Genomic DNA, 54,347 nt, shown 5'->3' on the forward strand with positions numbered 1-54,347 from the left:
CATGAATTTCTTAATTTATATATTTATACATATTTTTATATATTTATTGCTATTCTATATTTTTTAAGATTTATATATATTTAATTAAAATCCATAATATATTTTATTAGTTAAAACAACCACCAGTTTTTTAAACAGTGTTAAAAATTGAAAAAGAACAACAGAAAAAGAATGGTACTAAAATAGAAAAACGGATATACATTAAGGACCAAATAGTAAATTAAGCCAAAAATAAATTTTAAAATGAATTTAATTATTATTCAAACTAAAGTCAATAGAAATTCTATAGTTGTGGTTTTTTCCTATTTTTTTCTCCACACACACACGCTGTTATTCCCGCTTATTTGGCGGCATAATTTCACTGCGTTTAAACTCTCCTTTCCCACCTTCCACGTCACTCCACCGTAAAAAAGAAAGAAATTCAAATTTAATAAAAGGTCAAAATCTACCATAGATCCCTGTACTATTTATAAATTTAAAATTTAATCTCTATACTTTTATTTTTAAGAATTTAATTCCTCTATTTTGAATTCAAAATTTAGACTCAGTTATTAGTATTATTAAAATTTTTGTTCAATTTTTGGTTTTATGTTTTGAACTAAAAACAAAAATACTTACTTAGTAACAATTGGATCTGAAGTTTAAAAACTAAAAAGTAGAGATTAAATTTGTAAAAATAAAATATAGGGACTAAAATATAAATGTGTGAAAAGTAGAGAGACTTATATCATATTTTAACCTTAATAAAATTCAAACTTAAAAATTACAAAAGACAAATCCATGTCCGCTTCTCCCACCAGTCATTATTTGGAATCCTTCATTTCAATTTCAAGCTTTCAATTCTTTCTGTTTTATTTTTATTTGTTTTTTATTTTCCTTTTTTTTTTTGTTTGTGCTCTCTGCAACTCATCTTTGTCCTAAAGAAGAAGAAACAATCTTCGATCTTTTCCATAGCTACTCTCTCTCTCTCTCTCTCGTTGCAAGCAATAAAATAAAAGATATACGAAATGCTCTTCGCTTTTTGTGTGTGAAGCCATGTGAGCTTATTGATACAATTCTCTTCTTCTTCTTCTTGTTAATTTTGTCACGCATTCTCTTTGACCGGGTCACCAACTACGAACTCTCTCTCTCACACACGCGCACTCCGAAATGGCGTCTTCTTCTCGAGCAAGAAGCAGGTCGCCGTTTTCGCATCGGAAACCTCCAAGTCCGTTTTCATCTACTTCTTCTACTTCTTCGTTTGTACGCAACAAACTAATACCTCGCACGTGCTCGTCGTCGGCGTCTTCCTACTTAAACTCGGCAGGTGGATACGATTCTCGATCCAGGACGACGAGTCGGTCAAAGTCTGATTCGGTGTACTATGACTCGCGCGGTTACAATGCTAGTACACCAGTGGCTCACGCGCCGGAGGAGATAATAGGCGAACCGTTGGAAACGTCGAGATCGGGGGATAGTATTTCGGTTACGATTCGGTTTCGGCCGTTGAAGTGAGTGTAGATCTGAGAGGACCTGATTCGATCTAAGTTGTGGATTTTTTCGATTTGATTGTTGTAGGAGTTTTAATTTTCAGGTACTGCAATTTATTTGGTTTGTTTGCTCATTTTTATTTTCTCTGGCTATAGTGAAAGGGAATTCCAGAGAGGGGACGAGATTGCGTGGTACGCTGACGGGGATAAGACTGTGAGAAATGAGTATAATCCAGCGACAGCTTACGCATTTGGTACTTGCCTATTGATTTGACTTTTAGGAATGAAATTCATTGCTAATTTTCTTTCTACATTTTATTGTCAATATCTGGTCTTCCTGAGTATATATCTTTGAGAACGATAGCAAATAAATGAAGAAATTTGTACAATTTTGTTGGGGATTTGGATGGTGTTAGGTAATCAGAGTATAGTTAATAAAGATTTGCTAAAATTTTTGGTCGAAATAGTTTGGCACAAATTTGACGTTTAAGCCTGGCAATGAATGCGGATATAATATGATTATTGGATTTACTTTTTGACAGATAGAGTATTCGGACCTCATGCAACTTCTCAAGAGGTTTATGAAATAGCTGCTAGACCTGTAGTGCAAGCTGCAATGGAAGGTGTAAACGGTATGGGAATTAAATTACCGGAACTTATATTAATTTCATTGAGTTGAGTGTTAATTGAATTTAAACTGAAAAGTTCTAAGATTATTTGATTCAAAGTCATTTATTGTCATGTTGCAAGAAAATGTAGGTCTGTTTCAATTCTGAAATTATATGCTGTATCTAATGGAAGCTAATATTAGCTTGTATGAATTATAGGAACTGTTTTCGCTTATGGTGTTACTAGTAGTGGGAAGACGCACACTATGCATGTAAGTCTAGCTGCTTCCTCAAAGTACTTCTTTTAACTTCCCACTAATTTTTTTTGGATTATCATAGGAATTCTTAAAATTATTGTTGCTTATATTTCTGTCAAGTCGACCTATTAGTATCAATTTTGGTTGTATAACTATACATATAGACTTAACTATAAACAAATTTTCTTGGATATGTTGCATTTGATTGAATTTTCTTGTTAGGGCGGTTGAGGAAAGAACTTGTGAAATAAATAACGGTGGAGTTTCCTCAACAAATGGAAGCAATTATTTAGTTACAATTAGCATAGATTTACAGATTAAACGCTTCTAATTAGATGAGTTCTTTTCATTGCTCTGTGTTTATGGTTGATAATTACTCTTGAGAACCTTAATCCCTACTCCTAAATCTGATAAAATTTTCCACCCAGAAAGAAATCACATATGTAGCACAAGCAATGTTTAAGGAAAGTATTTATTAATCAGGAAAAAAATATTTACTTGTATAGAAGTAGCAACAAAATCAAACCATATCTTCATTGTTAGTTTCAAATTTCATACTCTCCACAACTCTTATAGACCACACAAAAAGCAAAAGAGAAAGAATAGTATTTGCATTCAGTTCAATGTATTACGGTATTACCAGTCAAATTTTATCTGGTATGTTTTGTTGCATTAGAACTTTATATTCATTTGACCTTCTTTATTGGAAAATGTATTTTAGTAATACGCTGTTGGGAATTTTTATTTATATTAATATTTCAATCACATGATACATCCTGAGAATGATCAACTATTTTCCTTCCGTTCCTTTGTATTAATCTGTTGTGTATCCTGTCATATAACAATATTACTACTTCCTGTCATCTTACATTGATTTTCCTCTTTGATAATATGCACAGGGAGATCAAAATGCTCCTGGTATCATTCCGTTGGCAATAAAGGATGCGTTCAGCATCATCCAAGATGTAAGTATTCCGGCATTGTTGATTAGGACTAATTACAGAACTATCAGATTAATGCAATTTTCCATTCCTTTTCATTACGTTTTGTTCCTTATGCTACACCTGTTCCTGTTTGACTTCTACCACTTGGCTCCCTTCTGACAAAACCTCCCCATTTTCTCCTCAAATTATACTTCGCTACTTATAGACCTTATGGTAACATGTTATGCTTTGAACCATTTCAGTGGGGACAACATTCCTATATTGAAGTTAGCCTCAGCACTTGACTAATAACTGTTCTTTAATTGTCGTTTATAACCCGAGGATTTATTTATTTGTTTGTATTTTATGTTTCAATCCAATCTGAAGTTTTATTTGTGCTTCATCTTGCTTTTGTAGCATAGTTTACTTGCTTTCAATTATTTACTCTCACAATTTTATGTGGATAAAGTTTGAATGACTAACTGTGCTTATAATTCAGACTCCAGGGCGGGAATTCTTACTCCGCGTGTCATATCTTGAAATCTACAATGAGGTGTGTTACTGATTTATACTTATAAGTTTATGGTTAAGTTGATCACATGGCAATTGAAGTTAGAATTTCTTTCTTCAGGTTTCATATCTACTGCTACTGTTTATTTTATGGTGGTACTTTAATGAGAACAGTTTTCTTTAGCTGTTAATTCTATTTCTTTTAATATGATTTTGTTTTATTCTGCTTCGGACATCAGGTGATAAATGACTTACTTGATCCAACTGGTCAGAATTTGCGTGTTAGAGAAGATGCCCAGGTCTTTTGTTCAACTTATTTCAATTTCTTGCATTGTTTTTATATGGTTTATGACCTTGGTCTCATTCTCTGAAAAAAAGTCATGTGCACATAAACACACCATTATTCACATCTAATATCAACCTAATGAATCTTTTTTTATAATATATATTTTTTACTTTTGGGTGGGTTTTGGTTGAGATTGTAAGAAACGTTTCAATATAGTTTCTGTTGGAATGGCTTGCAATCAATGTGCATCAGTTTCTTACTCTTGCTCATATTAGCATTATCTTTCCAGGGAACTTACGTGGAGGGTATAAAGGAAGAAGTGGTTTTGTCTCCTGGTCATGTTCTTTCTTTCATTGCTGCAGGGGAAGGTGCTTTCTGGGGTTCATTTGCTCTTTTCCTGCCTTTTTCTTCCTTTATTTTCTTACCCATGCTATATGAAATGAATGATCTGTCAGTGAGATATTTTCTACTAAGTTTCCTTCTGTATGTTTTTGAGCAGAGCATCGTCATGTTGGCTCAAATAACTTCAATCTGTTTAGTAGCCGAAGTCACACTATATTCACCCTGGTATACATTCTTGATGTAGGAATTTTCTCATTTCATTGGGCAAATCTTAAATTTGGTTGATTCCCTGTGTAGTTTATGTTGGAGTTTTTAGATGTCTGATTTTTTTGGTGTTTCTGAATCAGAATGGATAACTCTATTGTACACACCCCTTCTTTCCTGACAAATTTGCAGATGATCGAGAGTAGCGCTCATGGTGACGAATACGATGGAGTGGTCTTCTCTCAACTTGTATGATATAGTCCATCTGTCATTTTTCAGGAAAAATATTTCTCTAGAATTCATGGCTTGACTTGGTACTGTCGATGTTCCCTTATCCAGAATTTGATTGATTTAGCTGGATCTGAGAGTTCAAAAACTGAGACAACTGGGCTAAGAAGGAAGGAAGGATCTTACATAAACAAAAGTCTTCTGACTCTTGGAACTGTAGGTTCCTTCTATTAACATTTTCCATTGATGAACATTTATTACTTTCCCATGTTGAACACCTTCAGTCTATTATAAGGGTAAAACATACAAAGCCTTGAGCATGTTCCTTCAACTAATCTGCAGGATTATAGTTTCTATAAAGTCGGTTGATAACAAAAATTGAATCACAAAGTTCTCTATTTTCTCCATCTGTCTTCATTAATTACTGATGGCAATAACAATTCTGGAGCGGATGGAATTGATTTCTGACTATTAATTTTCTAGTCTTTTAATTAGATCATCTGGTTTTCGTTTGAAGGTTATAGGAAAGCTAAGTGAAGGAAAAGCATCCCATGTTCCGTATAGAGACTCCAAGCTTACCCGCCTTTTGCAATCTTCACTAAGTGGTCATGGACATGTTTCCGTGAGTTGATCAGTATATGTTATTTGTAACAGGCCATTATGTGCTAATGATTATAGGTTAACTGGATTTTAGTTCCTCCCAACTCTAAATTTTAATTTCCTTTATCTTTCAATTATTTCTCTAATCTCAAGTCATTTTTTGTTTGCAATTACTAATCCTTATCAATATCTGACAAAAGTTATTTATCTATTTTGCAATTATTTTCTTCAAAATTACAGCTTATTTGCACAGTTACACCTGCATCTAGTAATATGGAGGAAACTCATAATACCCTTAAGTTTGCAAGCAGGGCAAAGCGGGTGGAAATCTATGCCTCACGTAATAAGGTCTCTATAGCCTCATCTTTATTTCTCTTGGGTAGTTATAATATTTAAGACTCAACCTTATGCTACTTTCAAATCTAAATTTCGTTACAGATTATTGACGAAAAATCATTAATTAAGAAGTATCAGAAGGAAATTTCAGTCCTCAAAGAAGAACTTGATCATCTAAGGCAGGGAATGCTTATTGGTGTTAATCACGAAGAACTTATGACCTTAAGGCAAAAGGTCTGGCATTTTCCTTTCAGTCATTTTTCTATCTGGGGGCATAACTATTTACAGTATTCTTCATGCCATTTATTGTTTGTGAGACAGTTGGAGGAAGGTCAGGTGAAAATGCAATCAAGATTAGAGGAAGAAGAGGAAGCCAAAGCTGCTTTAATGAGCAGAATCCAGAGGCTTACCAAGCTTATACTTGTTTCTTCCAAAAACTCCATATCTGGTTTGAGTGATGTATCGAGTCACCAAAGGATTCATTCTGTTGGTGAGGATGATGTGAGTTTTTATCATAAATATGTCAAACAAAAACCATGATTCTTTTATACTGATGGTATCATAAGTAAGACTACTCAAATAGTCTATTAACACATATATATGTCTGTATGTATAAGTATATTACACAGCAAGGACCAGTTGGCCTATTCTATTCAAATGATGAAAAGATGAAACAAAATATGTTTTATAACCTGGAAATTTTGTGAGTTACACACTAGCTATGCATCTGTATCTCTTTTATCATATACCTCTGTTACTTGTATTATCCACGTCCACTTTTCTTTGGTTGGACCGTATTATCTGGTCATGTGAACTTTTTGGTAGGCCTTAGTTTTCAGTCTAGTAACATGATTATGATGTTAATATTTTGCACATTTTCTTCATTAGAAACTGGATGGGCAAGGAGCTGATACGTTGGTCATAGATAGTGAGAATCAAAAAGATCCTTTAACTTCAATTGCAGTGCTTGCTTCTGATCCGTCTTATGAGTTAAAGCACAGAAGATCCTCCAGCGGAAGGAATGATGAGCTCTCACCAACTAGCAGTACTGCCACTGAGTCAACTCAAGCGGCTGAACTTATTAGTGGGACCAAACTGCTGGCAGTATGTTTCACTTGTTTCATTTATTTCTAACCTCTTTCTCTCTCTCACACTTGTTTTTAATGTTTTCCCTAAAGGTTTCCTTGTATTGTCCTTTATTAATGTTTTCTCTTTTAACTTTATAGTTGTATGGGCTTAGACCTTGTAATTAGGACTAAAATTTCAGTTCTCTCCATCTTTTGATTTCATTTGTTTGTTATTTTATCAGGATGCATGGTTGTATGTCTATGTGGTTCTCCTTTGGTGTAGCTTACCAAAATATGTGTCTTTAGATTTTTATTTGGTTAAGAATTTATTGGGAATATGATATGTGAATGTGTTATAAACAGTTCTTAGGCGTATTCCTATGTTTTTTTTTATCTTTTATACTCTTTTAGGCGTTTATACTCTGGTAGAGGAGCATCGTTTCGGGTGGGGGCAGAGCTTGTTTGACTCTTGTATTTTTATTCTGCTTTGTTTCCTTTCTCCAGCTTAGATATCTGCAATTGATGTTTGACATTCCCTTGCACTGACAAACACAGTTGTGTGAAGATGTTCTTACACATCATAATATAATACTATATCTCCCCATCATTGCTTCAGTGAATCACATGTTAGCATCACCTTCATATTTCTAGTTTTCCACGATTGCTGTTGATAATTCAATGATAAAAGCAAATACTTCTATGGTTGTAGGGAGGAATGATATCAGATCAAATGGACCTTCTTGCTGAGCAAGTTAAGGTGCTTGGTGGAGAAATTGCATTTAGCTCCAGTACCCTGAAACGCCTGCTGGACCAGTCTGCAAATGATCCTGATAGCTCGAAATCTCAGGTGCTCTTTCTCTGTCTTACCTTTAGCACATTTTAATTGAGGTATTAACAATGGATGCTCCTGTGGCTGGAAGAATTGGAGGGTTTGTTTGTATTTTAAGGGTAGCTTACTTTTCTATGTCCAAGAGGAAAGGTTGAACTATTTTACTACTAATACTTATTCTCTAGTCAATTTATAAATTTAACATTATCTGTACATCCATGAGGTTATAAGATATCTGATTAATGTAAAGGGGAGTGCCATGTGGGCTAACCTTTCCGTTCTTCCTTGTATGCCAGCATCCATATACTCAATATTAAATTTGCATATTTTCTTTTCGGGTCCTAATGGGCTAATGTGGATATTTTCTGAAAACAGATTCAGAATTTGGAAAGAGAGATTCAAGAAAAAAGGAGGCAGATGAGGGCTTTAGAGCAACACATAATTGAGAGTGGGGAAGCTTCAATTTCTAATGCATCGTTTGTCGAAATGCAGCAGGTAGTGTCATCATACTGTTAATGATAATGTTTGTTATTCTACTTGTATTTTTGATTTTATGTTAATTTTTTGTTAGGGTTTTGTCCCATGGCTTTCAATTAATTTATTCTAAAATGATTTCTTGTTGCAACAGACAGTTATGAAATTGATGACACAGTGTAATGAAAAGAGTTTTGAGCTTGAGGTGAGTGATTTGGTTCCATTTTCTGATTTATGGAGTTGGACAATTGATGGGCACTGTTTTGTCATTGATTAAGGCTTGTTCAACATGATTCTTTTTGTTCATTGTGTAATGAAGTTGATCCTTCTTCGTTATACAGATAAAATCAGCAGATAATCGTATCCTGCAAGAACAACTGCAAAACAAGGTGAAAGCCTGGTTGATGTCATTTTTCCTCTATTCATAAAATGGCTGATTATCTGTCTAATATAAAATCTAGTGTAGCATTTGGCACTTCCTTAGGTGTTCGCACCTGCTGATAGTTTCTCCTCCATTTATAAATACAGAACTATTTCACTTATGGCTTTGCTTGTTGCAGTGTTCTGAGAATGAAGAATTGCAAGCAAAGGTAACTCTCCTGGAGCAGCAGTTGGCATCTCTCTCTGGCAATAAACTATCATCTTCTGCACATGGAATATCAGAAGAACATGCTGATGAGTTACGAAAAAAGATTCAATCTCAGGTAATCTACTTATTGCTGGGAATGTCTAACTATGAATGACTTTAGCTTTCCGTTGTCCCAAATTTTGGTCTTCATTTGGTTTATTTACACATAGTAGTTTTTCTCCGTAACTAACTTCTAAGATAGCTGCAAAAACAAATCATTTTAGTCATGTGTTAATATTTGCTTGTCCTTTTTGTTTTTACTCTTTTTCTGTTCTTGAATATTTCATCAAAATTGCCTTCTCAGGTTGAGGGGAAAAGGTTTGATTCTCATTAGCATAGCCCTTTCTCATCAATCTAAGTTTTGTTTATCTATGCAGGAGATCGAGAATGAAAAACTAAAACTGGAACAGGTGCAACTTTCAGAGGAGAACAGTGGGTTATGTGTCCAAAATCAAAAACTGGCTGAAGAAGCTTCATATGCGAAAGAATTGGCATCTGCAGCTGCTGTGGAGTTAAAGAATTTAGCTGGTGAGGTGACCAGGCTTTCAGTGCAGAATGCAAAATTGGAGAAGGAATTATTGGCTGCAAGAGGATCTGCTAATCAAACTATAAATGGTGTTAACCGGAAGTATAGTGACAGCACAAGACCTGGGAGGAAAGGGCGGCACTCTGGCCACTCTAATGACTTTTCTGGAGCGGCTGGTGATGACTTTGAATTGTGGAATCTTGATCTAGATGATCTAAAGATGGAATTGCAGGCTAGGAAACAACGGGAGGCAGCTCTTGAAGCTGCACTAGCCGAGAAAGAATTCATAGAAGATGAATACAGGAAAAAAGTTGAAGAAGCAAAGAAGAGAGAAGAAGCTCTAGAGAATGATTTGGCTAACATGTGGGTGCTTGTTGCTAAGTTGAAAAAAGAGGAAGTTGCTACCCCCGAGAGTAATACAGATGAGCAGCATGGTAATAGTATTGATAATGCCGACAATCCAAAGGCAAACAGCATTGACAATAACAGACAAGTGTCAGATGTGTTATCAAAACCAGCTATTGAAATGCCTAAGGAAACCCTGGTTTTTCGCCTCAAGGTTTGTTTCTATACAGTCAGATACAAGTATGTTTAATTTTTTATAAGTTTGTTCATATATTTTGTGTAACCTTAGAAGGTCTTTATACCCTGTCTCAACAAAAATGGTATTAGTTCTGATAGTTAATGGTTTTAGATAGACCACTGCAACTTAAAAAAGTTTTAAATATTTACAGGCACGAATGCAAGAGATGAAGGAAAAAGAACTCAACTCCGTTGGAAATGGAGATGCCCATTCCCATTTATGTAAAGTATGTTTCGAATCACCAAATGCAGCAATTCTTCTCCCTTGTCGGCATTTTTGTTGTAAGTCACTTTCAAACCCCATACTATTATTTACTTTTGCAGTTCGTGCTTATCAACAGTATATTTCGAAATGCTTATGTTGTGCTCTTTTTCTTTTTTTTTTTGCAGTATGTAAATCATGTTCGCTTGCTTGTTCCGAGTGTCCAATTTGTCGCACAATGATTGCGGATAGGCTTTTTGCATTCACTTCCTGACACAGCTATTGATACCCTCCTAATCAAGGTCATGCTAATAGATTTTTTTTTTATTCCACTTACCTTTAGAGATGAACCCAAGTCATGCTTAAAGTAAATGAACCTAAGTGGAGTCAGGTTGGACTTTTAAGAAAATTTTGCTTATTGAGGTCTAATTCAAAATAGATCTCATCAAAAGTCGGGTTATTCATTTAAAATTAAAAGTTGACTTGATGTTTGGAGGTTTTGAATAGAATTATCAGTCATAAAAAATGAGCTTTAGGTAGAAAAAAAAAAAACCGTTTAAACTAGTGGCTAGAATTGAGCTCCAATAGCCAAGGCCCGAGCTTGCTCCTAATGTTTTATTTATTTATTTATATTATATAATTTATGTCATATGAAAATTAATTAAGTCACGCTTTTAATGTAAATATGAAAAAAATATCTTAAGTCAACAAATTGTTTATGTTTTAAAAATTTTAATAAAAAAAATATAAGTGAATCTAAACGGATTTAATCGAGTTTGGGTCAATGTTGTACATAAAATCCGACTTGAACCTGCCTTGATCTGGCTCATTGACTTTTAGTTAAAAAATATATTATCATTTAAAAATTTTAATACATTTTTATATTTTCTGTGATTAGATTAAATAAGTGTATATCGATTAAATAGTGACAGACTAGTCTGCAATATAAAATTCTATTTGAGGTAGCTCCATTCGTTGGCTGATTTTGACATTTTTATGTTTTATTTGCAGGGCTTCGTGATCGTCTTTGATATTTTCAGTGTGTACACCGGGGTAATTCTTTCATTAATTTGTAACTGTTTAAAAGGTATGTCAATAGTTTGTTCTCTACCTCACTCAGGGCTGTAAAAAAAAAAAAAGAGATTTATTAAAGATTAAAAAGGTTTCTAAAGAAGGGGTAACAATCACTAAATGCAGAAATTCAGATACAAAGCTGTTGCATAGTTTTAAATTTGCAGCAAAGGGAGTGTGATTATTAAACTTGGAAATTGTTTTGTACATAAATGATTTACGCCTCGTATGAAGTGGGTTTTCATACTTTATAAAATGTTCTTTTTTTTGTTTGTTCATAATTCAGATCTCCTTTTTCGTGATAGAAAACTAAAATTTAAAAGTGATGAATTGATGATTGAATTTCTATCCTTGACGGTGCATAATATGTTTGTATGTAAACCCTTGATATTTTGCTTCTTTTCCTTTTTATTTAGTTCATTTGTTGATGTTTGATTCTTCTATTGTTGCTAATGGAGGTCTTAGGCGTGTTAGGATGGTTTTAATGGCTCGGGTTTAGTTTGTACCCCTTTATGATGTTAGGTTTCTTTTATTAATGGTATGATTTTTTCCAACTTGATATTTTTTAATTTAGTACTTAATTTTTTGGATTTAATTTGATATTTGAAATTGGCAATGTTATATTAAGTCTTTCCTAGAAAAATGTTTACATTAAACTGAATTGTGATACATGAATGATAAAAATTATGTAATAATTTTATAAAAAAATTAATGTGAAAATTAAATGTAGTTTTAATTAAAATGATAAAATTGAAGGAAGCAAAATTTTGACGTCGTGAGTTTAAATTATTTTTTAAAAGTAGTATGTAAAATGATAAAATACTTTTAAAATTATATTTATTGCTATAAAATTTTTTTTAGTAATTTCACATTTGTGTTCGGCATGATTGAAAATACCATTATTTCGCCTTGCTTCCATTTTTGATGAACTTAACTCCATCATTCTTTCGAATTGTAATTGCTCATTTTCCTTTTCCTCAATAGGGCTTACTATTATATTGCCAAGCACTTGTTGCATGGGACTTGTCCAGAGGATTGAAGAAATTATTTTATGAATCTATTTTATCACATCATTTATGATTTTTTAATTATTTAATGATAATTTAATAATTTTTACATGTTATTGTCATATAATTTTAATAAATTTTTACCTAAAACTTAGAACTTAGAACTTTGAACCCAAATTTAGGGAATTTAAGGTTTAGGATTCAATGTTTGGGGTTCATGTTAAATGTTTAAGGTTTAGGTAAAAATTATCAAAATTATATGTTAATGACATGAAAAAATTACCATTGAAAGTGACTAAAGATAATCTAGTGAGAAAGATCTATATAATAATTTTTGAAAGAATTAGTTCTTCAACCTCTCTTTAGAACTACAAAATTACTTGTAACTTCCGTTTTCGTAATAAAAATTGATTGATTTTTAAAAAGAAACACCATCAATTCACTTAAAACTTTAAATTATAGTAGGTACAAATACATATTAATCTTTGCTGAATATATATAACAAAAAAAAAAAAACCGATGGAACAACGAGAAAATCGCTGAAAAACAAAAGGAAAAACCGAAAAAGAAAAATCCAAAATCCAAAGAGAAACGGATCGAACAAACATTCCATATGGACATATCTGAAACTCCAACTCAAATGTTAGAAAACGTTCACCGTAATTACCGTTTCATCCATAGCCAAAATTCAAAACATTTGTCTCTTTGAACTTCTCTGACTCCATCGACCTTATCTTTTCGGCCAATAAAAAAAGAGGAAACTGAAGATGACCAAACTTTGGCTTACCCAAATTGCTTCATATATTTAATGAAGAAAAAAAAAGTCATTATTCTCAAATTTCTTCCCTTCACCAGCTCAAAAATCTGCATGAAATTAAATTCCCATAAATGATTCATTAATTAGTATAAATGAAATATTAATACTTGCAAGCACATTATTTGAATTATACTATGAATTTTGTTGAAGAGAGGTTAATTTTTTTTTGAAGAAATCTTATAACTATCGCTCGTTCAAAATCAACATATCCTTTAATAGGTTAGTATTGCCTTTAGTTCGAGTTGTTTCTCAATTCTAGGATAAACTAAAGTTTCTAAAAAAACCTATTTATGACTCGAGTTTATTGAAAGGGAGCAGGAAGATTTTGCATGGTGCACGATCACCTACCATGCCTCTCCTCTACAGACCTATATTGTATAGGTTGGGGACTCAGTAATCACATCTAAAACAGCTTCTTCAAGCATTTGAGCTCCCCGCAAAGTTATGATACAAAAATCTCAACTCAACTTTGGAACAATAATAAAATTTCTTAAAAAAATCAACATCTTCTCCACAATCAAAATAGCTTCACCAAAAGTCCTAAACTCACAAACCACCAAAAGCATGCATCTCTTCAAAAAAAAAAAATCTAAAACAGAGTTAAATTAAAGCTTACCGTAAGAGAAGGCATTAGCAGGTGAAGAAGGGTGAAGAAAATCATCAAGCAGCCAACCAGGAATTGTTTCCATAAAATACTCCGACATATTATTGGTGGTTGAAACCGATGTATTGTCACTGTTACTGTAATTATCTTCAACCCCCAATGGTTTCTCAATGGAAGCAGGGCTTAAGATTTCATTGTTAGAAATTGAACACTGCAAATTTTTACTCTCATCATCAACCCCATTAGAGCAGTATGAAATCGGGTTTAAAGAAGAGAGCTTCACACCGGTGAGAAGAAACCTGTTATGTTTCTGTGTATATTCATTGGCTCTATGAATTGAAAGGTCACATTTCATACAAAGTACTGCTCTGTCTTCTTTACAAAATATAAACCCACGTCTCTCCTGCAATGTAAAATCGATTTCCATTTTAATTCATTTCTTAAACCCAATAAATTTATGCGGAAGTGAACATTTTGTTGGTGCAGAATTAAATTATATATTTTGTGATAATAAAAATATAATTTCGTTATTTTAATAATTTATATTAAATTAAAAAATTTTCATTTTAGGATCTAAATCTGCCCCTGTTATAAATACAATCAGTTTGGATCTAACGTATCAACAAAAGTTTCAACACTTATAATAATTATATACTTATTTACAATTTGATTAATTTATTTTAAAAGGTTATATGCTCGACCCTACTAGTTAAATTGTCTAATTTCATTTTTAACCCCTCTTAAATCTTAAAATTTTAATTTAATTTTTTTAACCCCTTCGTTAAATAAAAAAAAACTCAAAAAATTTGGCCCTTCCTAAAAATTAAGTATTCAATTTAAGCTATCTTGACCGCGCATTTTTTTTTTAACTTTGGACTCTCAAAATATTTTAATTTTATCCCAACCTTTTGGCTTTGATTTTTTGAAAACTCAATTACAACGTTCCGTTTTTAAGTGGCTAAATACTCAAATTGGGGGAGGGGTAAATCTTTCAAAATGATAAAATAATGGTCAAACATCTTCGAAAATATTCAAATAAGGGATTTTCAAAAAGTGCTCAAATCATAATTTTAACTTTTTTTTCAAATAATATCAAATTCAATTGTCATAAGTTTTATTCTAAACGGTTAACCTAATTTTTGCTACAAATTGGACTAAAGTGTAAACCCCGCCCTATTTTAGCACTTTGGTAAAGTTTTAGCTATTATATGATCATTTTGAAAGTTTTGGTCTTTATTTGAGTAACTACTGATTTAAGCATTTAACTTTTTTAAAATTAATTTAAAATCTTTAACTCAAAAATGTTTACAATTATGACTATTAATAAACTCTCGAGTTTGATCTGATAGTCAAGGGATGTTCATTCATAGCACCCACAAGAGGTCAAGCATCTAAGAAGCAGGCCGATTTGCCTTTATCTGGACAGTTTGTTTAGACGTAGTGTATGCGTGTACAGTGCAAGTATATTTTTACTATGTAGGTGTGTATTAACCCTCTAATTATATAGGAAAAGACATAGGTTACAAACCTGACAGATGTCGCAAAGTGGGGAAGCATTGCAGGAATTAGGGTTTAGAAGAGGCAAACGACAGTGTTTAGTAGCAAGCTTATTAGCATGGTGAACACCAACATCACATGCTTCACAAAGAACAGCTTCATCTGCATAGCAGAAAAGGGTGGCTTCTTCTTTGCTGCAAACATCACAACAAATCTTCATATCTGCATAAAAAAACTAAAAATTTAAACCCTGTCCATATTTTTATATATGTAAAATGATATATTATTGTTTCAATGCCGTTCGATATAATTCATTCATATACATATATATATATATATATATATATATATACACAACACATATATGCAATACAATGGGGCTGGTGAGTGAGTGAGCGAGCAAGTGGAAACTGATAAAAGGAATAAAAATACAGACAAAAAGGTACAATGGGAGTATGGGCAAGCTCTACATGCAATGCTATGAGATAAACTGACATATATAAATATATATGACTTTGAAGAAACCTCTGGATTATTGGATAGAATATTAGATGCCTACTACTTTTTCTATTTTAAATATTATTCTATATCTACATTGGATTTCGATTAAATTTCGAGTAGAGTTAACAACGATAAAGTTAGAATTCTTTTTAGCAAGTCAAAATTAAGTTATATATATTTTTACGAGAGTCAAAATGTAATTTCAACATTGTATTGAATTATATCTTTATGGCTTTCAGAAAGATTAAATTGAAATTCTAGCATTTTGAATTTCAAATTTTATAAATTTTGAAAGGATTAAAGCAACAATTTTTTATTTTAGGAGGACAAAGCCCCTACCTACTATTCTCTTCGCCTCGAGAGTTAGATCAAACTCTTCTTAAACAGGAGCAAGCTCTTCCAGCATTGATTTCTTCGTTCACAAAAAGACTCAAACTCAAAATATTACTTAAAAAATATCAAACTTTTTACCACTTAATCTAACTAATATTATTTTAAGTTAAGTCAGACCATTAAATAAGAAGTAAAGCTTTTCCTACGTTGTTTTCTTCGTTTACAAAACACAAACTCAAAATCTTACTTAAAAGATATCAAACTCTTTACCACTTGATCTAACATATGCTATTTCAAGTTAGATCGATCATTAAATAAAAGTAAAACTCTCCCAATATTATTTTCTTAGACTCGAATTTTTACTTAAAACATATAAACTTTTTACTGGTAGTTCCAAATCACATTATTAGTCCCCTTTCTCTTTGTTTCCTTTTTAGTTTTTTTTTTTTCCTAATAATATATAATTTATGGAGTTTCAACTTGGTTGCCTCTCACTGTCATTCTGATATTGATGTGATTTTGCATTTATATTGAAGCCCACAAAATAAAAAATTATTTTCAAAATTCTTTTATTAATATTTATTATTTTATAATTAAATTTAAATAACAGATAAATAATTCAATCTTTCAACAGATTTATTCTTATCTCTTTCAAATTAAATATTTATATTCTCAGATCATATAATTCATATTGGGCTAATATTTGATAAATTTACGTGTTTTTTATTATTTCACAAGCAGTATTAAAAATTATTATATCTCTTTTTAAAAATATTTTATTATGTCTTTATAAGAAACTTGTCAACTTTTTAATTCTGTTTGTAGAATCTAAAAATTCCACTTTAATATACTAAATATTTTTATTATTGTTTATTATTAAAAATGTTTTGTTTTATGTGGAATATGATTATGAAAATATAATTGTTTAAATATATGAACTAAATTTAAATTTTCAGTTTGTGAATTTTCCTTGAAATAAACTGTTTATAAAAGGTTGGTACTGGATGAGATCTCTACAATAAAAACATTATTAGTTGAAAGCTTTTCTTTATCTTATTATTAATTAATATATATTAATTAATATATTTATAATTGAATTTAAAATTGTATTTATTATATAGTCATTTGAAATAAAATAATCTGATTTAATGAAAAATGTTGTATGAAATAGGGCACCAAGTTATCCTGTATTATTTTCCAATTACTTAATGATATTTCAGCAATTTTTTTCATGTCATTGATACATAATTTTGATAATTTTTTTAGAGTTCAAGGTTTAAAGTTTTGGATTCTAAATTCGAGGTTTAGGATCGAGGGTCAATGTTCGGGTTTAGATACATAATTGTATCAATGATATGAAAAGAATTATTGAAATGTCATTAAATAATTGAAAAAAGGGATATAAAATGACCTAACGCCCCTAATTTATACAATCATTTCTCTTGATTTAAAATATATGATCATATTTCCTAACTTAATTTAAGCACACTTTATGAGTAATTTTAATATTTTGCTTAAGCAATTAAAATTTGTACCTCCCCCAATTAAAGTTATTCACGAAAGTGTCTCGAAGACCTCACACTCTGCTCTAATCAAAAGGATACACCGCATCTTATCTCAAGAAAGTTGTTGATTCCTACGCTACATTCCTAAAGAGCAAAATCAAAGTGTTGATTTTATAGTTAAATTGACTTTTGAAGAATAGGAAGAGCTACAACTAATTGAAACCCCCCAGAAGCAATCTCAACACTCATCAAAGCTGATAAATAGAAAAATCTTTGTATTCCATTTTCCAATCCTGTAACTTAGTTTTGTAAATTTCACTTTTCACTAAAAAAAAGAAATTGTACCTCCCCTCTTTCTTTCTTAGTTGCCTAAAAATTATGTCTATGAATTAAATAATTATATATATTGAATATACTTTTGATTGAAATATTTAGATGTTGAAATTTTTAATAAAATATGACATTAAATAATTTTTTTTGCACTTTTAAGAGGATATTGTACTCAAAGCAATAATTCACAATGGAGAAGGTTCAAACTACATAAAGGGATAAATATCAAATTTATACATAAATTCTGGTCTAATATGTAATTTAATATATTAGTTTTGATCTGGTGCAATTATATATATGCAACTTAAATTATGATTCATATGCATACATGAAACTTTAATCTTGATTCAGTTGTACACATTTAAAAAATGAATACTGTAACACTCCTTACCTGTATTCGTCGCCGAAATAGGGTACGAGGCATCACCGGAATTTACCAATTAATTTTCCATTATTACAAATTAAATACTATTTATTTACCGAAATATGTCATAACGTCCTTTAGATGGGCCTCTAAAGCCCAAAACATACTTCGGGACCAAACCGGAATTAAACCAAAACCATAGGATTTTTTTTATAAGCTCAATATAACCCATTTATAAATATCTAACATTCCCTACAAATTTAAAACCGAGACCAATCCAACCAACCAATTCATTTTAACAAATTTGATACCAAATTATACTTCTATTATAATTATATCATTTAACATATTCATCACTCTTTACTTTAATGCATATTCATTAAACAAGTCTTAGCATTTATATAATCATCAAACTTTATACATGCCATATAAATCAAAAAGGAAATTTACAAAAGCTACCGGAGGTAATCTGGATAGTGTGATCCTCTATGTTGATCCGATCCTCTGTATACTTCCACGTCAATCTACAAGAGACATTGAATACACTCAAGTAAGCTTATAGAAACTTAGTAAGTTCATAAGCATAAAACATAAATCTTACCAAATATTCAGACGCTTATACAATATACAGAATTATTAAGTTCACCTGTCAACCACAATCATTGATGAGTTCCATTGTATAAACTCACTACCACTTATTCATTTCCTTTAATTCTTTTGGGCCCATTTGTCACATACCATTCTTAATCAAATTAAGGAACGGTTACGGAAAATTGGGTACTTCACTTTCACTTTGCCATAGTATAACTATGGTCTTGCGTATGATTACTCATCACTTTTCGAAATCATAGTCCTGTCACGGTCTTACACGGATCACATTTATCACTTGTCACTTGTCACTGATCGGATAAGTGTAGCTAAAGCTACCACTTATCGCTTATCACTTGTCACTAATCAGATAAGTGTAGCTGAGGCTACCACTTTTCACTTGTCACTGATTAGAAGTACTCAAATCCGACATTCCGCTCAATTTGATCATTTATTCGGTTTTTGCATTGTCATTTTATTCTCAATTAATTAATAAATATATCTCATCATACATTATATAATTCATAAAATTAATATTTAATCATTAAATTTCAGTTATATGAACTTACCTGGGTCGATTTCCAAAATTTGTGAAAATTCAGGGACTAATCGGCTACTTTCTCTTTTCCTCGATTTGCTTCGGGTTCTCGATTTGCAGTAAAAATATGAAAAACAGCTTAAGGAAACCCTTCCATGGTGTTTTTGCTGATGAGAATGCAGAAAAATAAAGAGAAATCTAGATAATTCCACTTTTGTCCTAGCTTTATTAACTAAATTTTGCAATATTCCAATTTTACCTTTAATTCTCCTTATTTTCTTGTTGATTTTATGCCCTTGCCGTCCAGCCCAAATAAACCTTGGGTCTATTTGCCTTTTGAATCCTCTTTCTTTTATCATTTAAACTATTTAATCATTTCTCAAAATTTTATATTTATTACAATTTAGTCCTTTTTATTCAATTAACTATCGAAACTTTAAAATTTCTTCACGAAACTTTAATACTAACTTATTAACACTCCGTAAATATTTATAAAAATATTTATGGCTCGGTTTAAAATTTTCAAAGTCTCGATACCTCGTTTTCGATTCTAATTATTTTAATATTTATTTCTAGTCCACTATTCGCTATTTCAAAAATTTTCTTAACTTCATATCTAACTTAAATTCACTAAATTAATAATATTTTCTACTCATTTTTCAGATTTAGTAATTTCGAATCACTGTTCCGACACCACTAAAAATTTAGGCTATTACAAATACATACATTTATTTTTATATCGGATTAGTATAATTGTTTGTGTATGTAATATACCAATGTAATATGGTGTTAATTTGATAATATTGTTAGTGATTTGTAAAAATTAAATCAAATTCAAATTTTCATGTATAAAATCGCATAAAATCAAAGTTTATGTATGACATTGCATATTGGATCAAAGTTCATGTATAGTTTTGATGTTTATCCTAGATAAAATTGCATAGAATTTCTTTTCTTAATTTTATTAGTAATTGTATTATTGATATATTTTTATGGACTAACATATTATATACAATGATTTGATTTTAAATTTTATTATTTATTTAGAATTTTTTCACATATATTATTAATAATTTTAATAATAATTAATATTTTAAAATTTAAAATTATGTGATTATAAATAGTGTAATTACATTTCATCAATTAAACCTATTTGAAAAACTAAAATTATTTATAATAATAATAAATATAATTAATAACTTAATAATTACACTCTAATCTAATTATTACATACAACGACAAATAACACTTTTTCAGAGTTGGATATGGGTGATCTTGTAAGAATATTAAAAGACAACTAAAATTATGGAGATTAAGCAACTTGTCACCATAAAATAAAATAAAATAACAAAAAAAAACCATGAGAGATGAAAGAAAGATAAGGTAGAGAAAAGAGAACTTGCACTTTTGAATTATTATTATTATTATTATTATTATTATTTCAATGCTTCTCACATGCTAAAATTAAATAAAAAACTTTTTAAAAACAATAAACTACACCTAAGATCACCAAAATAATTAGTAAATTTACATATTAATCATTCAATTTCAAAATGTTACAAAATCATCACTGAACTATTCGAAAGTTTTCATTTGAGTTATTGGGTTGTCAAAGTTGTTGTTGTATAGCCATTTTCTGTTCACACCGCCTGCACCAATAGAAAGATTTCCTCTCCCTTCTCTTTTACAATTCAGTTTTTTTTTCCATGAAACGAAGTTGATATCATGAATCTACAAACCAAAATCTAAACAATTTTCTTATTTGATCTCAGATGTTGATTGTCAGATTGACTTGGATTTAAGATATGTTATTTTACAAGTCGATGGGCATTGATCCATCGTACTGATTGTCGAATCGTCACTTGGAACTCACTAACCAATCTCTTTTATAAAAAAAACTTAATAATCCAGTTATTTAAATAAAAACTTTCGAATAGTTCAATTACCAATTTTTAACTTTCTAAAGTTAAGTGACCAAAACGTAAATATATTAATAATTTAGTAACCTTTGGTGGAGTTTACCCTAAAAAAATAATATTGAAACCAAACATGTGAACAGCTTTATCTAGGACTTTTCTTTAACCCATATATTCATTTCTTCCTAAAAAAACACTAAGCCCACCATTGAGCTGGGCCAACCTATACCATTGATATTGAAGAAATTTTATTTTATTTTAAAATTTTCATAAAATATAATTTTATTTTATTTTTATATATATTCATAATAAATTTCATTTTGGAAACTCAATTATTGGACAAGTTAAAAGGTATACTAAATTATTGCCTTATGTTTATCAATTTGAAAAAAAAACAATAATAACAATCACAAAAGAAAAGCTAAAATAACAAAATTTTATAGTGTTAATTTATTCAAACAATTAAAGAAGTTAATAATCAAATATTAAAAGGTGCTTTATATGAAAATTACCCATAAATGGACTCTTATTAGTAGGGGCATTCAAACGGTCGGTTCAGTTATTAATTGAATCGAACTAGCATTAACCAAATTAACCAAATTATATAATCCTTTAATCGTTAACCGAATCGAAATTTTTTCAAAAAAAATTAACCGAATCAAAATTTATGTGTCTTTGCCTTTTGGGTAAAATAAGTATAAAACATATAAAAAAATATATTGATGATGTTCATTTGTCTTGAAAGTTAACTGAATTAACCGAAATTTTAAGTCTTGAAACACTACATAATTATTAAGTTTAGTTAATTGATTAATTAATTGATTTCTAACCGAATTAATCGATAACCAAAATTTTAAAAAATCATTAATTAATCTCTAACAAAACTAAATTCAACTACTGACTGATTAACCGAATTAAATCGATTCGATCGATTAACTCAATTTTAACTAAAATTTTAACATCTTATTAAAAAGGTGAAAGTCACAAATCATTTACCGCTCAAAGAAAAGATTGATTGCATTGGCAGATTTTAGAGTAACTTCCTTAAAAGAGTTAATGGTGAGCTATAACCACATAAAAGATTAATTTCTTAAAATTTTTAGGCATAATATGTAGATTAGCTCTTCAATTTAGGAATTTTTCTCAAATTAGTACTTCTTATTTAGATCACATTGGTATCTAAAGTTGACAAATATTGTACAAATTGATACATATGAATGATATAATTTCTTTTCTTTTTTTGAAAATGTTGGTGGCAAAAATAAAAGAGCAACATGTGGATAACTGTTGAATTATTCTAAAAATTAAAAAAAAACATAAAAATTCAAAAAAAGAAGAAAAAATATTATTAAAATTCAAAAAGTGAATAAACATAATTCAAAAAAATATACAAAAAATTATCTTGCGCACCTAACCCCAGTTGAAATCACCAATAAATTTAACATTATTATCACTCAAGTTGTTTGAGTCAATTGTAATTGTTGATACAACTTGGGATGTAAAGGTCATATAATTGCTAAGATGCTTTTCATCATCATTTGATCCATTTACCAACAAGTGTTAGGTGCAATGGTAAGGGACATTGCACTCTTAAGGAAACCATAGAAATGGCATTGTTAGGAAGGGCAACCACAAACTCTAAAAGGGTTAATCTTCATAGACCATAAGATGAACATGTAGGATACCTTGATTATTCAAAAAAAATCATTTGATCCACCAGAGGGATCTTCATCACTCTAGGTAATGCATTTAATGTATTGGTACATCCAACTTGAATATGACTAAAACCTTAAGCATTCGTGACAATGTATTCATTTGTTTCTCATTGGTTGCATCTTCATTGATCACTACTCATTTCCCTTGGCCTTGTTAGAGTTGTGATTTACATCAAACTTTCTGTTTCTCCTAGTTAGCTTCTTGAATGCTCTATTGAAGTTTTGATTGAGAAAGACTAGCTGCTCTTGCAGATATTCAATAATAGTTTCATCGTTAGTTGCAATTGGGATTTTAGCTTGCAATGTAATATTCTTTTCTGCTTTTCCCTTGCTTTTTCTTATCTCTTCAAGATTTATCTTGAAGGTTTGTAGTGAACCAATGAGCTCATCAATCCTCATTATATCAATGGCCTTTGCCTTTTTTATAACAGTCACCTTGATCAAAAAAATTTTAGGCAAAGATCTAACCAGGTTTATGACTAGTTTAAAATTTGATACTTTTATTAAGGGAAAATGCCTAGTTTGTTATGTCATGTAACTTTGCATAGAATTTAGATATCTTGCATTTTCAAAGTCTCAAACCTTGTTCATAGCATATAAAGCTTAGTGTAACACCCCTCACCCGTATCCAACGTCGGGACAGGGTTTGAGGCGTTACCGGACTTAAACATTCACAACATGTAAAACTGGGCCACAAAATTTCACCAAAAATTAAAACATCTCAAACACATGCATATCATCCTTTATATAGGTCTTCGAAACCTATAACATACATTGGGGTGGTTCGAGACTAAACCAAGAACTTTGAAAATCTTTGGGCAACTTAACTAATTTTCTTGCTTCGGAGAGTCACACGTCCGTGTGGATTAGGCCGTGTGGTCAATTTCAAGGCTATGTTCCAAGCCAATTGTCACCCTTAATTACCTACATACACTTATACATTTTCATAGCAATTGACATGGCATATTTTAGTAATTATATATTCATAATCAAGACACAAGCATAGCATTTTTACAACAACACATAACATATTACCATCCATGCATGGCAAACAAGCATATGCATATCACCAATATCAGACGTAACATGAATAGCTAGATTTATAAGTCAGAATCATTAGCTCACTAAAGACCAATATATTTGGCCAAATTATAATAACACATGTTATAAAACTAGGTCCCTATACATACCACTCACTTGATAATTCTAGCATATTTGTTTATACTGTCAAGGTGTTGGCTTGAAAGTGTGATGTTGCCTCCGACGATCTCCAACCCCGAGTTAACCTGACAACACTAAAAGAAATGGAAATGATGGGGTAAGTTTTATGCTTAGTAAGATCGCATGAAAATAATAAGCAATTTACATAACATGCTTTCCATAGTAAAACTATCCCAATTGTACATTTACACATGTTCTGGTTACGTTGTTTTCTTGAGTCATAGTCATTAAATCATTTATATCTGGAGGTATATCTACTTAGCACCACGTTACACGTATAACCGTGGTGCTAAGTGGATATGCCACGGTTACATATATTGATTCATTAACATGGTGCTAAGTGGATATACCACGGTTAAACATGTAAGTGGTGCTAAGTGGATATGCCACGGTTATACATGTTAATTAGAAAAGTGGCGTTAAGTGCGTATGCCACAATTACATGTTAGCCCAATTGTGTGGAGCTATGTCTTAAAACCACCGGATATTGTTACTTTCCGAAGTGTTCACCGGGAGAAACAAGTTTGATAAATGAAATTTAACGTGAAAAAAAAATGTGGGATAATACTGGAATATGAATATTTGAGTTTTGGTGGAACAGGGTCAGAGCGATTTCTAAATCCTCTATTCTGACTTTAGAAATTCACTAAAAATTGTAAAAAAATAATTAGGAGTCATACTTTATATGTATAGATTCCTTATTGAGTCTAATTTTAATAGAAACAAACGACATAGTCATCTAAATTCTGTACAGAAAGAAAAGTGATTCGTAGTGAACAGACATCAGAGCAGTCGAACATTGAAATAAGGTAAATTTTAACTAATAAACTGTACTAATTGGCCCAACCAAAAATTCTGGAAAAAAAATTAGTAAATAGATATATGAGTCTAGTTTCAGGGAAAATTTACGGATTTAAAGTCCGAGTTTTGTAACTCGATATATGATTTTTTTAGCGACTGTGATGCAGATGAGCAGTTTATTACGAAAGGTGAAATAAATTGTTTGAAATTGTTTAAGTGATAAAGTCTGTTAACGCCTCAAGCCCGACTCCGGCGATGGTCTCGGGTAAGGGGGTATTACACTTAGACTGATTGATAGTATTGGTTTCTTCATGAGCAGTCTCAAGTGTGGTCAAAACTTCTTTAGTAGTAGTGGACTTTGAGTTATACTTGAACTTTTGGGGGTCTATTGTTGGATCTGGTGTCCTAAGTGTAGTATATTTATTTGTAAACTTGTAATTTTTTTGAACAAATTGGTTAACAAAATAATTCATGGATTACATTAACGTACTTTGTATAATTGTCCTCATGTAGTTTTTGTATGCAAAGCAAAATAGAAACAAATATTGGCTCACTGGTTGTTTAATGTTTAAACTAATACTAAGTGGTATTATGTGGTCGGATCGTAATACGGAAAGACAACTTATATTAGTAGGTGAACCTAAACATGTCATTAGCCTAATAAAAAATAAGCAAACCGATTGAAAGACTAATATCAGTCTTGGGCATCAGACAGATGACTCTTAGAATATAGAGACATAAATGTAACTGACAGTACATCGAACTGGACTTAAGAAGAATAGATCCTGAATCTGTTTATGGAATTATTCACTTGTGATGCTCAAAGTGCAGCATACCTTAATCCTGAGTGGGCAACAAGTTATGTATGCACGACTCGTATACTTTGATGTAAGTAAAAACCTAAGTTCAAATAGATATATAAGGAATCCAAAGTTGATGCGTTGAGTATACAACTTCTACAGTATGTAACGTCATTCGCAACAGTGGAATTCATAGCCTGAGATATTGGTAAATGATATCCTTTCAATTGGCATTACATGGTTGTTGAAAAGTAAATATGATCACAGGTTGTTCATCTTTGTGATAAATGACTTGATTACTATTGGATAATAATTGATTTTTCATGAAGGAAAATGTAATGGTTACCATGAGACAAAATACGATCATATTGCGAAAATGAATTTATTCCAAAGAGATTAACGATATCCTATGAGGTAACACACTTATAACTAGATTCGAGTCTTGCCTTGTATAAACCATCTGTTGGTTCTTTGTTTATATTTAATTTAGTCTATATCTTACTATATGTGGACTCTTATATATATATATATATATTTATTTATTTATTTATTTTGGTGTAAGTTTGAATTTATTTTGATTATTAGTCTAATTTTGCTTTACAATGATTAATTTAGTTTTAATTATTGAATGCACTCTTTGTAATTGTAATTATGGCTGCATATGTAACATTTAAAAAAAACATTGATATTAACTAAATATTAAGTTATGTTTAATATTTGATTATATCAACAATTCATAATATCACTAAACTATTTTTATATTTAATTATTTTTTAATTTTAATTAAAAATTGAATATAAAGATTAAAAATAACAAAATAATAATGCTTCACTAATAAAAGGTAAAGTTGTGCTTTTATTTAAAATTTATTTAATAAATAAACTTTAAGGGTTAGTGGATTTTTCATCAACCATTAACGATAGGTGAGTATTTGAAAAATAACACGAGCAAAGTGGATTTTTTAACAAAATGTGAAAGGGCTAACAAAATTATGTCTCTTTTACTAAAAAAATAGGTAAATTAATTCTTATAAATAAATTTTTCCTGTTAAAAATTTCATCTATTTTTACTATTAAAAATTGACATGGCTGACAAAATAACCAAATAGTTAAACATAGTGTGACACATGTAACTTATACTAAAGTCGATGACTTTTTTAACAGAAGGATTTGCTCTTGATCTACCGTGCAAGAATCAAATTATCCATTTTTTAAATAGAAATGGTAAAATGTAATCTAACTTTTAATCAGGGATGGATCTAGGAGGTGCGAGGGGCGGTCGCCCCTTTGGCCAAATTGTATGATAGACTTTGAAAGACTAAACTTAGAGGTCTAATATGGACTTTAAAGCCAAATTCTAGAATTAATTGATTTGGCCTATACCCATACATATTAAGTTAGTAACTTTCTTGTATTTTGATTTGTATGTCTTGCTAAAAAATTATCTTCCTCTATTAAGATGCTGACACTGCTGAGAGAAAAAAAAAGGAGTTTGATGCAGCGATTAAGAGCACAGAGAAAAAAAATACAAATTATCTTCCTCTCAGCTTATTGCGCAAAAGTCCTGTCGGTAAATATTTTTGCATAAATTATGTTCTTTATTTATTTGACTTATTATTATTATTTTCTTTTTCCTAATATGTTGTTGTTTAATATATTATTACAGTCTTCAGGTTTTTTGATTAAATTAAGGTAAAAAAAAGTAAGAATACAATGAAAAATTATCTCAGTCTTCAGAATTCCTTGCAAAATATTGAGAGGATTATTGAGAAACAAAATTCTGAACAAGTTGCAAGAAATCGACTATAGCTCAAGGTGTCAATAGATGCTGTCAATTGGCTTGTATTTTAGGGTTGTGCCTTTAGCGGACGCAATGAAGCACAAGATTCAAGAAATTGAGGTAACTTTCTTGAACTTATAAAACTCTTGGCTTCTTATAATGAAGATGTGGGGGCAACTTTCTTAAAAGATGATGGTGCAAGTAATATGTGTGGCGAATGGAACGGTTTGTAAGCATTATTTGCTAAAAAATGTTGATTTGAATACTATGTTCATTGCCTCGTTCAGTGTCTTCAATTAACTCTAATAGTTGCATCCAAAGATGTTATTCCTATTTATCAATTTTTTTCATACTTTACAGGTATAATCAATTTGGTTGCTTCTTCAAGCAAGCGGCATGATCAATTAAGAGACATGAGGCATCTCATATCGTGGAGTTGATTGACAGTAAAGCTGATGGAATATATGATGCAATGACATCCATTGAATTTGTTTTCATCTTGCATTTCATGATTGAGATGCTTGGGATCATTGATGATCTTTGTCAAGCATTGCAGTATAAATCGCATGATATACTAAACGCGATGCAACTGGTGTTATCAACTAAAACGCTTCTTCAGAAATTCGAAGAACATAGGTGGGATCCTTTGTTTGAGAATTTGAAGTTATTTTGTAAAGATCAAATGATAGAAATCCCCATTTAAGTGCTCTGTACAAAGTTGGTTGAGGTCGGTCTTGCATCCAGAGATATAACCTCACAATTGAGCATCATTATCGGTTTAATATATTCATTGCTAACAAAAATAAATTCTCGCTTTAATGATAAGGCAATGGAATTATTTGTTCTTAGTTTGGATCCAGACAATAATTACAAAACTTTTTGAGTAGAAGATATCTGCAAGCTTATGAATGATTTTTATTCAGATGATTTTACGGAGCAAGAAAAGCTACACATGAAGATTCAATTGGAGCATTTTCAACTTGATGCTCATCAAAGCACAGAGTTGCAGAAAGCTTCTATAGTTGCCGAGTTGTATTAAGTGCTAGCTAAGACAAATAAGTCAAGTGTTTTATCCTCTTCTTAATAGAATTATTCGTCTTGCGCTAACTCTTCCTGTGTTTATTGCAACAACTGAACGAGCATTTTTAGCTATGAAAATTATGAAGACAAGGTTTTGTAATAGAATGAAGGATGATTTTTTTTTTCAGCTTACTTGGTGGCATACATCGAAAAAGAGATAGCTCGAGAATTTTCAATAGATTTTATCATTGATGAGTTTGATCTTATGAAAAAGCGGAAAATCAATTTAGAATGCCTAGTATCGAGAAGTAGGATTAATGCCAAGTCTTTTAAATTTAATTTTTAGAATTATAATGATATTTATGCAATTTTTAGTATAGTATTAATTATTCTTTTTTGCATATTGAGTAGAATTAAAACTTTTTACATTAAAGTTGTTTGGATTTAGTAGTTCCGTCCCCCGTAAAGTAAAATCCTAGATCCATCCCTGGGCATGGGCATTATTGTCAATGCAGGAGAACGTGAGAACGCGAGTTCAAGTGCATTGAAACTCATTATCCTCTTATTTATAGATTGGGGAGTGATTATCGTGAGACTTCTAAGTATCGTATAAAAAAATAATATGATTAGAACTTATAATAAGATTATTTAAAAATTGACTGTTTATTTAAAGAGTAACTTTAATATTAAAAAACCTTAATTTAAAAGGATATTGAAAATATAATATTTTTCTAATTTTCTATTATCAATTATTTCAAATATTCAATTTTACATTTTTTTACAATATATTTTATCACTGCCTCGAACACTTTTTAGTTGTAATCAAAGTTCTTTTAAAATAATTAATTGATGTAACATGATTTTAAAACTTCTTAATTAAAGCTAATAAAGAAAACAATCATATTTCTACCATCACGAAACGACGTCGTAGAAGCTATAAAATAGGAAAGGGAGAAGCTCTCCGCTTAGAGACCAACACAAAGTACAAACAGTACCAAAGTTACCAAATACTAACAATAAAAATCAAAGCTCAAAGAGAGAATCGAACACTCTCTTTCTATTTTTCGTGTACAAACTGGAAAAATACCAAAGAGAGCTTCCAAATTTGTTCTTAATTTTAGCTGATTTGGATCAGATCTGAGGTAACTTCTTAATTCTTTTATGAGCTTTAATCATATCTTTCATGTATTTGCTCAATTGCCGATTCAAAATTCATGATTTGGTTTGGATTTATTTCTTCTTTTTATTTTTTTTTTGCAGGGAAATTGACGGTTGAAGAGAGAGTAAAAAAGAGAAGATGTTGACGAAATTTGAGACGAAGAGCAATCGAGTGAAAGGACTGAGTTTCCACAGTAAGAGGCCTTGGATCTTAGCCAGTCTACACAGTGGTGTGATCCAGTTATGGGACTATCGAATGGGGACTTTGATTGATCGATTCGACGAACATGATGGCCCTGTTCGCGGTGTCCATTTTCACATGTCTCAACCTTTGTTTGTCTCTGGAGGTTCGTATTTCGTCTCTTTGCGCTCGGTTTTGATCATTGCTTCATAAATCTGGTCGATTATTTTAGTGATCTATGTTTTCTTGTTACTTTATGGAATTTGAGAAATCCAAGGCATATGATAATGCTGGATCGACAGTTACTATAGAACATGTAGTTGGACTTGATTTAGAACTTCTAGACCTTATGTTGCTGAGTGATGAATGTCAATTGAACCATAGATGGAATTATAGGAGAAATTCATATATGATATAGATTTATTCGGTAGTTTTATATATTTATGCTTTTTTATTTTTTATTTGGCCCCAAAAATAAGCTGAAAAAGCTGTTATTAGTGAGTAGTGACAACAAGAAGCAAACATTGAATTAGCTCTGAAAAGGATTATAAGTAGCACCTGATCTCCTGTTTAGTGTGTCTATCAGCTGCACTGCTGCAGCTTTGAACCATAATTAAGTGTCCTTCAACAATTTGCTTGATAGCAGAAGCCTGAGATGATATTTTGCCTGACCATACATGTTGATTCCTAGGTTACAAAATATAGTAGATATCACATAACCAGAGTACCAGACAAGGAAGTAAAGAAACAAGTAAATTAGTTATGAAAGGAATTCGAGACTGCAAAGATAACAATATAATTCTGGCTGACAGGCTATCTAGTGAATAACTTGCTGTTCAACCTTGCACCTTAGATGCTAAGCTTCTGTGTGAATGGATTTATTGCTGAGAAGGGATGCTATTGAGAAGGGATGCTATTGAGTTCATAATTTTGAAAATTTCCGGGCCTGGTCAACTTGGGCAAGGAGGGTCTGGATTTGAAAACTTTTTGGCTCAAAAAAGTGTTATTTTTTGGTGCTATGGTTTTCTTTTTCAGAGCATAGGGATCTTGTGTGATAGAAGTGATACTAAAAATTGATGTTTTTGCTTTCAGGGGATGACTACAAGATAAAGGTCTGGAACTACAAGTTGCATAGATGTGTTTTTACCCTTCTTGGACATCTTGACTATATTCGAACTGTGCAGTTTCATCATGAGAATCCTTGGATTGTGAGTGCCAGTGATGATCAGACTATCCGCATATGGAACTGGCAGTCACGAACTTGTATCTCCGTGTTAACTGGTCATAATCATTATGTTATGTGTGCGTCATTCCATCCCAAAGAAGACCTTGTCGTGTCGGCCTCCCTTGATCAGACCGTTCGAGTTTGGGATATTGGTTCCTTGAATAAGAAAACTGCCTCTCCAGCAGATGATATTTTACGTTTCAGTCAGATGAACTCAGAACTTTTTGGTGGCGTTGATGCAGTTGTTAAATATGTGTTGGAAGGTCATGACAGAGGAGTAAATTGGGCTGCATTTCATCCCACCTTACCTTTGATAGTCTCTGGAGCAGATGATCGCCAAGTGAAATTATGGCGTATGAATGGTAATTATAGGAAAACCACACCTGCTTCTACATTTATATTTCATTTTCTAGATGTGTTGATTAATGCTTTTTGTAAACTCACATTGGCCAATTAAAATCTTCATATAAGTTTTACCTTTTTCCATTTAAAATTTATATATGCAGCATAGCCCTTGCTTTTATAGCCAAGCTACCTCAATTTCTCCATTATATATTCTGCACCTGAGTATTTAGACCCCTAAATTTATTGTGGGATCAAGTAAATTGTTTATTTCTTTGCAGAGACAAAGGCTTGGGAAGTGGATACCTTTAGAGGACACATGAATAACGTATCATGTGTTATGTTCCATTCCAAACTAGACATCATTGTATCTAATTCCGAGGATAAAAGTATTCGTGTGTGGGATGTAACAAAGAGGACTGGACTTCAAACTTTCCGTCGAGAACATGACAGGTTCTGGATTCTTGCTGTTCATCCTGAGATGAATGTTTTGGCAGCTGGACATGACAGTGGCATGATTGTATTTAAGCTAGAGAGAGAGCGTCCTGCTTTTGCAGTGAGTGGGGAATCTCTGTTTTATGCCAAGGATCGGTTTTTAAGGTGTTATGACTTTTCGACTCAAAGGGAGGCACAAGTTATTCAAATTCGACGGCCTGGTTCCGCAAGTCTGAATCAAAGTGCAAGAACTCTTTCCTACAGTCCTACTGAAAATGCTGTTCTTATCTGCTCAGATGTGGATGGAGGATCTTATGAATTGTATGTGATACCAAAAGATAGCTTTGGCAGGGGAGAGATGCAGGAGGCAAAGAAAGGTCTTGGTAGTTCTGCTATATTTGTAGCTCGTAACCGGTTTGCTGTTCTTGACAAAGGCAACAATCAAGTCTTGATCAAGAATTTAAAGAATGAGGTGGTTAAAAAGAGTGGCCTTCCAGTGCCTACGGATGCAATATTTTATGCTGGAACAGGTAACTTGTTGTGTCGATCAGAGGATAGAGTAGTTATATTTGATCTCCAGCAGAGGCTTGTTCTTGGTGATCTTCAAACCCCTTTGGTGAAATATGTTGTTTGGTCTAATGACATGGAGAATGTTGCTTTACTTAGCAAGCATACGATTGTCATAACTAACAAGAAGCTTGTTCACCGGTGCACTCTTCATGAGACAATACGTGTAAAGAGTGGAGCCTGGGATGACAATGGTGTTTTTATCTACTCCACCCTCAACCACATAAAATACTGCCTTCCCAATGGAGATTGTGGAATAATTCGAACGCTTGAGGTTCCCATATACATAACAAAGGTTTCAGGAAATACTATATTTTGCTTGGATCGTGATGGGAAGAATAAGGCTATTGTCATTGATGCTACTGAATACATTTTCAAGCTCTCTCTGCTTCAGAAGAGATATGATCAGGTTATGAGTATGATAAGGAACTCTCAGCTTTGTGGTGAAGCCATGATTGCTTATCTGCAACAGAAAGGGTTTCCTGAGGTGGCTCTCCATTTTGTGAAAGATGAGAAAACACGCTTTAATTTGGCTCTCGAGAGTGGGAACATTCAAATTGCTGTCGCATCGGCTAAGGAGATCGATGACAAAGATCATTGGTATAGATTGGGTGTGGAGGCCCTTCGCCAAGGCAATGCAGGTATAGTGGAATATGCCTACCAGAGGACAAAGAACTTTGAGAGGCTGTCTTTTCTTTATCTCATAAATGGTAACCTAGATAAGCTGTCCAAGATGCTGAAAATTGCAGAAGTTAAGAATGATGTTATGGGTCAATTTCACAATGCTTTGTATCTTGGCGATATAAAGGAACGTGTTAAGATCTTGGAGAATGCTGGTCACTTGCCTCTTGCTTATGTTACAGCATCAGTCCATGGGCTACAGGATGTGGCTGATAGGTTAGCAGCTGAGTTGGGAGATGATGTCCTTCCTTTGCCAACAGGGAAGGAACCGTCCTTATTGATGCCTCCAACCCCCGTTGTGTCTGGTGGTGATTGGCCTCTTTTGAGAGTTATGAAAGGCATATTCGAAGGTGGATTGGATAGTATTGGCAGGGGTGGTGTGGATGAAGAGGAGGAGGGTGCAGAAGGTGATTGGGGTGAGGATCTTGATGTGGTCGATGTTGATGGCTTGCAAAATGGGGATGTTGCTGCAATTTTGGAAGATGGGGAAGTGGCTGAAGAAAACGAAGAGGAGGGTGGATGGGACCTTGAAGACTTGGAACTCCCCCCTGAGGTTGAGACACCAAGGGTTTCTAACAATGCTCGTTCATCTGTTTTTGTGGCACCAACTCCCGGTATGCCTGTGAGTCAAATTTGGACTCAAAGATCATCTCTTGCTGCTGATCATGCAGCAGCAGGCAATTTTGATACAGCAATGCGTTTGCTGAGCAGGCAACTTGGAATAAGAAATTTTGCTCCTTTGAAATCCATGTTTCTTGATCTTCATTCTGGCAGCCATAGCTATCTTCGTGCACTTTCATCTGCTCCTGTGGTGTCATTGGCAATTGAGAGGGGGTGGAGTGAGTCTGGTAGTCCTAATGTGAGGTCTCCACCGGCCCTTGTGTTCAATTTTTCTCAGTTGGATGAAAAGCTGAAGGCTGGTTACAAGGCAACAACGGCTGGAAAATTCACCGAGGCTCTTCGGCTCTTTCTCAGCATTCTTCATACGATTCCATTTATTGTTGTGGAATCAAGGAGGGAAGTTGATGAAGTCAAGGAGTTAATTATTATCGCTAAGGAGTACGTTCTTGGTATGCAGATGGAGCTTAAGCGAAGAGAAATGAAAGACAATCCAGTCCGCCAACAGGAACTTGCTGCCTACTTCACCCACTGCAACCTTCAATTGCCTCACCTCAGACTTGTTCTGTTAAATGCAATGACCGTCTGCTACAAGGCAAAGAACCTGGCTACAGCAGCTAACTTTGCCAGACGTCTACTAGAAACAAACCCGACAAATGAGAATCAAGCTAAGACCGCGAGGCAAGTGCTACAAGCTGCTGAGAGGAATATGACCGATGCCTCTCAACTAAACTATGATTTCAGAAACCCATTCGTGACATGTGGGGCAACTTATGTGCCAATTTACAGAGGACAGAAGGATGTATCATGCCCATATTGCACCGCTCGCTTTGTACCTACCCAGGGTGGACAATTGTGTACGGTGTGTGATCTTGCAGTGGTTGGGGCAGATGCTTCAGGGTTGCTTTGTTCGCCTTCACAGGTACGATAAAAAGCTTCCAAATTTTAATATACTTTTGAACTGTATTCTGCTGATCCTTATGGCTGCAAAAACGTTCACGTTGATCGATTCATATCTTCTATTTCGTTTTCTTCTTTTTTGTCTTTATTCCCTTAATAGAGTTCCTTAGGATTTCATATGCAAGAACGTAACTGGAATTATAGAATTTTCAGTCTATTCTGGTATAATTGTTCAGCTGTTTCATATTTCATAGACAAGAATGGCATAGTTGTGGAGGCCTTGATAATGGATTATATGTGACATGTAGAACTTGAACACATAAGGTTTGATGTTGCGATTTAAGTGGCACCTCGATCTCATTGGAAAGGCCGGATTATGGTTTTAGTATGCTGAAATTTAGGATTTAACCCCTTGGTCCCCGTACTTCTTTTGCAAATTTGGGAACTTTTATTTCAAGGAGTTACATTCTACTTTTCAGATTTAAAACTACAGCACAAGTCCAATTGTTTTGTTTTATTAAATTTAGGTTCATTACAATCATTTTTTTTACATAGTTATTGAGTGAGAATTTCTTTTATTTTAAATTGTCACACCAACAAAATTTTAAAAAAAAAAGATTTTAGAGGTGTTAACAATTAGACTTGAATTTTGAAATCTACAAAGTCAGAATAAATTCTTGAAAATAATGTAAAAAGAATATAGGGACTTGAAGTATATTTTAATCTAATTTAGTTTTTGTTTCTTTGTTTTCATATTATTATTAACGTTATTAATTACTGTGGTTAAAGGGTGATGTAGCTTTTTGTATATGTTGTTCACTTATAAGTGTATGTTGGAGATGGATAAATCTAACATTTTTAAAAATCATATAATTTAAGGAATAATATTTTTATGTGATATCCAAATATGTATGGAGGACATTAATATTTTAGAAAAAGTAAGAGTATGCTTTTAGCCTTTTATGCTTTAGTTAGGTTACTTCGACATGAATCTTCTTTAGTGGAAACGTGGGAAAAGCTTTTCCAATTGCTTACTTTTACTGCCACTCTCTTTTAGGACACTATCTATATGAAATAATTTATAGAATGTGAATATTGATATATTAAGTAGTTTCTCAAAAGAAATTAAAAATTTATATAAATCCTAAACATGATTATCATGCACTTTTTAAAGAAAAAAAGTTTTTGTACAATAAATTTGATTTTCTTTGAGGTTTTTCATAATTCTTTTTATTAAAAAAAAAAACAGAAAAGGCAGATGTAACATTAGTGAGGACATTTTGTTAGGCCCAGTTTTAAGAATCCTTTGCCGACTTTGCCTTTTGCACGTGCATTGGAATCTCTCCCAAAGCGGACCAAATCCGACAGTAATGACCCAAATCCATGGGAAAAAAGGACCAAAGTTTCCCCTTCTCTTTATGTATTTTTATTAGTTATAAAACAAAATTAATAATAATTGCTAATGAAGCATTCCCACAGTTCACAAAGGCTCGGGTTCAAATTTTATTTATGTAATTGTACTATATGGGTCTTGTTTTATTTTTGTGTGAGTTTTTTTCAATTTTTTTCGGATTTGATTTGATTTTTGGCGTGCATCCTTGATTTCTTTTAAAACAAGCATGTGTTAATTAGTTTTTTTAATAACGCTAAATACAAGTTCACGTTTCGTCAACTGGACTGATGTAAGAATATGATTGACACAACGCTTAATTTTGAAGATTCAAATTTGAAGTTTAATAAATCAATTTTAAAATCTGACTCATCGTTTGAGCACTTTTTAGTGAATTAACCCAACCAAAGAGGTCAGGAAGTTAATTGGGAGTCTCTTTGACACGTGGCTTACAATTATTGGTGGGAAAGACGTGGACCTATTTACAACTTCTAACTTGTGATCCTCAACCATTTCTTAAAGGAAACTCAAATCACTCGAAAACCAAACACCTACCATTAAGAGAGAGAAAGAGAGAGAGGAGAAAATGGAGAAGCAAAGCAAATCTTATGGTGTTGTTTTACCTACAATGGATGAAGATCATGAAGAATTTGTTTTCATTGATGAAGATTATGATGTTGATGATGATCTTTCCCATTGGGAATTCATTGATTCCTCTGTTACCGATTCTGATGATGCCGATGATGATGTCTCGTTTCATCGTGGTGAATTATTGAGAAGAAACGTAGAGTCGTTTATCCCTTTAACTTTCCCCTTTCCCCCTATAACGGAGGTGAAAAAGTCCATCCCTATTCCTGCTCCGATTCAAGATACTGATGATCATGATCCATCACTTGATGGATCTGATGATCAAGATGATGATGTTGATGCATCATTTCATCGTGACGAATTATCGAGAAGAAGAAACTTAGCGTTCGGTATGCCTTTCCCTTTCCCCCATTTAACGGTGGTGAAAAGGCTTAACCTGATGCATGATCATGATAATGATGATCATGATCCATCACATGACGATGCATCGTTTCATCGTGATGAAGTATCGAGAAGAAACTTAGTGTACGGTATGCCTTTCCCTTTTCCTCCTCTAACGGAGGTGAAAAAGTTCATCCCGTTCCCTGCTCCAATTCAAGATAATGATGATCATGATCCATCACATGATGGATCTGATGATCAAGACGATGTTGATGATGATTATGGATGTGATTTGGATGATGAATTGGTTCCAAAGGCATTGAGTGGGAAATTTGGAAGGCAAAGGATGAGGAAATTAGGGAAAAGGGCATTCTCGAAGATGAACACTTCAAAGAAATCGCCGTATCTGTATGTGAAGCCTGGATGCGTTCATGGGAAGCATGGGCTTGGATTAAAGCACAGTTTCTAGGTAAATCAACAATATTTTAGATCTTTTAATTGGATTAATCTTCATTTGAATTTTTTTAAAGTTGTAATTATTAGGGTTTTTAATTTAATTTGACATTGTCTTACTTAGATGTGGTTACTTTTTAATAATAACCTTATTATTATTATTAATTAGGCTTCTTCCATGTTCTATATATATATTTAATAGATCTGATTTGTAGCCTCTCTTTTATTTTTCTTCATATTTTGATTGCTTCAACGTTCATAATCTGATGGACTTTTGAAGTTAAAACAATTCCTAAATATTATTTGTGAAGAAATTAATTTGAAAATATTTTTTAAAATAATGTCAACTGATCTATTATAATTATATTGAAGTGCATTGTGATTTAGTATCCTATCAACAAAATCAAAATTTTAAATTAGTATTAGACAAATTTTAATTCAGTTAGTATTGATATTTTTTAAAATAAAAGTATAATTTCTAGAGGATATTGATAATTTAAGAATTGTATTAAAAAAATTCTGTCTGACAATGTTCCTCTTATTTATTTTTTAGAATTTTAGTAAAAATTCTAAAATGTCACATGTGGGATCTTGGGGAAAATTGGGGTTGTTTTATGTGTGTTTGAAAAGTTTTGACAATGAAAATGATATCCAAAGTTAAATCATTTTATCAATTCCTTTGATTTGTGCCTTATAAAACTACAAAAATGGACTAATCTAATTTTAGATAAACTATAAAAATAGTTATTTTTATTTGTTTAGATTATATTTTAGTCATTTATAGTAGTCACTTACGTTATTATTTTGTTACGAAGATTGTTACGAAGATTGTCACTCTACTGTTAAAGTTTCATTACTTCCCTAACGGCGGTCTTAGGTAGTCCAAATGGGTTTTAAATGCTAACTTGGATGTCCTACGTGGTAGTTTAAATTAAATTTATTTAATTAAAAACATATTTTCATCCGAGCAATTAGACATGCAAATTGGTATTTAAGATTGTCATTAAAGAAGTAATGGAGTGTAACGGTACTGACCATTTCGTAACAAAACATTAACGTAAGTAATTAAAACATAACATTTTAAACATAAGTGAATAAAATATAATATGAGACAAACAAAAGTGACTATTTTTATAGTTTACCCTTTAATTTTTAATTTTTAATTATTTTAAAAGTAAGTAATTAAATATGAGGGACTCAATCTTCAACATTTTTTTTTTGGGTGTGTAATGTATCTTATCATCACATTCAATCACTTGTTGCTCTACCTTTAATATTTCTATAATGATGTTGCTCGATTTCTTGTTTAAGAGTAAGAATTTTCCAATTCTTGTTCATAAAAGACTTTATGTAGAATCGAATTTGCGCGAACTAAAAATAATAATAAACTTCACATCTTAGACTATTAATACAATTATAAGGTTTTAACATAACAAATGACACAATGAATTCCCAAAAAATTCACAATCTGTTTTCTTCGGAAATATAAAGACTGAGATATCTATTTTAAGAGAAAATTAATCATTGTTATTGATGGTCGATATCTTAATTATGAAAAATTACAAAATGGTTTCTGAATCAGGGGTGAAATCAGAAATTTTTTTAATGAAAGTCAAAATTAAATTGTATTTTTAAAGGATTAAATCAAATTTTTATATTTTTAAGGAGGCTAAAGTGTAATTTTATTTTTACTAATTTAAATTTTTAAAGGGTATAAATGAAAAAAACTTCATTTTAGGGGGGTCGGGGGCCTTGTCAATCCTCTAGTTTCGCCCTTGCTCTGAACTACTGACTTTTTTTTTGTCACCTCCCGTTAAATTACCAATGGGAAGATAACTTGGCAATTTTAAAATTGGCATAATAATAACTTTAATCCTCAATATTTATATAATGTTTCAATTTAGTCTTGATTTAAAAAAATTCTTAACATTTACACATTGATATAATTTGGTCTTTTTATAATTTTTTAAACATTAAAAGATAATTTTAAAAGAATAAAAAATACAAAATTGTTATATTAAACTTTTGATGTTCCGTTACATCTCCGATCCTTCAAAAACAATGAATGATGTTAAAGGTTTCATTCTAACACAAATAAATGAATATTATAACTTTTTGGTACATATACCATAATTCTTTTTAAATGTTTATTGGTACAAATATAATATAATTTTTGGTTAAATTTTGTTATTAGTCCCTTTACTTTATGAAAGTTGTAGATTTAATTCATGTATTTTAATTTGATCATTTTTATATTATATACTTTTCAAATTTTAAAATTTCAGTCTTCACCAAATGATAATTGATAAATTCATTAAGTTATGCTATTTCTAAAATCTAAAGTGTCAAACATATTATCATATGTGTAATGTTATGTTAGCTTGTTATTTTCACAAATTACTCACTAAAAAAAATCCAATTAATGATTTGCATACAGATTGAAATTTCAAAATTCAGAAAATATAAGGACTTAGAATGATCCTATTAGAGAATATAAACCAAATCTACAAATGTACACATAAAACAGGACTAGTAATTGAATTTAGCTATTACTCTTTTAAGTCAGGATTAAAATTTACCAATTAAAAAAGTACAGGGACTAAATCTACAACTTAAAAAAAGTAAAAGGACTAAAATTAATCAAATTAAGGGACTAAATACACAACTTTCACAAAAGTATAGGGACTAATAGCAGAATTTTAGGATTTTATTTTATACGTTGTCTTTACGTTTTGAAGTAATTTAGGCAGTATAAGAACCTCTAAAAGCTAATTTCGTATAAAATCATGACCGGTAGTCAGTCATTTGAGGCCTGTCCTTAAAAAAGACCAGAGAAGGGATCCATTTTTGGCGGGTCTATAAAAGCCGAACAAGTAAAAAATTAAAATTAAAAAAATAAAAATAATTCTTTGTTCTCCATTTCATTTTGATTCGAGAATTGAGATCCAATTCCAAATTCGAAAACGTAGTTTTTCAACGTCTTTGTTATTGGATTCTACTTTCTAAATTCACATCTACCGGTTGTTTTCTACGATCGACGTGACGCCGTTGATTTTCCGGTGAACGGTCTCTGATGAAGCAGCCACAGCAAGTTTAATACAATGGCGGAAGGTGAAATCACTAATAACAGCTCGAAGGAAGGAGTCAACGAAAACAAAAACAACAAGAGTTGTATCAATGGCACCGATAAAACCAGTGAAAAGAAAGCAAGCATGAAGGATCCGGAAACTTTTTGTTGCTTGCTTCAACCAGGGAATGCCGATTCCAGTCCCGATTATATCGGCATTCGTCGATTTCTTCTCGCTCGTAAAGCGGAGTCCAGTTCTTATCGCCGACTTGTAAGCTCTATTTTTATTTTTATTTTTTGTTTTTTTGTTTATGTGCACGTTTTAGTTATGGATCTGTGTTCTAGTTGTTTGAGAGCTTGATTTTTAGCTAGTTATGGAACGAGTTATGTGTTGAAATGAAACCTTTTAGCATCATTCATTGTTTTGAAGGATTGGAGATGTAATGGAAAAGGTTATGTGGCGTACCGGAATTACATGAGGAGGCCAAGAAAATGGGAAAAATTACAAACACCAAGCCGTCCTAGCACTCCTGGAAACAGGTACTGGAATTTATCCAAACAATTTTCCCCTTTCTTAATTTTCATTTATTTATTTGCTTTACAAATTGAAGCTATCAATTGCAGCCTCATTAGTTTGATTGAATGCACGGTAGCGGATGAATTTTGTAGTCGCTAAGGGGTTAAAGGATTATTTATGTAAAAACAATTAATTTTAAAATTGAGTAAATTAATAGCTTTGAAAAAAATTGAAGCAATTTAATTCTAGCAATTTCGAAAGTGAACAAGGACAATTAAGCATAAGATTAATGTGTTTCATTAATTGTAAATAATTTTTGTTGATATAGTGACAGATTTAACTTTTGATGTTTACAACTTTATATATTTTGTCACTTCGACCTTAATTTTAATAAGTTCAACACATTCAATCACAACATTTACGTATTTAAACAAATATTGCCCAATAAATTTATTAAATTAAGATTAAATTGTAAACTTTGAAAGCTAAATTTATTATTATATCAATCAAATTCATGTAAATTGATGGAAAATATTAGGTAAACTATAAAAATAGTCACTTTTGTTTGTTTCAGGTTACATTTTAGTCACTTATGTTTGAAATATTACGTTTTAGTCACTTATGTTATTATTTTTTTATGAAGTGATCACTCTTCCGTTAAGTTCTGTTATCTCCTTAACGGTAATCCTACGTGACAGTCTCACTAGATTTTAAGTGCCAACTTGGATTTCCTAATGGGATGAGAATAGATTTTTTTATTAAATAAATTTAATTAATTAAAAATTTTAAACCCTAAATCTTAGTTAAAAAATCCATCTCCCCCCTTTTTTTAGTTTTCTTTTTCAATTGACTAAAAAAGTTATTATCATCAAAATTTTGTATTCACGTACAAAAACAAAAGAGGATTCAATGGAGAGTCCAAGTATGTCTTCTTCACCGACAAATTTATGTTCTAAAACTTAAAATGAAGTGCTGTTGACAAATAAGAAGATGGTAATCGTTTTTGTTCCAAATCATTGTATTTTTCAATTCTTCACGTTTTTGAATAATTAGTTTCTCAATCAGATTTTTTCTGATCTGAATCGCCTTGTTTGTTCACATCCCTTTGTGGGTATTCCTTTTTTTTTATCTGAAATTCTTTTAGTTGTTAATATTCATATCAAGAATTTTAATTTAGGGTTTTCATTAAATAATAAAAAATCTAATCTTTTATTTTTCAGTATTGAATAAAAGAGATAGAGGAATGCAAAGAAGGCATACCTCCATCTTTATGAAGCAGTTAATTTGATTTCAACTATTTTGATCTTAATAATAATTTTTCCAGTCAAATAAAAAAAATCATTGAAAAAAAGAAGAGACTGAAGAAAAATTAAAAAGAGGAGATAAACAGTCTTTTTAGTTAAGATTTAGGTTTAAAAATTTTAATTAATTAAATTTTTTAATTAAAAATCTATTTTCATCCCATTTAAAAATCCAAGTTGACTTCTAAAATCTAGTTGGACTAACACATAGAATTACCGTTAGAGAGATAACGGAACTTAACGGTAGAGTGATCACTTCGTGACAAAATAGTAACATAAGTGACTAAAACGTAGCATTTCAAACATAAGTGACTAAAATGTAACCTGAGACAAACAAAAGTGACTATTTTTATAGATTACCCAAAATATTAACTTCGTGATTAATCGTCAAATTGATTGGGATTAAATTGTCTTGATTTTTTGAGAGGGACCAATTTGTTCAATTTCAAAATTGAGAGGGACTGCAGAAGTCCTTTTACCAATGTTTTATGAACAATGATCTGCTAATTTTTGTGGTATTGTTTAAAAAATCTGACATCAAGGTAATTTACTGGTTGATGCAGTGGGCCTTGGAATTCAAGGTCAGGTTCATTCTCACATTTGTTTGACGCGGAAAGCTGGAACTCTAGCAAAGTACGTATTAGCTACAAACTTTTATTATGTAATTTTTGTTCTCCGTCAGTTATTGACTTGTGGTTATATTGTTCATTTGCATCAAGTGCCTTAAATCATCATGTTCTTGATGATGAAAATGAAAGAACAGAATATCTTAATTTCCTTGTCCATTCACAAGGAACTTATTGCATGTCAAGCTCTTGAAAACCATTTTTTAAGTAGGCCTTTAAAAGAATTGAGAAGAGTTGAATGCTTCTCCATGCTTGCAGGATCAACGAAGTGGCTCTGTTGGTTCTACTAATAGAAGCTCTAGCCTTAGTGACAGTGATCGCCCACGTCAACGAGGAGTTGAACCTGCATATTCTTTTGTAGGAATGCACTGCATATTTGATCAGTGCAAAGCAGCTGGTAACTTTTTATGGTTTTTGAATGCAATCTTGATTTCTTTCATCTTTGTCATACTATTTTAAGCAGTTTATTTCACCGTTTCTGAAACGAAGCAATATGATTGGTTTTATAAGCGGTTACAGTTTTGAAGTTTGGGCACATGAGTTCTGATCTACTCGCATATGGGGCATCGGATGGGACATTGGTAGTTTGCTCTGTCTCCGACCCACCTTCAGTTCTCAAGCAATTAAATGGACATTCAAAAGATGTCACAGGTTGGATTACCTGGTATTGTTTCAGTTGTCTTTCTTATATCTTAGACTAAAGTACTTGTAGCCATGCTATCTGCTATATACTTTCATTTACGGAGACCACGACCTTGTTCATTTATGATTGTTTGTTCCATTCCTGCTTCGTTATTTTTCTTTTTGGATTTTAGTGGAATTGGACTAAATTGAGAAGGTGCCTACTTCTACTTCATATTGTAAAGGATCTTTCACAGTTAAAACCTGAATCAGTGAGATACTGAGATTTGTGGTATCTTTGACACTGTTTGTGAAGGTCAGCACAGAAGAATAACTAGATTGTGAAATTGATGTGAAAGTGAGCAAAATATTTCTTGGTAAGAATATGAACTAAGAAATACATCATGTTGGAGCCCTTTTAGATCTTATTTTTCAGAAAAATAATGAGACAAAGTTGGTTCAGAACTGCAGGTCATTTTGTATTAGCTAGGAACCATTTTTCACATGGGAGAAAAAAATGGTCTAAGTGGTGTATCCTTGAATCACCCATAAACCGATACCCCGAGATGGCACCTAAAATGCTTATGTGAATGATCCACCTGACCAAATCATTATTGAATTAGATTTAGGCATCCATGTCCACTGATACAAAGTGGATGCTAATTACCTATTATACATACTGATAGTCTCATTAAATTTCTAGTATCTGTAATTAAGGTTGAATTTTATTTTTATAACTATGATTCATTGAATCAACCGTTTATTAACCATGTTTATGATTTGCCACTGCATTATCAGATTTCGATTTCTCATCAAACAATCAATATATTGCATCATCATCAAAGGACAAAACTGTGCGAGTATGGGAGCTATCAAAGGGCCTTTGCATTAGAATTATATATGGAGTCTCTCCACAACTGTGTATTCGATTTCATCCTGTAAGTAACCAGTGTTTATGATACATACCCTTCAAGTCAGGCAATCTTTTTAAGATTATTTATTCTTTTGTTTATTATCTGCAGGTAAATAACAACTTTCTTTCAGTTGGAAATGCAAATAAAGATATCACAGTAAGCACCCCTCCATGCCTTTAATCATCTCTGGTCAATCTTAATGGTCATAGTTCAGTTGACGTGATATGCTAAATCGGATTCTGGATAATCGAACGAAATGCGTGCTTTCGTCTCGTAAAAAAATTCTGTCTGTATAAATATCCGGTTGGCTAGTTCCATATGTTTAATCCTTCACCGACTCTTTATATAGGCGTGCATTTGTGAGTTTGAATTTTCGGAATCTAAAGCTGTGTTGCTCGATCTCTGCGTCAAAACTTGCTTGTATGATTTTGTTCACTTTTTTCTCTGCACCAGGTATTCAATTTCAGCACTGGCAGGATTATTACCAAATCGAACTTTGACAGCGAGGTTACCTCAATGGACCATGATCATACCGGTCAGCTAATTTTCTGTGGAGATGCACAGGTCTCTCTTATACCGTCCTCGCCATAATCATCATAATCAAAGAAATCTGTTTGGTCTTTTAGAATGTTCCTTATGGGACGATAATTTCGCAGGGATGCATATACACCGCAAGTATGGAATCCCGCACAGGTGCATTATCCCGTTCTCATCGATATAAAAGTGGCAACAAACTGAAATGTCCAGTCGCGACCGTACAGTACCGAAGTTTCTCTTTGATGACAAAGGGTCCTGTGTTATTGTCGTGCACTCAAGATGGAAGCCTTTCGTTCTTTAGGTTCGTTCACAACATCGTATCTTCTACCTTCATTATTACAAGTAACTGATTAGTGGTAGGTTCGCATTTCAGTATCAATTTGGAATCACAAGGTTATCTAACCCTACGTTGTTCGCTCAAGTTAACTTCACGGATTCACACCATTCGAGCTTCCTTCTGCCCTCTGCTTTCCCTTGATAAGGGCGAATATATAGGTTTGTATTCCGTCCCGACACCGACCAAACAGAACTAGTGTACTTTCATATGCCTTTGCTGACATTGTGGTTTCTTTGCGCTGTGAAGTTGCTGGAAGCGAAGATACACACGTCAACTTCTACGACTTAACTCGGCCAAAGCATACATGTGTAAACAAGCTTCAGGTTCGACTCCCTCGCTTCCCGAACTACTCCAGTAGTCAAACTATTTAACTGGTTAAAATCATTTGTTGTATGCACAGGGTCATGGTTTTCCAGTTATAGGAGTAGCATGGAACCATGGGGAGAACTTATTGGCTTCATCAGACCTTTATGGCGTTGTTATAGTATGGAAAAGAGCCAAAACAAAATAGAGAGAGCCAAACACTCTCATACAGAGATATAAGAAGGTAAATGACTTCAAAACCGATGAATCAGCTTAGAGACGGGACGATCAAATTAATCACTTGTTAAAAAATAAAAATAAAAAAGATAAATTAAAATAGAATAAATATTGTTGTTAAAAAAACCAAGAAAAAATTAAAATAGAATTAATATTTCAATGCAATTTTAATTTTTTAAAAATATTTTTTATTAAAAACCGTAAAATGTCAATTATATTACAATATTTTCTTTATTTCATTTATTTATTTAAAAAAAAAAGCCTAGATGTTATGACTGTTACAAACCAGTCTAAAGATTCAGTCACCCTTTGAGTTGAACTCACACATTCACCAAAATTGTAGAATATTACTTTGTTATGAACTGTTTCCTGTAATTTGTCTGTAGATTTTGATGTTGGCAATTTGCCATTACTCAATTTATACATCCATTTATTTTTCTCTTATATATAGTTTATACATTTAAATTTTATAATTTAGAATTAGAAAGTTAGATTGAAGTTCAATTATTGCTAAACAAATAATATTTATTTTGTATTCTCAAAAAATATTTATTGTATTAATTATAACATATAAATTATGAAAAAAGAAATTGTGATTGTTAATTTTTTTCCTTTTATGGATATATAAAAGCAGAAAAGGAAAAGATCTAGACAATTCATTATACATTCATTTACTTAAGGTCAAATAACTAAAAAAACAAAATACTAATATTACACATTTCACAAACGTAGCACACTTCAAAGTTCAAAAATAAAAGACATAGAATTCACAAATACAACATCACGGTAGAAAGTAAATAATTCAACACAACTACAAACTTTCAGTGGTTAATGAGCATGATGACCAGGTAGTTTTTCCTTTATCTTCTCTATCACACTCTTCTTCTCGTGGTGCTGGCCAGGCGGGGGATCAGTCGTGGTGGTTGTGGTTGACGCGGTGGTTTTGACAGCCGAAGTTTTGGTCTGAGATTGATCCTCCTCCTTCTTCTTTCCACTTGTTAGCTTCTCCTTTACTTTCTCTTTCAGCCCTTTCTTCCTTCTACCGCCCATCCCATCATCCTCCGACTAAATCCAAATCCATAAATAAATAATTTTAAAATTTATTCAAGACATTTTTTTAAACTTCATTAACAAAGAAATTTTCTTTAAGTAACTTTAAAATTATAAATATAACATAAAATTTTAAACATATAAATATGTAATTATTAATAGCAAAAACACTTCAAACCAACTTTTGATTTTGATAATAAAAAAATTTTAAAATATGTTCTTCACAAATTTAATATTTAATTTCTATACTATTATTTTTAAAATTTTAATTACATCACTTTCTGTTAAATTTTATTTTTAAAATTTTGTTTATTTGACTTTTAAAATAGGAAAAATACTTGCTAATAAACTTGAATTTGACAAAATAATTTTAATAATATTTTAAAAATTAAAATCTCTAGAAAATGAAGAGATTAAATTTCTAAAAATAAAAATATAAAAATAAATAAAAATATAAAATTAAATTTCAAATGAAAATTACAAAAACTTATGCACATTTTAAGTAAAAAACACAATCTTCCATCATAAAAGCACTTTAAAAACACCATTTGCAAAACATTTTTGGAGAAGCAAAAAAGCAATACTAAAACAAATACTGCATAGATGCCCATAGCGGGGGTTTTTTTTTTTTTAATTTTCATTACCGAGCTAGAGCTGGAGCTGGAGCTGGAGCTGGAGCTGCTGGAGCGTTGAATCTTTTCCTTGCCGGAAACCTCGTAATGCAGCGGCTGTGTTTGCTGCGGAGGCGGTGGCTGCAGCTGCTGTTGTGACTGATCAGTGGCGACGGCGGAACCGGTGCCATATCCCATTAAACCCGACAGTGACGTTGTCGTCGTGGGATGCTTGGTGGCAATACCGGTGACATAAATGGGGTTACCGTGTTCGTCAGTGAGTTGAACCGGGTTGCCGTGTTCGTCGGTGAGTTGAATAGGGTTGCCGTGTTCGTCTCTCAAATCAGCCATTTTTCGTATACGTAAAAAGGGGAGATGTGTTTTACAGTAAAGCAAACAATTATTCATGAGGTGTTTAATATAAAGGGAACGGTGGAGAAGAAAGGGCTGGTGTTTTTTTTTTTTTTTTTGCATGTAAACTTAGGAGTTTAATATTTTTACACGTCGCAAACGTCAGGCAGGAAATTGCCACGTTGAGAAGGTGGAGGACACGTGTAGCTTAACTAGGCAAGTGATAAATGTAGGGGTGAAAATTCGAATATTCCACCATATCTGATTTGCTTTGTTTTCAGATTGAGATAACATTAAGATACAGATGTTGAAGAGGATTGAATCTTATGTATATTAACATTGTTATTAACGTAGAAATTTGTGGATTTGAATGTGTTAAAATGTATTAATTTTTATTTAAGGTTGAAGTAGAATTTGAATAATTTTATGTATTATATTAATATTAAAAATATACAAATGTTAAAATTATTATTTATTATGAAATTAGAGCGGATATAGATAAATATCTAAAATATTTATTCGAATAATATATGAATCCATTTTATGATTTTAATTTTATATATAAATAAAAGGAATATTAGTTGATTTAAATTTAAATTTTGTAGATTTGGATAACTTAAAATAATCGAAATGTTTGATATCGGTTTACAATTTGGATATCTAATGGATAATAATATTTAAGGTAAATGATATAGATAGGTATTAAATTATTAGTAAATTTATATTTTGGTCATTTAATTTTAAAAAGTTATAAAATGAGAATTGAATTACTTGAAAGTTTCATTTAAGTCACTAGGTTTATAAAATCGGTGTTGTATGCTTTCTTTGTTTGCACTGCCTACACCAATTGAAACATCATGGAACAATTTTAAATGACATGAATCTGCAAATCAAAATTCAAAAATCTTTCTTCTCCAATATCCAACACCGACCATCAAGCCGACTTAGATCTAAAGCATGTTATTTTACTTGTTGATGGATTTGATCACCGCATTGATTGCAGAATCGTTGCTTAGAACTCACTAGTCAGACACTAAAAAGAAAAAACATAACACTCGAGTGACTTAAATAAAAACTTTCAAATAATTCAGTGACTTAAATGAAAATTTTCTATTAATTTAGTAATCATTTTGAAACTTTTACAGTTAAGTGACCAAAATGTAAACTTTTTAATAATTTAGTGATCTTAAGTGTAGTTTACCTAATAGTTAATTCAAATTTAGATAATAATACTCAGAATAATTTGAGATAATAAATAAACTTGAATTTTAGATAAATTAATAAATTTAAATAAAATTGTCATGAAAAATTGTGAAATAAATATAATTAAATGAAAAAATTATATATACTTTGACACTAAACAATAGAATCTCCGAAATTGCTTCTCCACCACCATTCCTTTTTCACATTCTTCAAGCTTATCCCCTTTCCTTCAATTATGCTACTGAACTGAGTCCAAAAGTCCGACACAGAAAAGAAAACATTGACTAACCCGACGCGGACATCAATCAGAGTACTGAGATGGCTAAGAACCGGCAGTTTCCGTTTCGACATTTACACGGCGCAGACTGTTTTCTCTACTATAAGCAGATTTTGCTCCCTGAGAAATCCGAAATGGAAAGATCAAATTCAACAACAATAGATGAAAGTTACATGTAACATATTCATGGCATCAATTCACATATGCCATTCGAAACAAAACTTGAAGCAAGATGAATTACGGTAAAAATACCATGGACTAGGAGTTAGATTACGTTTTACCCTTTACTCCAAAAATGAACAAATTACCCCTGATTCTTTTTGCTAAATATCATCCAGACAGTTGCATAGCACGTATACTTTATTCTAACATAAAGGGAGCAAAATACAGTCTGACTCTTAGTACAAGAATTTCCACGACAATTTTGTCATGAATTACAGGGAAAGTCATTGTTACTGATATTGTTTACTTAGACCTCGGTGTGAGTTCTAGATTCAAGTACGGTCTAAGTTTCTAAGTTTTAACCTTGAAGGTAGTAGTGCAACAATAATGAAGAGTCGTAGCAACATAGATGCTTACTTGAAAAATGGCTCCGAGTTTCTTCATTCCTTTCGCTCGCAAGACTAGAACTTCTTCCGAAACACTAGCGTCTCTAAGTACCTGGATAACAAAATAGATTTTAATTATTTGCGTCAAAATACAACCTAGTTTAACTGATCTAATATCATTTAGGATCCCCAACATGAAACTGCTATGAAATCCATGAAAGTGCGAACTATCGGTACTTGGTTAACAATCCACACAGACCAACGTGCACACATGCCACAAGGGCACTGATCTTGAAATGAACCGCATCGATAAATTTAAGGAAATGTGTAAACTCACTTCTAAACAGACATTAGATAAAGTTGACTCGATGTCGACCACGTTGATCTGCCAAAGGGATTGAAGCATGGCATCCTTCTTTTCTTCAAGGGCTTTCAGTATGTTCTCTTCTCTGTCTGCTCCTTGGTTCAGTCTCCTCAGCTCGTCTTGTATTTGAATTAAACTAACAGCACCTACAAGAAGATGCGTATACTCTTTGGTTACGTTTTAACTTCGAAGTTCAAACAAAACAGAAAGGCCTTATTAAACTTCAACTGCAGAATATTGTACCTTTAGCAGCCTTTACTTGTGATTTTATACGGTGCCCTTTATCTCGCACCCATTCTGCTAAAAATGGTACTTGCATACAAGACCCGTCTTTACCAAGTTCCCTGGCGGCTTTCCTCGTGTAAATGTATCCAATGGTATGTAACATAGCCTCACCAAAAGCTGGCAAAAGTTATATTTAAGAGCAAACGGAAGGTAGCAGCTATCTAACATATTACTCAAGGTCTAAAAGTCCTTAATTGCTGATACTTAAAAATAAAACCACTTTCATTCACATTTAGCTTAGATAGAAAGCTTACCAGCTTTTGAAAGATCTCGTGCTTCTGAATTCGCCCATTGAATGAATTCATTGGTTTGACCTTCAACAAATGGCTGCAAGCGATTTTTCAGTATTTCAATGAGTTTGTCTTCCCTTTGTTTCTGAAATGCCTGCATATTTTCCTCGAGTTTCTTCCTATGAGCTTCCTCATCTAACAAGGAATCACTTTCAACTTCAATGGCTGATAAAGTAGCCATTGCTAGCTGGCCAACATAATCTTCAAAGAAATCACTTCCAAAAAGCATCCCAAACACAGCCGTAGGATCCAACATGGTGTCCCTAAGAAAACAGTAATTGACCACTAAGCAGCCATTGCTAGTTTCATGGATGAATTGCCTTCAGCATCTAATAATATATTTCAGTCTTCCATTTTTATCCCTATAAAGCTTTTGGTGTTGTGCAAGGTTTTAGCTTAACCAGACTTAATGTTGGCTGCATTACAGACCATTTTAAGCTATGTTGAATAATATGCTTGAACCAAATAATTATTCCCATTCATTTTTTTCATTTCACATTCCACAACTTATGCTACCATGTAAAATTAACAATACTGCATATCACACTTATAACATATAACCAAAAAATGACATGTCATTTTATGCATTTCAAAACAGTATGCGAGATAATGAACATCACACTTATAGCATATAAACTTACGGTATCACTCCAGTCTTCCCTCTCTTGTCATATGCTTCACGCTTTTCGGGATCAGTTAGAACCTGATAAGCCTCACCAAGTGCCTTAACGTATATCAAACAACGAGAAAAATAAGAGCCAAATACATAATTGAGAAATGCAGATGATGGAACAAATTTTCATTACTATAATGAAAGGATTAACTCGATGCAAATACCAATTTAAAGTAGTCTTGAGGGGAAGCTAGTCTTGCACCCTTAGTGGAAGGTATTGTCCTTGTGTTGGGGTTTTGTCTCCTGTACTTTGAGAAAGTCCAAAGTGGTTTACAAATTTTAGGGAATGCGTGAGTTGTTAGAGATACTAATTGCATGCTCACAAGAGAGGTATCAGTATTGTGCGTACGATTAATTATGCATCCTATACCTCGGTGGGTTCGAAGTACCATTGTTACAAAGATAAGGCCTATATGCCTTGGTAGTTTGAACACCCCCAGGCGCAATATGCATAATTAATATTATACACAATACCGGCACCTCCTCCCTGCAAGTAGGTGGTATCTCCGCCAACCGAGGCTCTCCTTTAACTCCGTGAAGCCCTTTAGTCTCTGCTCAAAGAATGGGAGGCAAAACACCAACACGAGGATAATATTTTCCGTTGAGGGTCGAACCTCCCTTCAACAAGTAGTTAAAAACCAGTACTAAAGCTAAAGGGGTCTTCTTTTAGGACATTTTTCAAACAATTGATCAACTAAAAGCATAGTTAAAAGGTGGTAGCTTACGTGAAATTTGTCAGCAGCTTTCGGATCATCTAGATTTTTATCGGGGTGAACTCGCCTTGCCTGAAAAATACAATGCAGAAGAAACCTAAACTAATAATGCAGAACAAATTTCATCACCCAAATCTCTAATGCCTATTGCATAATTCAACATGGAAACAAAAAATTCATCCAAATTTTCTCACAAATCCCAGAAGAAGAAACATGGTTCAATCATGCATCAAGGCATTGCTTTCAAATGTTCATAAATCAAAATCATGAAAATCATACAAATGTAGAAAAGCTTACGTTGAGGTAAAAAGCCTTCTTGATTTCAGGTATAGATGCATCAACACTGACACCCAATATATCATAATATGAAGTGTCTTTTTCCATTGATCTTCTCTTGCCACACTGCTTTTAACATTAGAAATTAATCAACAAAAAAAAAAAGATAAATCAATGAAAAAAATTTCTCAATAAACAGAACAAGCTTATAGTACATGAATCTACAAGCGATGTGAATTAAGAAGAAATAAGAACATTGTTTTGCATTTTGGATTCAAATTTAATGTAAATAAGAATCAATGGTATAAGAATCAATAAATCAGATCTCCAAATTTAATGTAAATAAGCAAATTCCATGGAGAAAAAAAGGCATTATATATTCAAATTAATGAGAAAATAAAACAAAACAAAAACAAGAATTTTTGAATTTACATGTTATGAAAATGTGAGATTAAATGGTTAAGAAAATGATTGAAGATTTTTTTTTTTTTTCAGTGTTGAGGATTTTAGTATTAAAATGACAAATAGACAAGATGATTACGTGGCCATGAAATGGTCTGGGATCAGAACACGTGTACAAATGGGTATTTTTAATTTTCTTTGTAGTCCTAACATAGTTTAAAAATGGGATAAAGCAATATTTAGTCCCTTAATTTTACAAACTATTTCAATTTAATCCTTAAATATTTTTGCACATTAATCATTGAAATTGACAATTTTTCATAGTTTCAATTCATGTGATGATTTAGTACTCTAAAATTGTGCCACATGATCATATTTTTAAAAAGTTTATTTTAAAATGATAATTAAATATAATATTAAAGTGTCGCATCATCAAATAGGTTAAAATTTTAAAAAATTGTCAAAGAACTAAATGTTGATTTATCGATATAATAATAATAAGGAATTAAAACATTTTATAACTCTTTGAAAAATTAAAACAATTTAAAGTTTATATTTGTTATGATTTAAATTTTTCAATATATTTTATAATATAAAATAGAAATCAAATGATAGAAATTTTTTATATAAATAGGTTTGGAAAATATAAATTATCACTTTAATGTATAATATTTTAATTGTTTTATTTTTATTTTTATTTTATTTATTTAAAATTATATTATTTTTAAAATTTTATATCTAAAATTTGACTTTATGAAATATTTTAAAATGATAAAAATATAAAATTTTCATAATTTAAAATTTATTTTATATTCTATATTTAATTTTAAGTATAATATTCAATACTTAATTTTTGAGTACTTAGTTTTACAGTTTATCAAATAATATATAAAATTAATTTAATTATAATATAATAAATACTAAAAAACAGAGTTTATATAGAATTTGTCCTTTTTTTATAAGTTAAAATTGTTAGAAATTAAATTGTCTTAATTTTAAATCCAATGAGTTCGACTATTTTTAAATTTATTTTTATTTAAATTATTAAAAATAAAAATAATTTCATTATTATATTTATTATATTATAAAAAGTATAAAATATAATTTTAAATAAATTAACTTAAAAAAGCTTAAATATAATAAAACAGCTATCCCCATTAAAAAGCCCACTATAAGCAAGTGGGTTTAGCATTGTTATACAAACTGGGCCAACCACAAATTTCCTCAAATATCATTTTGGTAAATATTTTAATGTTAAAATATATCATAAATTTCTTTTTACCTTTCGTGAATTTGATAAATTCCAAAATTTAGGTCTAACTGTTAATATTATTAAAAATATTTTCTTAAATTTATATTTTTTATTATTTCAAAATGTCACATCAACAGATTTAACATTGTTAACAATTAGATCTGAATTTTCAAATCTAAAAAGTAGGACTAAATT

The 54,347-nt window shown here is 31.7% G+C and overlaps 7 protein-coding genes across 11 annotated transcripts; 4 read left to right on the forward strand and 3 right to left on the reverse strand.

Annotated features, from left to right (window-relative positions):
- Positions 1-763: 763 nt before the first annotated feature.
- Positions 764-11,423, forward strand: LOC108460677 (kinesin-like protein KIN-7D, mitochondrial). The gene is made up of 25 exons (XM_017760264.2): positions 764-1,490; positions 1,626-1,723; positions 2,012-2,101; positions 2,297-2,349; positions 3,234-3,299; positions 3,757-3,810; positions 4,007-4,066; positions 4,343-4,421; positions 4,553-4,620; positions 4,792-4,848; positions 4,939-5,043; positions 5,345-5,449; positions 5,668-5,775; positions 5,866-5,997; positions 6,085-6,264; positions 6,652-6,867; positions 7,540-7,677; positions 8,035-8,154; positions 8,288-8,338; positions 8,475-8,522; positions 8,694-8,837; positions 9,139-9,846; positions 10,022-10,151; positions 10,260-10,373; positions 11,083-11,423. Exons 1-24 carry the CDS (start codon positions 1,150-1,152, stop codon positions 10,343-10,345), a joined length of 3,237 nt encoding a protein of 1,078 aa, XP_017615753.1. The 5' UTR covers positions 764-1,149; the 3' UTR covers positions 10,346-10,373; positions 11,083-11,423.
- Positions 11,424-13,571: 2,148 nt separating this feature from the next.
- On the reverse strand, positions 13,572-15,287 carry LOC108459853 (B-box zinc finger protein 21-like). Its single transcript, XM_017759247.2, has 2 exons — positions 15,099-15,287; positions 13,572-13,973 (listed from the first exon to the last, which is right to left on the reverse strand). The coding sequence occupies exons 1-2, from the start codon at positions 15,285-15,287 to the stop codon at positions 13,572-13,574; spliced, it is 591 nt and encodes a 196-aa protein (XP_017614736.2).
- Positions 15,288-29,386: 14,099 nt separating this feature from the next.
- Positions 29,387-34,908, forward strand: LOC108460310 (coatomer subunit alpha-1-like). The gene is made up of 4 exons (XM_017759759.2): positions 29,387-29,620; positions 29,739-29,983; positions 30,910-31,404; positions 31,666-34,908. The coding sequence occupies exons 2-4, from the start codon at positions 29,776-29,778 to the stop codon at positions 34,614-34,616; spliced, it is 3,654 nt and encodes a 1,217-aa protein (XP_017615248.1). The 5' UTR covers positions 29,387-29,620; positions 29,739-29,775; the 3' UTR covers positions 34,617-34,908.
- Positions 34,909-36,498: 1,590 nt separating this feature from the next.
- LOC108459366 (uncharacterized) lies at positions 36,499-37,562 on the forward strand. The gene has a single exon (XM_017758726.2). It carries the CDS (start codon positions 36,562-36,564, stop codon positions 37,411-37,413), a length of 852 nt encoding a protein of 283 aa, XP_017614215.1. The 5' UTR covers positions 36,499-36,561; the 3' UTR covers positions 37,414-37,562.
- Positions 37,563-40,186: 2,624 nt separating this feature from the next.
- Positions 40,187-46,762, forward strand: LOC108458952 (uncharacterized). The gene is made up of 12 exons (XM_017758338.2): positions 40,187-40,735; positions 40,895-41,004; positions 42,846-42,915; positions 43,167-43,305; positions 43,419-43,559; positions 44,328-44,467; positions 44,552-44,599; positions 44,897-45,007; positions 45,100-45,281; positions 45,354-45,475; positions 45,564-45,640; positions 45,718-46,762. The coding sequence occupies exons 1-12, from the start codon at positions 40,499-40,501 to the stop codon at positions 45,826-45,828; spliced, it is 1,488 nt and encodes a 495-aa protein (XP_017613827.1). The 5' UTR covers positions 40,187-40,498; the 3' UTR covers positions 45,829-46,762.
- Positions 46,513-47,944, reverse strand: LOC108459407 (late embryogenesis abundant protein). Its single transcript, XM_017758770.2, has 2 exons — positions 47,552-47,944; positions 46,513-46,922 (listed from the first exon to the last, which is right to left on the reverse strand). Exons 1-2 carry the CDS (start codon positions 47,924-47,926, stop codon positions 46,686-46,688), a joined length of 612 nt encoding a protein of 203 aa, XP_017614259.1. The 5' UTR covers positions 47,927-47,944; the 3' UTR covers positions 46,513-46,685.
- A 1,191-nt stretch (positions 47,945-49,135) lies between these two features.
- On the reverse strand, positions 49,136-53,058 carry LOC108459495 (chaperone protein dnaJ 10-like). Of its 5 annotated transcripts, none has more exons than XM_053026870.1 (9): positions 52,931-53,058; positions 52,520-52,624; positions 52,235-52,294; positions 51,478-51,560; positions 50,801-51,099; positions 50,505-50,663; positions 50,235-50,407; positions 49,929-50,009; positions 49,136-49,469 (listed from the first exon to the last, which is right to left on the reverse strand). In XM_053026870.1, exons 2-9 carry the CDS (start codon positions 52,604-52,606, stop codon positions 49,395-49,397), a joined length of 1,017 nt encoding a protein of 338 aa, XP_052882830.1. In that variant the 5' UTR covers positions 52,607-52,624; positions 52,931-53,058; the 3' UTR covers positions 49,136-49,394. The 5 variants fall into 5 exon arrangements, with proteins under 5 accessions (XP_052882830.1, XP_017614363.1, XP_052882828.1 ...); XM_017758874.2 differs by having other exon boundaries at positions 50,235-50,428; XM_053026868.1 differs by having other exon boundaries at positions 50,235-50,428; positions 52,520-52,627; positions 52,931-53,045.
- Between the last annotated feature and the right edge of the window lie 1,289 nt (positions 53,059-54,347).

The sequence above is a fragment of the Gossypium arboreum genome, chromosome 4 (assembly GCF_025698485.1).
Source record: "Gossypium arboreum isolate Shixiya-1 chromosome 4, ASM2569848v2, whole genome shotgun sequence".
Taxonomy (NCBI): domain Eukaryota; kingdom Viridiplantae; phylum Streptophyta; class Magnoliopsida; order Malvales; family Malvaceae; genus Gossypium; species Gossypium arboreum.

What these genes read in the sequence shown, in the direction of transcription:
- LOC108459853 (XM_017759247.2), bottom strand. Translation starts at nt 15,287, where the DNA reads ATGAAGATTTGTTGTGATGTTTGCAGCAAAGAAGAAGCCACCCTTTTC. An exon ending in CACTTTGCGACATCTGTCAG is followed by an intron (nt 13,974 to 15,098) that starts GTTTGTAACCTA and finishes TTTACATTGCAG; the next exon opens with GAGAGACGTGGGTTTATATT.
- LOC108459407 (XM_017758770.2), bottom strand. Translation starts at nt 47,926, where the DNA reads ATGAATAATTGTTTGCTTTACTGTAAAACACATCTCCCCTTTTTACGT. An exon ending in CCAGCTCCAGCTCTAGCTCG is followed by an intron (nt 46,923 to 47,551) that starts GTAATGAAAATT and finishes ATTTGGATTTAG; the next exon opens with TCGGAGGATGATGGGATGGG.
- LOC108459495 (XM_017758874.2), bottom strand. Translation starts at nt 52,606, where the DNA reads ATGGAAAAAGACACTTCATATTATGATATATTGGGTGTCAGTGTTGAT. An exon ending in AAGCTGCTGACAAATTTCAC is followed by an intron (nt 51,561 to 52,234) that starts GTAAGCTACCAC and finishes ATATACGTTAAG; the next exon opens with GCACTTGGTGAGGCTTATCA. An exon ending in AACTCGGAGCCATTTTTCAA is followed by an intron (nt 49,470 to 49,928) that starts GTAAGCATCTAT and finishes CGGATTTCTCAG; the next exon opens with GGAGCAAAATCTGCTTATAG.
- LOC108459366 (XM_017758726.2), top strand. Translation starts at nt 36,562, where the DNA reads ATGGAGAAGCAAAGCAAATCTTATGGTGTTGTTTTACCTACAATGGAT.
- LOC108460310 (XM_017759759.2), top strand. Translation starts at nt 29,776, where the DNA reads ATGTTGACGAAATTTGAGACGAAGAGCAATCGAGTGAAAGGACTGAGT. An exon ending in ACCTTTGTTTGTCTCTGGAG is followed by an intron (nt 29,984 to 30,909) that starts GTTCGTATTTCG and finishes TTTTGCTTTCAG; the next exon opens with GGGATGACTACAAGATAAAG. An exon ending in GAAATTATGGCGTATGAATG is followed by an intron (nt 31,405 to 31,665) that starts GTAATTATAGGA and finishes ATTTCTTTGCAG; the next exon opens with AGACAAAGGCTTGGGAAGTG.
- LOC108460677 (XM_017760264.2), top strand. Translation starts at nt 1,150, where the DNA reads ATGGCGTCTTCTTCTCGAGCAAGAAGCAGGTCGCCGTTTTCGCATCGG. An exon ending in AAAAGAGTTTTGAGCTTGAG is followed by an intron (nt 8,339 to 8,474) that starts GTGAGTGATTTG and finishes TTCGTTATACAG; the next exon opens with ATAAAATCAGCAGATAATCG. An exon ending in CCCTTGTCGGCATTTTTGTT is followed by an intron (nt 10,152 to 10,259) that starts GTAAGTCACTTT and finishes TTTTTTTTGCAG; the next exon opens with TATGTAAATCATGTTCGCTT.
- LOC108458952 (XM_017758338.2), top strand. Translation starts at nt 40,499, where the DNA reads ATGGCGGAAGGTGAAATCACTAATAACAGCTCGAAGGAAGGAGTCAAC. An exon ending in CCAGTTCTTATCGCCGACTT is followed by an intron (nt 40,736 to 40,894) that starts GTAAGCTCTATT and finishes ATTGTTTTGAAG; the next exon opens with GATTGGAGATGTAATGGAAA. An exon ending in TTTTCTGTGGAGATGCACAG is followed by an intron (nt 45,008 to 45,099) that starts GTCTCTCTTATA and finishes ATAATTTCGCAG; the next exon opens with GGATGCATATACACCGCAAG.